General features: G+C 45.2%; 3 protein-coding genes across 15 annotated transcripts in view; 1 reads left to right on the top strand and 2 right to left on the bottom strand.

Annotated features, from left to right (window-relative positions):
- Positions 1-10,651, bottom strand: part of SPICE1 (spindle and centriole associated protein 1) — a 23,517-nt gene extending 12,866 nt beyond the window's left edge. The window contains exons 1-9 of one of the 5 annotated variants that reach the window (XR_001521527.3): positions 10,508-10,651; positions 10,027-10,074; positions 8,765-8,911; positions 4,715-4,817; positions 3,875-3,996; positions 2,250-2,335; positions 1,812-1,954; positions 1,449-1,589; positions 456-721 (exon numbers count right to left, since the gene is read on the bottom strand). Coding sequence is in view for 3 of the 5 variants with exons in the window: in XM_015627145.3 (XP_015482631.1) it covers positions 456-721; positions 1,449-1,589; positions 1,812-1,954; positions 2,250-2,335; positions 3,875-3,996; positions 4,715-4,817; positions 8,765-8,911; positions 10,027-10,074; positions 10,508-10,591 (1,140 nt within the window). In the remaining 2 variants the exon portion in view is untranslated. Of the gene's footprint in view, positions 1-455; positions 722-1,448; positions 1,590-1,811; positions 1,955-2,249; positions 2,336-3,874; positions 3,997-4,714; positions 4,818-8,764; positions 8,912-10,026; positions 10,075-10,507 lie in introns of those variants that run through there. The other 4 variants (XR_001521524.3, XM_015627145.3, XM_015627158.3 and 1 more) reach the window with 4 other exon arrangements.
- Positions 10,652-15,563: 4,912 nt separating this feature from the next.
- Positions 15,564-59,031, top strand: SIDT1 (SID1 transmembrane family member 1). Of its 3 annotated transcripts, XM_015627120.2 has the most exons (26): positions 15,564-16,031; positions 30,292-30,413; positions 31,396-31,566; positions 31,772-31,817; positions 35,014-35,115; positions 35,854-35,937; positions 36,068-36,161; positions 37,358-37,429; positions 37,791-37,884; positions 39,015-39,058; positions 42,901-42,972; positions 44,192-44,340; positions 44,963-45,036; positions 45,542-45,608; positions 46,257-46,330; positions 46,906-47,029; positions 48,051-48,168; positions 48,549-48,685; positions 50,402-50,510; positions 50,893-50,907; positions 51,675-51,751; positions 52,863-52,909; positions 53,629-53,734; positions 54,045-54,155; positions 54,893-55,006; positions 55,398-59,031. In XM_015627120.2, exons 1-26 carry the CDS (start codon positions 15,843-15,845, stop codon positions 55,458-55,460), a joined length of 2,475 nt encoding a protein of 824 aa, XP_015482606.1. In that variant the 5' UTR covers positions 15,564-15,842; the 3' UTR covers positions 55,461-59,031. The 3 variants fall into 3 exon arrangements, with proteins under 3 accessions (XP_015482606.1, XP_015482617.1, XP_015482600.2); XM_015627131.2 differs by lacking the exon at positions 50,893-50,907; XM_015627114.3 differs by lacking the exons at positions 15,564-16,031; positions 50,893-50,907 and adding an exon at positions 24,960-25,050.
- A 5,849-nt stretch (positions 59,032-64,880) lies between these two features.
- USF3 (upstream transcription factor family member 3) overlaps positions 64,881-70,138 on the bottom strand; it is a 28,060-nt gene continuing 22,802 nt past the window's right edge. For all 7 annotated transcript variants that reach the window (XM_015643944.1, XM_015643934.1, XM_033517223.1 and 4 more), the window contains one exon: positions 64,881-70,138. This exon is cut by the window's right edge and continues 2,465 nt beyond it. In XM_015643944.1, the coding sequence (XP_015499430.1) occupies positions 66,143-70,138 (3,996 nt within the window). In that variant the 3' untranslated portion in view covers positions 64,881-66,142.

Here is a 70,138-nt window from a genome sequence, read left to right as displayed (position 1 = left end):
TTTCTGTTACGGATAGTAAAAGAGGACTAAGGAATCCCTCAAGGAAAATAGGGGATTTGAGTCCACTGCTCTGGTGACAACAGCATCACCTTTGTAAGGCAAAGGAGAAAATGAATTTGTAAACAATGCTGTACTTATTACCCTGCTACAACTCTGAGTACATGTAAAGAACAAATTTAAAATTATTTCAATTGCTGTTTTCTACTCTTAGACACTGACAGACTTTCACTGCAGTCAACTCTTCCATTTTCATTCCAAGGGATACCAATTACTAACCAGCTCCTGACAAACCACAAGTTTTACCTCCTAATTGCATGCAAACCTAGCAAATAAGCAATGATAATCAGAGTTCAATGTAAAATGATTTGAAGCCAGAAAAGACCAAAGTTCACATCTGTAAAATAACTTTACACCCTTTTTCATTCACTTTCCAGGAGCAGTTCTAAGTCTCTCACCTCTTTGAGGTAGCGCATCAAACGACAGAGGGCGTTCACCAGTGACAGAGTAAACCCAGACAGGCCTTCACTTCTCTCTTTTTTTTGGACCTCACGTCCTGTACATCGCTCATATTCCTCCAGTTCATGCTCTACTTCCTGGATCATGTGGTTGAGAACATCTAGACCGGATTTGTTGTCCCTTTGAAGGTTAGTCTGGATTAAATTAGTTGGAGAATCATCTCTCTTCTGTCTTGCAGAGTTCTGTGCAGCTTGCTTTCTTTTCACTGAAGGGGAAGAAAAAAATGGGTCATTGGAATTTCAACTTGTATAGAGATCTTCACAGTAGCAACGAAATTGCATTGTTTATTGAAGTAAATCAAAGGAAATGCCCTCTCTTGCCATAAGATGAAACAGACCATCAAAGAACATCCCCCAGCCATTCCAGCTATTTTCAGATCCTCAAAAACCACATTTTTTGCTGCCACAATTGTACCTCTCAAGCACAACTGTTTGGTGCTTTTATCTTGGATACACTGTTTGTGCTTTTCTTCTTTCCATTTAAATGCATGGGAATAGTTTACTTATGAAAAACATCAGCTACTTTCTCATACTCAGTAAGCAACTCTCCTTTCATGCTACAGCTTGTACCTGATGTCAGTCCCCTCATACAAACATGTAGAATATGGGGACTGAAATGCATCCTTAATCTGTACAGCACAGAAGACAAAGCTGGATCAGAACTAGAAAAACCCTGCAAAAGGAGAGAACTCCATGACCAGCATGGTAATGGGCATCATCAAAGTACTGTTCTTATGGTTCCCAGATTCCTACAGACTTGGCTTTGCCAATGAAGGTGCAGAACACAGGGGAAATACACAAGCCAAGCTCAAGAATCAAGGACCCCCTCATCAAATTTTGGTATTAGGCCCACAATGATCCCCTCCCATCCACATTTTCTTATGACATTAAGGACCTTGGACAAAGGTTATTTTATTTTTAAAAGTACTAAACTCTTTGCTGCAGTTTGTTTTTGCTTCCTTGAGTTTGGGTTCAGCACTTGTCTCACACTGTCACCAGAGTCTACAGACTCTTCTTCATCTTCATTCCGAAGTCTTGAATGGGTTCTCTTGATCACACTGGTAGCATTGAGGGCTGATTTAAACACAAACAAAAAAAGCACATGTGAAATATTTCAGGTATGTTCTTAATAGTATAAGGTTCTAGAGTAATTTTATTAGAAGAGCTTTTTTTTTAGTCTGGACATACATCTGAGCCAAATTAGCATTCATTTCTCTCACCCCCACCCAGAAAAGCAACGCCAGACAGGATCCTATGAACAACCCAACAACCTTGCTGTGATTTGGCAAATCCCACCTGACTGATCCAATGAAGGAGAAACAGCTGTGGGAGTGCAAGGCATATTTGACTTCTGTGGTAAGGCGGTTTTTCTCATATCATTTTCAACCCACAACTGAGAATTCACCAAGGAATTTTCTTCTCTCAACAACCGAAGCAGCCTACATTCAAGACATGAATAACAGTGAATTATAACAGGACAAGGGCATGATTCCAAATTATCTGTGTTGAAAGAGCTCCTAAAATTATCTGCAATTGTTCAGGTGAATTCCCTGCTCACTTTCATTCCCAGTCTCAATGCTAAAAAAGGCCTTTCCCTGGAATTCCAAGATCAGGAAAGGAGGGCAAAGGGAAACAGAAGAACTAACTTAACTATACCCATTCAACACCCTTTAAACTCCCACCTGTTTCCAGTGCCAAGCAGGTGGAAACCTGAATGGATGTATTTGTACTGACCTGTCAGAATTGATGCTGGATTTGAAACCCAAAACGTCATGGTGTCCATCTTCTGATAATGCTTCCTCCTCCTCTTCATTAAGAACCTTTTCAAGAGATAACAAAGAAAACAAAACAGAATTCAGAAGAAGTTAAGAGACCAATTTAATGGAATTGTTTCAAGAAAAAAAAACCCACACAATTGTTTTAGTCCTCCCCTCCAAAACATACTTAAAATAAAAATACTACACAGAAAAAAAACCCAAATCCACACCCCTTTGTAGGAAGTTCTGGGGGACTTTAATACCTAAGAAATATTAATAATGACAATTGTCTCTGAAAATAACACAGCAAGTGACTAATTCAATAACTAATACTTTCTTTGTATGATTTATATTAAATATGAAAACCCATGCAAACTAGAGGATAAAATGAAAGCTGTTAAGGCTGTACCAAAAACAGAAATACAGCAGGCAAAATATGGAAAAGCAACTTGAATCCATATCATTTGTAAAATTTCAGTCATTTGACATTACAAGCTAAACAACTTCATAATGAGACCTGCAAAATTACATTTATCATCTCTGTGTAAAATGCAACCAGAACATAATACAATCCTACATATTACATTTATAGCTAAATACAAACAACAAAATTTGGAATTAGGGTTCCTCAAACTACCAGGACTCTGAGCTTCAGGGCAGGTTTCACCAGATTTCCTTTAACTGTGATTTTCATAGGCACATAAGAATTCACAGAAGCTTGGCAATCAGTACGTGTTTCTTTTTAAAATTTCAGCTTATCCTGCAGCTTACAAAGGTGCTGCAGTTCACTCCTCATATTATAAAAACTGAAGAACAAATGCCACACCAAAATACCTAACACAGAAGTACCACAACTCAGATTACAGATATTTGTGCACGATAGTAGGAAATGGGAGTAGAGAACCATGGGAATATGACACCATCATTGCTGCTCCCAACAGCCTGTTTGGTCCTCATCAGAGTGAAGTTTTCTGGGAGCATCACATGCCTGTCCTCAAATCCCAGGGAGCATTCCTGGTACAACATGTTATTAAAAGAAAGCAGAGCACAAAGGCAAACTAAATTAAATTTCCAACAATTTAAAAATTGTCTACAATGAATCTGAATAAATGCAAAATATTAAAAATTTAACTTGTAGGAGTCATCAAGGCTGTGGAGTGAACTGGGATACAAAAGGATGTGTGTCCCCATATATGCAGACATTAATTGGTAAATCAGAGACATATTCTGAAATGCAGCTATTAGTAAAGTGACACAGAAGTTCTTCTCTTGGACATTGTAAAGAGTAAAGACATTGTACTCTTCCTGAGAATTCCAGAACTTAAAAGGGAGGGCATGCTAACGTGAGAGAGCTTCTACAAGACATAATGATGTCTGTTTCTCATATCCAAGGGTTAAATAAAAAAATCACAATTCCCAGAGTCTCACAGAAGTCTCACAAAAAGTCACAAAAGTCTCACCTCTGTTTAACCTTGTATTCTATGAATGTTATCAACAAAAACCAATTTAGTTCTGCTTGGAAGCTCTTATCTTTGAATAGTCTTATTTTGTACAAACAAAAAAGCCACAGGAAATGCATGCATGGAATAAAATACACATTACCTGGAAATCCATGACAGATTCACTAAGGGTAGAAAGCTGACTGGGAGGATGACTTTTTTGTACAATGGGTCCTTGAGATGATTCTAGGTCACAGTTAGGAGCCATTGTTACATTAGGAATACCTAGAGGAATTAACACAGGGAAGAACACAGAGGGCTTGGTCTGTACTTATGTTGCAGCACTTTGTACTGAAAATCAAGCTCCTGTACTTCACAAAAAAAAAAAAAAAGGGTCACAGGGATGACACTTTAAACAACAACCAAAGACCAACCATAGGGCTAATTTAATACACTGAGACACATACCCAGCTTTTGTCTTTCCCACTGCATAAATACACTTGTGCAGAAGCAGCTTGCAGGATCAAACACTCACTAGGAACGAGAGAGAATGGCAGCCAACAGAGAAAAACCCCAAGGTTTAAGATTTCATACACAGCCAGTCCTGCCTTCTAGCAGTACAAGGATCCACAAGACAATTTAAGAAAAGGAAAAGATCACCATTCAGGAATTGGTGATAAATCTTCAGCCATATCCAAGAGCACAGTTAGCTCATACAGCAATGAGAATCAGAACCACTGCAGCAGCTCAAACAGCTTGTCTGCAGTTATGTGAAATTCCACAGTGGTCCAATGCAGTGGAATAACCAGCCATCAGTCACTCTCCCCTGCCACTGGAGGAGATAGCCTCACCTGTGTTTCATCCAACATGAACAGGATCAGTCATACTGTGTTAGACAATGAGATGAAAGCAGTTAAAAAGAACTCTTTTCAAAGCAAGACTATTCATGGAAAGGAAGGAGATAATCTTAAATGTGCTACCACATATAGATGAGATGTTCTACCTGTTCGTGTGCGAGGAGCATCCTCAAGCAAGTCTTTTGCCACAGCCATAACCTGACCAGATCGTTCCAATACATCTTGCAAATGGTACTGATCAGACAGAATCTGAAAGTACAGTGTATAAGCAAACTTTACACTGAGCAGACTGAACCTTTTTTTTCTGGTATTGTTCCTCTAAATAGTTACCAAGAGAACAGCAACATGAAAATGTTTGCGAAGCTGGTATTGTGCAATTAGATCCGAAATAAGACGGATCAGAACACCATACTTCATTCTGACTAAATAGAATTCATAGTTTTTCTGAAAAATTAAACAGTTATTACTTCTGAGGCCCCCATCAGCACTGACTCTCTTTAGAACAAATCCTTTCACTCCCTCTTCTCCTCCCAGCCTGACACAAGAAGCTGGGTATTTATGACATGCTCATCAAAACAATGACTTATCTAGCAATTAAAAAAACCCGCATCCTCAAATCATTTGATCTCAATGTTAAGTCATAGAATACTTACCTACATCTGACATCCAAAACATGTACTATTTGATGAGATTCAAACTAATTCAGGCAGACTTGTTCCACTCAGTCTTGCCTCCTGAAAATCCTACCTAAAAATTAAGCCATATACCACCAAAAGTTCCAGTAGAGGTAAACACAGCTGACTACATCTGGCATCAAAGACATTCTGGGAATCTCCAGAAGATACAGCTTCTGTATTCAAATTCTCTCTCTAGTATTTCAAGTCCATCACAAGAGATGCCTCCTAAGGAAGGATGCCTTGGAATGCAAAGCAAGAGGCATCCAGCTACCATGAGCCAATTGGAGCTGACTGGGGATGGGACTTTATGAGCAGAACACAATTTAAAGCTCCTCACTGACTCCTGGCTTCATTCAAAAGCAGGAAATTGAAAACTAGCAAAATTATATCCTGCAACCTGGGGAGAAGGTAGGTATTCTTAAACACCTGAGAGGAGAAATATGTGACCTTGCTTCATCATCGTTCATCAAACTGATCCAGACACTATGAATACTTTAGAAGACCACACAGAAAAGACTCATGTATGCCCTCCTACTCAAAATTTGAAAATTGACTGACAAGTTTTGCTCATCCAGGAATCATAAGAAATTGTTCTGAAATGGCTTCACAGTACTCTATGCTGTTATCTCAGAGTTCTTTTCAGTGTCCATTGGTAAGTTTGCTGGCTTACATTTAGCCTCATGCAAAAAATTCCAGGCAATAGCATTTCTCTTATTTCTCCTCAACCCCCTATTTTACTACATGCTTGCTTATGTCACAAAGTTTCCCTACATATCTGAGTTTCCATGTTTTTCTAGTCTTTTGAGCTTGCAAATGCAAAACCAGCACACTTGCATTACACTGCAGTAAATTAGACTTTTCATAATAATTTAGCAAATCAGTGAATATTCATCTTTCAAGCACTTCACGTATCTCCTTTTCTAGACCACTATTCAATTTTCCCATCTGATACAAACTAAATCTAGTCTTTCCATGTAGCCATCTGACATCAAAACAAAGCAGGTTTTTAGATAAAGTTATTATACCAGATCAGCAAAAGAAAAAAATACAGAAAGAAAAAAAGGAAAAACGTTTATGACTCATTTCCTGCAAGCAATTAAAATTGGAGTGATGTGTATAATCAGACAAAAATTATCCTGATTAGTTTGTTTTTATCCTCCTCACTAGATCTTTTTAGGCATCAGCAGGTTCCTAAGCTCTACCCTCCTGCTGAACACGTTATGAACATTTTTAGAGCATTGCTCCCAAGGTAGATTAGCTCACTTTTGCTTGTGATGAGAAAAAAAAAGTGGTATCATCTTGTAGCCCCTTTAGGCCCTTTTATATGCCCTGGAAGAATTCACTAAGCAGTGTGCCTTGTCCCAGTTTAGTATCACCCACAACTTTCATTAAAAATCACCTTCCCTCATCTTTCAGATTTTTATCAAAGCAAAATTAACCGGACTCATCCTAAAATCTCTCCACTACCATAATCCATTTACCTCTACTCTTTGGTGCCATGCATTAACATTATTTTAAAAATAAGTTGTTACAGGACCAATCAGTGTGGTACCTACATATTCACAGTCCTAAGTTTCAGAGTGAGCTCATATTATCTTTTCATTCTGATTTTTAGGCAGACAAATCCCCAAAATATCAAAACTTTGTTTATCCATTTTATAACTCTTGTAACGTCTTTCTGTTCAATACACAACTACATGAGAAACTACTCTAATGGCAGCAGCACCTTCTTAGCTTTTGTCTCTGAGTCCTTTGCAGATGAGCAGGATCCAAGAGGCTTAGAAAGTTAGACTCACAGCACTAAAAGAAAAAGATCACCAAGGTAACAGAGACAAGGAAACAGTTCTCAGTGGTTGTGCTCTACTGGGAGACACAGAGTCTCCACAGTTTCTCTTAACAACAGAGTTGTTAAGCAATTAACAAGATTTAAGTTAGGGAGAGGTGAAAATGTTAACTCTCCCCTATCTGTTTTCTTTTTCTTTACACACAAGACGGCAGTGTTTGAAACAGCAACAGCCAGATCTGTTTCATCTTGCCTGGCATCATTTCCTTTTGTCTTCCTTTTAAAAGATTCAGAAGTAGACACAGAGTAAACTGAATAAAGTAATCTCTAAACTATAAAGGGAAAAACCACTCAGAAGGAATTGAGATTTGTGCATATTCATTAGAAACATAAACAAATATAGAAGACTATTTCCTAAACATGAGTTTCACATCTGCAAAAGAATGATGTCACATAATAGGTAGTCCAGCAAAATCTTAGAAAACATGGTCTAATCTGCCTTTTGTGACACATAACTTATTTCTGCACAGAAGTATTATTGAAACTAGGCTGCATTAGGGAAAGTCATCTAGAGGTTCACAGTGCTTTCTGAATACTCTGCTGAAAAATGTATGGCAGAAAAGTACCAAAGTAACAAAAGTCCAAATCTGAGGCTTGATTAGCAAGACACCCATAACACAAAAATTCTACCGTGACTGCAGAGAAACAGGGGACAAATAAAAAACTAGGTGGTGATTTTTAATTCTAAGTACTTCCACTTGTTTCTCCAACTTGCTTTTTTTTTTTTTTTTTTTTCATTCTCCATTTGCTTGAATGTTCTCAGAGATCAGAAAGAGACTTCTGAAAAATTACAAAAGACATAACAATTAAGTTTGCGATGGTTAGTCCACTGCACATTTACAGATCTACCAGATCATGTTTATTTTGACTTCTAAGTGAACATTGCTCATGATCATTCTTTACCAGCAGGAACAATTCACAGTCTGTTCGAGTACAGAGGTCTGACAGCTAATTTTCAGATTAGTTTTCACAACACATGGCAAGGAGTGACCTGCCACATGAAAAAGGAGATCTACCACCACTATTCAGTGACAGCTACTCTCTCTGTTAACTAGGCTTAGGTTTATTGCTACAGTTCAATACTCGAAAGCAAATTCAATAATATATTTACAGTCAGAGTGCTTTAGAATGCTAAGAGAACAAGCTTTTCAATCCTCAGGTGACAAGCTTGTCAGCCATAGCTCATCCATCTTTGTTGTGTCAATTTTTCTCCCTTAACAACATCTTGCCTCAACTTTTCAGCCCTCTTGACACCACACTTTCTCTGTTTAAATAAGCAGTGTACCTCCCTGACAAGAGAAATGTTTATGTTTGCGTCAAAGAAAAAACGTTAGACATGAGGAAGAAAAGGCAAGCTGACAATAAGAACCCAAAGAATACACATACTTTTTCCAACAGTTGAACTCTGCAAACAGTTCCTGTTCAGATGAAGAGAGGCTTACAGAATTACAGAGGGCACAGCCAGACAACCTGGGTCAAATGTGCAATTCTGCAACAGCTGGTTTGTCAGACAGTTCACTCCAATCACTGCATACATGCAGCAGACAGAGCATATGCACATGTGAAATCAAGCTATCCCACAAGAGGAGCAACTGTGGCTTCCACGTGCAAGAACAGTTTTCCAGTAGTGCGGCAGATCACCTGCAGCAGGCTTCAAGTGCAAATTTAGCTCTTACCTCACGCATCAGAGCCAATTTCCTTTTCTCCAATGAATCCGCATCCAGCTGCTTTTGCTTCTTCCATTTTCTGTTCAGTGCTTTCTCCTGGAGTTCCAGATGTGCCAGTGCTTTGTTTTTTGATTTGTGTATTTCACGGCGACGGAGCTACAGAAACATGAAAGAAATAATTCCAAGAATCAATCTTAAGCAAAATTTCCAGGGCAAAGCTAACAAGTTCTTCTTGATTTTTTCATGCACCGAACATTATTTATGTTAACTTCACAGTAGTGCCAATGACAACCTCATAAACAAGTGTAAAATGCCATCAGTACCAGCCACATTTAAAGCAGCTCCAAAGGTGAATGGGGAAAGCCTCAATTTCTGTCTGCCCTACACCATTGACTCAGCAATAGTTTTCTCAGCTGTAAAGGGAGGCAAAACCCAAACACTAGCACCTGTAAGGTGCATGAAAAGACATACTGTATTTTCCTGATTTAACACTGTCAGTCAGCACACATAGTGTCTCCCTTCTTCTAACAATTATGTATAAAGAAAAATTAAATACAAATTTAAGAAATTAAATGTGCGAAGTGCTTGCTAAAGTCTCTAGAAGCTATTAAGCCAAACATTTGTAAAATCAAGTCTTTCTCTGCTCCCATGACCATCTGTCCTGACAAACCTGTCAAAACTTATAATAATAGCTCATACTACCTCTTCCATCCTCATAAGTAATGCTATCAAGAAAATGCAAACACACATTTAAATACAATGCCATTAAATAAACATTAACACACATGATCTATTTATTGCAAAGAATTCACATACTTTGCAATAAACAGATCATTCAATATAAAGAAATTCTCTTATATTGTTTAAATGAAATTTGAGTATTTTCAGAATTAGAGAGGCTCCTCAGATAAAACACGTATTTCAGTCCTTCCCAGCAGAGATAAGGCCTTCAACTAATCCACTGACCTTTCATGTATATATGTATGTATTACTATGTATTTACCTCTTATGATGGCATGCAATTGATTGAAATAAACACTGTGGCTACTACTTCGCAGTGGGAACAAGAAACTGAAAAACACCAACTGCCAGACCTGGGGATGTTCATAAACAAAAACTAGCACTAAAGATCCAACATCTTCAGAAGTTTGAAAGAGAGATTAAACATTGGCAGAAAATATCCCCGTGAGCATGGTAAGCGCTTTTTATGTCAGACAACCAGCTAAATGTTCTTGCCACAGGGACAGAGCAGTGACTGCTATTAAACTTACAATATCCTCAGGAGTTGCACGGTGCACTGTCAAATCGTGGACGGTACTCTGCGAACAGGAACCAAGGAACACGTCAAAAACCGCGACTGAGGGCAAACTTTTTTTAAAAAAAGTTTTATTTCAAAAAAAGACAACCCAAACAACTTTTAAATTGCAGTATAATTAGCCTAACACGGTACTGCTGTGCACTTTTATGGCACTGCAGCGTTCCACCCTCGGCGAGGCAGCCACCAAAAACGACAGCTCCACCAAACCTGAGCGCTCCTCTCCCAGGAGATGCAGGGGGCCTGACTTCTACCAGGACAAGGAAACCAGAGGGGCCGTGTCCCCCTCGCACACGGCGTGTCTGCCCGCCCGAACCCACACACAACCCGGGGTCTTGCACAGCCCCTACGGAGGGCGGAGGCTCCCCCAGCCGTGGGCACGGACCCTCCCAGGCCTTTTTCCCAGCGGAGGCCGCCCGGCAGCGGGGATCACTTACATCCCAGTCCCGCCTAGCCGCCGCCGGCTTTCTGGGGCCCTTCTTGCCGGCGGTGCGGGGCCGCGGCCCGCGGAGCAGCGACATCGCAGCAGCGGGAAGGGGCGGGAGCGACGCCGCCGTCGGGGTCGGTTTTGCTCGGGCCGCCCTGAGGGGAGGGGCGGAACGCGGCCTCCTCCGCCCGCCTCTTCCTCCTCCTCCTCCTTCTTCTCCTCTATCTCCTCCCTTTCCCTGCCCCGCCGCACGGAACGGCAGCGCGGCTGCTGTGCCCTTCGGGCTCTCCGCGAGGGAGCAGCCTCTGCCCCCGCCTCCCTCAGGGCTGCAGGGGACACCCTCCACCGCCTCCAGTGAGCGCAGCAGTGCCTCGGCAGCCCCAGCCCGCTCCCTCAGGAGCTGCTCCCGGCGCTCTCACTCGTCTTCCAGCTCGCCTCGCCTCAATTTTTTCTACTCGCTTACTTCACTGTTATCCCTTCTCGCTGCAAATACCCTCCAAAGATACCTCTCAGTGTCCATCTGAGGAAGCCTTGGAAATTTCCCCGTGCGAAAACGTATTTCAGATGCTGTTATAGAGGTGGTTCAGAGCAGAATGTCACACAAGCCGTGAATTACGGTGACAGGAAATTTAAGACTGACCCTTTTTTAAATTTAACAAACAGATCTCGCTAGTTGTGTCACCGAGGAAGGGTGTACCTCCGTAGCCACAAGGAATTTCTGGTTTCCACAAAGCAGAATACTCCAGAATATGCCACAGATCCTCCACTTCCCTGCCACAAGGTGAAGATGTGATGTAGTTACTCCAAAGTGCTACACTTAACATTTTGTCTTACAGTGTGAGCATAATATTTTGTCTGTGGGAGATGGAAAGTGAAGGCATAAGGTTTATCATCTTTTCATCCAAAACTTTTTCTACTTCACCAAGATTTCCTGGTGCTTAGGGTCCCCGTCAATGTACTTCTGGCTTTACCAGCATCACTGTAAAAAGATTTGTGTGAGGGTGCAGATGGTAATGGTTAATGTATTGGGGGAAGGAATTGTTTTGCATACATGGAGAAGATGGAAATCACGAGGGGAGAAAAGAGCATTGGAAAAATACTTTCAGCAATTACCTGTAAGGAAGTGCTGCAAATGTGGAGGTTGCACCTTGACTTCAGTTTCCATCTAGACACTCAACATAGGTACTGCATGCACCTGAAGAGAACCATCAGAGCCTGTGGGAAGAGAAATCCATGCAAGGCAATTCATTATTCTGTGTTGGTCTGAAAATTTGGAAGCCAAAAGTATAAATCAAGGGCACATCTGGAATTCTCTCTTAACATAGCGCTTTAAACTGTCTTGAAGAGCAAGGCCTACTGAAGAAAAAAGCAAAAAGGGCATAATTGTGTCATTACATCATCTATTTTGAAACCTCTTAAACCTCTCTGCTTTTATTAACTACTATCAAATATAAATGTTAAATACCTAACACAAGCAAATATGATACAAGTCAGAGACAATTCTCATTCAAGCAGCATATTCTCAAACACTTTGCCCACCTATAAGAAAAGTCGGAGCACGTTCTATCAGACATCTTTAAAGCCTGTCTACATTTCACTTCTCATTATTCTTCACACTGCATTTTCAGCAGTCTGAAAATGTGGTATTATCTCTGCAGAAGCCAGCTGAGCATCTATTAACTCGCAGAGGAGCTTACATAATACAGAGACTACATATGCAAACAGTAATTTTAAATCATCAGGTTTCCAAACAATTTGGTTTGTTATACATTTATACTATCTCTCTTTCTAAGTTAGTATGATTTAGGGAATTCCTTTGTAATATCCTCTATCCTGGATGGTTTTGCAGCCATGGTTACCAGGGAAAATGTAGTTTCTTTACTGGTTTGGGGTTGGGTTTTTTTGTTGTTATTTTGTTCCCGATAGAAATGAGATTTTCTGGTTTTGTGCTATAGAGAAAAAAAAAAAAAAAAGTCAACAAAAAACTCAAAACCACATTCTTGTGAGCCTCTCATCCAGCACAGTTCCTCCTTCCCTTGAGATACTCAAAATCCTGGGCTTTATTTGTACTGGAAAAGTGGGTCCTTTTACAAAACATGTGCCCTCCACACAGCCAGAGACAAAGGTCTGAGAGCATCATCCCCTTTTCTGGAGGTTTGGCACCCTGGGCTCATGGGCAGCCTAGGAACAGCACAGCTGAGGGCTGCCCCTCTTCCCTCCAGTGACTTTGGCATCAGGGCTTCAGGGAGGATTCAGCAAGGCCTCTCTTCCCCGTCACAAGGCAGCTGCATTTCAGGTGAGGCTCTGGTCCTCAGCTCTACTTGAGCTGGAGCTACAGCCATGTGGCAGCCCTGTCTGTATCCCTTTGGCCTGGATCGGCTGGCCAGATTCCTGGCCAGACCTCAGATCTGCCTTACTGCTGGGGACTTGCCTGCTGCTGACAGGACTGTGTGTGTCCCTGACTGCCATCACCAGACCTGAGTCACTAATTTATGTTGATCTCAGATCTATCCCATTGCTATTGACTTGTCCACCAATCTGGACTCTGTTGATTCCATATCCAGGCTTGTCTTGCTCATGGGATGGGGCCCTGGCCGATGAGGTCCCTGCTCTGCCTCTCCCCTCTCTGTGTTGTGGCACTTGGATCCCTGTCCCTTAGGGAGCATCTAGCCCTTGCTGCCTCCTCATGCCAGAGTACTGTGGCATATATAAGGAAAGATCACTTCCACTGGTTCAGATTCATGGTGTATCTGGATGAGAATACTGCCTCTTAAGAGTGATCGGTTCTTTCTTCCAAAGTACATGCTGCCTTTCAAGAACAAGATCCAGGTGTAATGAAAAGGGAAAATGGGATACTCATCTTCATCAAAGGGTCTGAGTGAAGTGTTATAAGTCAGCCAACCTCCATTTGTTATCTGGAAAAGTAATGAAACAGTGCGCAAGCAACTAAATAACAGTCAAGTGATGAGCAGCAGGCACTCTGCATTTGTCCAGAACAAATCATGTCAAACTAACCTAATTTATTTCTTTGCTGAGATAACTGACTTAGTAAGTGCTGAAAGGGATAGGTGAAACATGTTTTGATTCCATAAGGCTTTTTTCATGCCACTCTCATAAATGCAAATTGATCTCAGATGGTATTAACATGAGAGGAGTGTGTGATTTAAAAGTAATTCCCAAACTCGTGCAGTGGATATTTTCCTGTCAATAGGAAGGTATATCAAACAAAGAGATTTTATCTGTCTGCTAGGATTGTTTACTTTCATTAGCAGCTTGAGTATTGGAGCTGATCTTTGACTTCAAATTTCTGCAAATAGCACCAAGTCAAGCAGTACCATATTTTGAAGGCAAAGATTTGAACAAAGGTTTACCATTGCTAAATCACAGAAAGAGCCTCAAAACAGTGAGATGAAATTAAGATAAGAATAATGTATAACAATTAGCAAACTTGAATTCTCATATTAAAAAAGAGGGAAAATGTGTAGTGTTTGGTAAGATACCATATTGTACATCTAATCAGGGAAAGCACTTTAAGAAGAACATAACTCTGCATTGGAAAATTTGGACTATATGAAGAGCCTCTTTTTTGCCACGAAACCAAAACAACTAGAGAGGGACAATGCACTGATATTCCAATCAATGAAAATATCCATGACACCAAATGACACAAAATTTATTTGCAGCTGCCACAGCTACCTTGGTTTGCAGAACACCATCTTTGGTGCCATGGGTCACATTGCTCTGAGGAACCAGGCATGCCCCTTATCTGCTTTACCTCCTCCTGTTGCCTGAACTCTCCTCTCTGGGAGAAGATGAGTTTCGTAGTGTCCTCCCTCCAGCACATGCTAGAGGGCTGCTGGCCCTGGCAGAGGGACCTGTGCATCTACAGAGAGCAGTGGGTGAGAAAGGAGCTGTAGGGGTCAGGAGCCTTGGACTCTACAGGGTAGAGAGGGGAAGCCACACGTCTCCCAGTGCTGCCAGTTTGAAGTCCCCTAGGACAGGTCATGCCATGTCCTGTTAAGAGGCGAGATAGAGTCATAAAGTCTCCTGGTCTGCAGAGCGTGATATTCCAGGCCGAAAGGCAAAATCTTTGTGTTGAATTCTCCATCTTTCAGCAGATTGCAAGTGGTTTATTTTAGCCTTAATGATACTTCTTGGGACTCTGACATAAGGAAGGGTGAGCTGAACCCTGGTTCGAGACAAACAGAACTGACAATTGTTTAGTTTTTTCTCTTGGCAGAAATCACACACGGGCCCAGAGATTAAAATGGCAGCACAAGGCACGCTGGCTCGTTTTGCTGAGCTTTGCAACTTTTCCTCCAAAGACAACAAGTGACCCCCCACCAGGAAATCTCTCAGCCTTGAAAACAAAACCCGCAACTTGTGGAAAGCTTCTGGGGTCAGAGTCACTACAACTGGAGACTGCAGGCTGACTTTAAAAAACTGTGGCTCCTGAAAGTTTATCCTCCGCCTGTAAAACCCTTCTAATTGCTTTGCAAGTAACACTCTTGGACTTGGAAGTGCATCCCTACACCATGGGATCTGACGCGTTTCCTAGGTGTATTTTCAATAGAAGACCATAGGAGGGTTAACCCATGAGAGAGAAATCTCTTGCCTTTCCACAGCCCAACAGTATCGCTCTCATCTTGCTGAAAAGGTTAAGAACATCACAGTTTGGTTTGTAGCCAGTCCCATGGATGACGCAAAGAAGACATGCACCAAAGCCATTTTCAGATTAATGAAATTACATTTGCTGCTGCCTTTCGCACCTTTAGGCTGCACTAAAGGACGACAGCATTTATACCAAAGTTATGAGAAGCCAAAAATAAAGGTTAGGGAGCGCCCCATACAGGATTGCAGGTGCGAGCGGCAGCTCCAGCAAGCCGGCAGAATATGGAGTCAGGATGCCCCTAACGCGGTGGGCAGGAATTGTTGAAGCCCTGCAGGTGCTGATCCCCACGTGCCTGACGATGCCAGCGTGTCCTTGCGCTCACGACACGGCTCCCCAACAGGAAAGGCTCCGTGACAATTGGCTGCAAAGCCAGGCTCTGAATTCGGGGCCGGTCACATAGAGGAGACCCTCCTCCCCTGGGTTGGCCAGCCCGCCGGCCAGCCTCCCTTCCCTTCCCCTCCCGTCCCCGCCCCGCCGGCCGGCGGAGGGTCCTTCCCCGGGGAAAGTTGCTCGGTGTCCCCCGGGCGAGGGGCGGGGGTGTGCGGCGCTGCCCCCGCCGCCTCTCGTCCGTGCTGCCGAGCTCTTTATTTAAATCGCAGATAAAGCACCTCGCCTCCCACCCTGCCGGGGACACACAGTCCGGGCGCCCCGCGGGGTCGGCAGGAAGGAGCCCATGGCCGGGAGGGCAGCCCCGGGCCCCGGGGCTCTGCTCTGCGCCCTGCTCTGGGCGGCAGCGGCGGCAGCGGGGGGCGGCCCCGGGGACAACCCCGCTCCCGGCGCCTTCGGCCGCGTCTACCGGGGCGCCGTGAACATCAGCGCGGAGCGGGTCTACGCCTTCGCCTACCGCAGCGAGCCCGGGCAGGTAGGAGAGACCCTCGGAGCGCCAGGTTCCCCGCGGCGGGGCGAGCACCGTGTCCCCCTCACCCTGCCGGCTGGGGGGTGTGTGCCGGGGAGGTGCCGGCGCCGCTGCGGCTCCGCCGCTGTGCGGGAGCGGCCCCGCTCCCCCTCTGTCCTGCCCGCATCCTCCCGCCGCCGCGGTGGTCGGGAGCCGCAGTGCACCTGCGGGCTCCTTTACACCTTTCCCGGCGCCGACAGGGCTCCCCGGGGCTGAGGGCTGGCAGGGTGCCGGTGTCCCAGGAGCTGCGAGGTGGGCTGGTGGTCTGGTGCCCCCCGCTCCTAAAGCGGGGTTTGATATCCAGCAGTTCTAGCAGCAAGATGCGTTTAAAGTCTAGACGGGAGTTGTGAGGATAATAGTGCTACGTTAAAAATAATTTAAAAAAACCGACAGCACAAAAAAAGCCATACTAACAAAAAAAAAATAAAAAATGTGTGTTTGTGTGTGCGCACTTAATAAGGCTTCTTAAATGCTGTATCCCCAGTGTGTATTTCCTTAGGGTCAGGGTGCTCTCCCCCGGTAAGCTCGGGAGGTGAGGCAGGGCTCCTGCAGTTGTGTGTGAGGAGGCTGCAGGGCAGTGTGGCAAGGGGCCATCCATGGCTGTTTGATGGTGGAAAGAAACCTGTCATTTATGTATACCCAGTTATTGCAGGTATAGTGCCCCCTCCCCACTTTTTGTGTCGTGTTTATCTCAAGTAGCTAAGTGGTACATTGGAAACTCTGGCCCCATTGTTTGGATTGGGTGTTAATTGCCGAGTTAGATGATCTGATGTACCAAAAGATGGTAAAAGATTAGATTAATCTTCCCTCCTGTCCTCAGTTGCACAGAATAATAGAAAATGTAAACCACGGCTTTTTCCCACACTGTATGCTCTGTAATAAAATGCACCTGGTATTTATGGGCCAGCAGTTGGGTGTCTGGTCTATGATGCAACTGAGCCCAGCCTTACTTAACTGTTGGGTGTCACCAATGATCTCAAGAGGTCAAAAGCACACTTTGGGCTTGAGCCTCCTTTTGGAAGCTAGTCGAGGTGTAAGTTAGGTTTCTTCCAGTGTTACAAGTATTGGGTATTATGATGAGGGCCTTTTGGCAGTCCAGATGTTGTCTGTGGCTTGTTAGCAGAGACAGCACCAGTGCTGACTTCAGTTAAAATGAATCTGCTTTCTTCAATTTAATGTGCTCTTTGAAGCTGTGTATTTTTTGCTGGACACCTTCTGAAAATAAAGCTTTCTCTGCTGGAGAGCTACAGTGAAACCACAGCAGGAGGAGACAGGGAAGAAGCACATGGCTGCTCGGTGGTGTTTGTAGGTACCTAAATGCAACTTCTAGGCCACTTCTAGACACTGATCTGTTCCTGTGACCATGAACTACAGACTGCTCAGTACAGACTACTGCCTGACTTAAGCAGGAGCTTTAATGGACTAACCTCCATGGTCCTGTATGCTGGAACATGAAGTCTCTGCAGAGACAGAGGGTTAAGAGTGTATCTAAGAAGGGAAAATTCAGGTTTGAGATATTTTTTCAATCTAGAGCTCACCAAGAGCAGCAATGAATATGCTTAGAGGGGCATGCAGCCACCTGCTCTGAGGAAAAATGTTTGGAAAACAAAAACTCTTTAAATAAAGATGGGCTTTCAAAGGAAGTTTTCTGATGAGGGATGCCTGGAACAGGTTCTGATGGTAGAGAAGGCTCCAGAGAGACTTTATTATGGCCTTTCAGTATAAAAAAGCTTATAATATGATCAAGAAAAGCTTTCTGCAGTGTAATGACAGGACCCAGGGAAACAGTTTTGATTTAGGTAGGACATAAGGAAGAATTTTTTTATTTATTTTTTTTTAATGGTGAGGCACTGGAACAGGTTGTCCAGAGAAGTTGTGGATACACATCATTGGGAGTGTTCATGGTCAGGTTGGATGGGGCTTTGAGCAACCTGATCTAGTGAAGATATCTCCCTGCCCATGGCAGGGTTTTTGGACTGGATGATCTCTGAAGATGATCTTCCAATTCCGTGATTCCTTACTGAGCTCCACAGGTGGCATTTCTGAGATGAACCAGTGGAAACTGGCAAGAAGGTAGCTGATCTAGCTGGGGTGATTGTCTGTAGCTGTGTGCAGCCACTTTCCCAGCCACAGCCCTGAACCCATGAGAGGCAAACATGACTGGGTCTCCTCTTGCTGGCATGGTCAAAGGTTGAACTGTCTTGGTGTTCCTGTGTCTCCGTGTTGTTGAGAATTGCTCAAGATTTAAAAGCTTGGTAGTGGAAATCTTGGCTTTAATCTCCAAGTCCTTGTGGGCAGGGTTTTCTTATGTAAAAGTGGGAAGATGTTTAGGGACATGCTGTCCTCTTGCTGTTGAGTGTTGTGAAGGAATGCAAGTCCTGCAAAAACTCAGTGTATTAGTCGTTGCCTTTTGCTACAGTCTTAAACCTTGAACTCCTAATGAGGGAATGCGAGCCAGTGTTTGCCAGTTGCCTGCCACTTGTGAGCTCTCTGCACTTCTGCTCTTTTTGGTCTCTTGTGTCTCTGTGCTGATGGCAGTTTAGCCAGAAGCCTCTGATAACTGAAGGCAGATACCACATGGGCAATCAACCTTGGTTACAGAAAAGTTAATTGAATAAAAAGAGCATTCCCCATATGGAAGGGCTGCAGTGGATTAGTTTAATTGCTCTGAAACAAAGTCAGGTCTGGAGTGATCTGGCTCTGAAAACAGGAATTCATTTTCATGATACTTTAAATTCTGCTGTTTTCCCCTCTGCTGCTCTCTCTCACGAAGCCAGGCCTACAAAGCAAGAGAAAACTTGGGGACAAGGACAATATATGAGGGCTGGTTTGTGATCCATCAAGCCTCTGTAAATTTTCTGGTTCTGATGATGGCTGCACAGGCACATCTGAAAATGCAGCTGAATAGGGCAGTGCTTGAATGATGGATGAGAGAAAGGAAAGAACAACACCTTTTCTCCTGTTTGGTGCTTTAGAGACTTGCTGCTTTCTGTAAAGCATTGTGCTTGCCTGACCTCAGAGGATGCTCTTCATCCGTGTCATCATCCTTATTCCTTGGGATGTGGGAATGCATGCAACAGGTGTGAAAAACAAAGTTCACTCTTTAAAATTTTGAAAAGTTTAATAAGGGATAAAAGGGATAAAAATCCATTGTTGGGGTGCTTGACTATCTGCCAAAAGCATACGCTTAGCTTAAAACAATGTTCTTTATATACTGTTGTATTACAGGGGGTATATGCATATTCATAAGAATTTATACATATTCAAACATTTCTTTGAGTTTAGATGTTGTTTTGCTTGGTTTTAACTTTTGACTTGTCTTCATGCCATCTGGTAGATTAAAGCAATATATTTTATTTCTTCTCGTGGGTCTATCCTGTTGTTTTTATACTCCCTGATAATGAGGAGTCAGTAAATTAGGTTCTGGTTTTTGTCACTGTTATCTTACTACTATTCTATTTAGTCTATCATAGTCTACAAATGCAAGGAACTACTTGATTATCTTACACCATTCTCTGAGTTAGTTACATAAAAGTATTTTAACATCACATAGCCTCTATTTTAATACTGTGCTACAGCCTAAGATATGTTTATGAAATTACTATTTTTCTATTTATATAAGCTATACTGTGCATACATAAACTCACAGATTATATACACCAAAAAGCAATTTAATGGAAAAATATATAAATTGTACCATATAAACATATTTGTGATTAATAATAATATTCAGAAGCTAATACATAAATGAGAAAGCCAGTACTATGTTGTCATTTATAACATACAGGAGGGAAAAAGTGAGTCCCATGACAGTATTCACAAGCAGGAATATACAAAGTGAAGAAACCACAACTCAGGGCTCTGCAGCAGAGCTGCTTTGAGACACATGGCTTCCTTTCTGTTCAACTTATGGGTAAAATGAAAATGATGATACTTCTGTTTGGACCAGCTGAAACTTCTGTGTGTAAATACATTGCCAGATCTCTCTGTCTGTGGAGAGGGAAAAACCTTCCTATGTACTGTGCAGAAGCACTTGTCTAGAGGCAGGAGAGCTGACAGTCTTTTAAGTACTAGGATTTAGGCCTTAATTGAGGTGGAACTGTCAAAGTAAAGTTGTGCTGAGGAGAAGCACAGCCCCCTCTGCTGCAAAGGTCTTTGACAGCTGGCCTGTAAACAAAAGCACGTGACAAACTCCTTCCTCGTGGTGGAAACTCTTGATTTGTACTGGGGTAGTCATACTGCTTTTTGAATTCCCTTTTTTATCTTTCTAGCTGCTCTATGAAATTCTGCCCCCTGCGCAGCTGCTTGTCTAATTTTTAATTCTGAGTGTAAAAAACCATAGTAATAAACCCAGCTGGGTCACTTGTTGCTATGCCCTCATGCTCTAACAGCAAAGGCAGATGTGCCTATTAGAAGTCTGGTGAACAATTAGATGGGCAAACAGGGTTATTTTATTTTAGGATTATTTACACTGGAGACATCCAGGATGGGGGTAAAAAAAGAAAAAAAGTACTCTCATTCCACATGTTCAACATGTCCTTGCTTGAGAGGGAGAAAGGAAAGAGACCTTTGCTGATTTGCTGGAGCTGCATGTGCAGTGCATTCCTGCTTAGAAGACTGACAAAGTGCTGTAGAATGTTTCTGCTGGATTTACCATTGACTGGAGAAGGCTTTATGTGACAAGTAAGAGAACCTGCTTAGTTCTATGTTTGCAGTAATACCAGGGTTTTCCAAAAGAATAGTGTGTGTGTGTGAGTACTGATGGAATTCAAAGTGAATGAGATTTTCCACCACTGTAAGATCTGGCAGTTGCTAATGGTTACTTTAATTTGTGGAAACACAAATTACATTAATATTGTGCAGGTTGGTATGTCCTGTAATTATAAGTGGTCCAGGAGAATATCATGAGGAAGAAGACAGCAAAAGTTTTTTTTTTTCCCTCATTGGAGCTCAGGTCACCTGAAAGTATTATTTGGGAAATACTTGGATTATATTTAGAAAACCAAGTATCTCTGAAGAGAACAAGTTTCCAACTTTCCCTTTGTAGGCAAAGCTCCTGCGATCCAGACACAGTTCTTGGACATTCATGCAGTACATATTGGTTGCAATGAGCTCCAAAGCTGAGCAGTGGGCTGCACCTATTTTAAGAGAAAGAGTGGGTGCTATTTCCCTCCTCCTCCCTTGCCAGGACTAGGAACAGAGCCCCAGTCTCAGTTCCCATATGGCCTGATTTACCATAAATTGTGATTGACGGTTGATTTAGCTGTGGCTTCTCTGCTGAGCAGTTGTGCAGTGTGAAGATGTGTAGCCCTGGAGTGAGTGCCTTGTCTGTGAAGTCTGTCTGAGGAGTGATGGGAAAAAAAATTGCTTTCAGTCAGTGAGAGGCTGTGTACTACCAGGGAGTGTTGCTACCATCATTACCCTTCCTTTTTTTTCAGAGTTCCAGGTAGGAAAACATTGACTGTCCTAAAGGAAGAGTGGTATCAACACTAGCAAGAAGATCAGAAATCTTCCAATTGCATGCCTTAAATTTTGTGACCAAGTGCCTTTTCCGGCCAAAGAGCATGATGCATTTGTGTTCCTCTAACCTCTAGTGAATGGGTCTTGTTTCCTAGGTCTGGATGGTAGTTGCACTTACTTTTCTTTAGGCAAGAAGGCAGAATGGGAATTCATTCACTCATATGTTCCTCTGGAATTGTGTGATGAGTCACTTGCTCAGACCAAAGCCATCTGTCCTAGCTGCAGGGAAACTCCTTGATCTACTACATGGGGCAACCTGGTTTAATAAGTGGCAGTGATCAAATCTGTGTTTGCTGTTCTCTGCTGTTTGACATGCTAGTGTAGGTCTCTCTCCAGCAGCACCCATGTCTATTATAACAACTCTAAGAGTAGTTTTTTCACCTCTTGCTTTTGAACTGGCTTTGGGTTTCACATGTAGGACCCTTCAGGCTGGAATTAAACTACCTCAAAATATTTCCATGGTGTCCTGTACATGTTCTCCATAATGTTAGTCTTGGCTCCAGCCCAGCTTTCAGTGCATAGCTACACCATGCATGCAATAAAACTTTAGTCTGCTGTTTGCAGAGCCCAAGCTATAGTGAGGACAACAGGTTAAGTTCTGTCCCTGATGCTGAGTGGAAGCCCACCGGTTTAGCCGCAAAGATGCAGGTAAAAATCAAAGAAATTGGGAAGATTACAAATACTTGCATGAGAAGATCTCCTGATGTTAGTAGAGCTGCTGTTATTGCAGGATCTCCAGGGTCTGAACACTATTGCACTTTGGTTGCTGGCTCTAGCCTGTTCACCACAGGACACTGGAAGAGCCTCAGCACACCATTTCTGGAACCTAATAGTAAATGCCTTATATGACAGGAGCGTAGGCACAATCCCAAAAAAAAAATCAAAGCAAATTATAGCATATGGTGTCTGAAGCCAAGCGGGGTTCAATAGAATCCCTTTGGAGTAACTTGTGTATATAAATTATATTTCTTAAAGAAAACAGCCAACCCTAGGAGGTGACAGCATAGGCAGTACAGAGCACACAGCACTTGGAATGTTCTTGCTGCTTCTCAGTGGGTTCTCTTGAACACTCCTCACCCTGCCTGGTGTCACACAAAAAGCTTTTGCTTGCAGGGGAAAACAAACGTTAGCTATGATAGAAATTGCATGGGAATCTACTAAAAACTCAAACTTGACTGTTATTTTTTGCATCAGAAAACACGGTCTTGAAAACTGACAAAAGTGGGGTATCTTAGGTGAAAGAATGGTGTGGGATGTGGCTTTGCTCTCGGCTTGGGATAAAAGCAACTGAGAGCCCCTCAAACTTAAATTATTCTTTTACCTTTCTCAGATTTTGCACTTTGTGGGTTTCCCTACCCAAGAGGCAAAAAAGAGAGTACATCTTGACAGAGGCTATCAGTTTGCAGGCTTTAGGGGAAAAAAAACCTGAAAGCTGCTCTGGTTTCTTGCAGGGTGGCCCACAGACCTTCAGATGGTGACTGCAGTGCTGGCAGGAATTTTATTTTTATTTCTAATGTGTAAGCTAATGCTGTCAAGCTCGATAACTTGTCCTTGAGATAAAGCATCTCTCTTGAATTTGAATGTTGTTTTAAATCTTAGTAATTGTCTTCTTGTTGGGCTGTCATGTTTAAAATCAAAGCTGATCAGGTTTTGTTGTTCCTTCCCCATCCCCAAGATGTTTAGATTAAAAAAGAAAACAAATTCTGAGTAAGAGGAACTTCATCAAAACGCCTCTCCTCAGTTTGAACTCTTTCCAAGAACAGTACAGCAATTTATTATACATTTGCATTGTAAGTAGAGGCTGAAATGTCCTCGAATAACTTATGCAGAAGTTGTTGGTAGGGAGGTAAGCTTTTTCTGTATGGACCTTATCTGCTGTTTCAGGGAATATGTAAGGAATCGAAGTGCAGACTGTAAAAGGTATATGGCAAGGGTGTGCCATCTGCTCAGTTTGAAAATATAGTTTAGTACATTTGCATAAGCAAACATAATTTCATGCTGTGTATGCTTGGAGAACCACAGAGGATTTCAGAAACAGCCTTCCTTACTTTTTTACACTGATGGTTTTCTTTAAGCATAGAAATAGCTGCTTCAGTGTAGTTTAAAATAAATGGAAAATGGTTTTTAAAAAGAGACATCATGCATTACAAGACATAATTCAATCCACATCCAAAATGTTACTGAAGTGAAGAACTAAGGAGCCAAGGACCAGGTATCTACCTTCTGACAGCAATCCCTGGAGTTACTGCCAGAAGCTTGGAGTTACAAAGTTAGTTTGGAAATGTTATAAACCTTTTTGTTTCAGGGGTTGGCCTGACCCAGAGTTCCAGCTGCTGTGGTTTAGGAAGATGCAATTATTGCAGAGTAGATTTTTCCTTAACTGACTGTTCAAAATAGGATTTTTTATTTTTAACGTCTTCCTGAAGTCTGAGGGTGTTCAGAAACAGGTTCCTACTTCTTCCAGCATGGCAACTCCCAGTTTCTCCTTCTGGCTGTCCTGGAGACTCCCTAGTGACATTGGTTACAGGACAAAATTTCAAAAATGGAAAAAGATAAACATTATCATGTTTTATATTTGTCTGCCTTCCATTAATGCTTCACAGATACTGTTGCAAACAAGTGAACTCATGGGAAAGTCAATGTCAGACTGTAAGTCCACACAGTACATTTGCACAGAGTGAAACATTTAAATGAAAAATACTAATCCTGGAGCAATTATGTTAATGTGTCCAAGGCTGTGCTTGACATACCCAGAGTCTGTCTCCTCATTTATGCTGCTTCGGGTATTTAATACTCCTGGCAGAAATGTTGGAATAAAACTGTGGTCCAAGGTTATTTGACAGATTGCTTTTGGCAATTAAGCCTTATTGACATTGGAGCGCAGAGACAGAGAAAAGCTGAGAGGAATGATCTTCTGAGCTCCATTTGTTTTGTTGTCAGCCAGGAGTAGTGCTCACATCTCACGAGACAGCAGAAAAGAGGTTCTCTAAAACCTGTCACTGTCTCAAATATTTTCTTTCTGGGTCTCAGCTTCCCCTATTGCCTTGTCAGTGGGAAGATCAGCAGAGTTCGGTGCTCATGAGGTATTCATTTACTGCCACGATTGCTTTAGTCTATCTGGCTCAATCCTACTTCACTTAATTCCAGAGTTTATATAAAAATGAAGCACCTCTTTCTCGTGCAACAGCCAGCAGCAGCAGTTCAGTGGCTTTTGTACACGTGTCCTGTGCTGAGACCTTTCATTGTGAGCAGCAGGCTGTGTGTTTGCCTGCCGGATGTGTTCCCTGCCCACGGGCTTGGCCTGCTGCCTTGGCAGGCCCACGACCAAGCGCTGTCGCAACACGGACTGATAATCCCAACAGGCTCGCAAGGAGCGGCTGGCGTGTGGGTGCGGCGGAGAGCGTGGTGGAGCCCTGGTGTGACTCAAAGGCTTTGCTTAGCAAGAGCTTTTGGAAAGGAATCCACGGTAAAGCCCTTGGAAACCTTCGCTTACAGCACAAACTGTTGTTGCAACCTCCTGCCTTGCCCTTAAATTCACATCCCCACAGTCTTAAAATGATGTGTAATCTCTGTGGGAAATGCAGATTTAATAATCAGTCTGAGGATTCTTTCATGTCAACAAGAGCCTGGTTTATTTTGCTTAATGTTTGCAGCCATGTTGGTTCTGTTCAGCTGTGCGAATTTGGGGCCAGCTCCTTCTGCCTGTTCCCATCTAGAGAATGGAATTCAGCTGTACTTTTTTCCTTTCTTTTCTTCCCCTCTCTCTGTCTCCATGGTGGTGGTGGAACTGAAGTACAAATATTTGTCTTTCCTGGTCTAACACATTTTTATACAGAGCTGAGAGCTCTCTCTTTATTCAGCTGTCTTCCACCTTGAAACACAGGAGAAACTTCAAGGTCAGTCATCTAAGAAACAAAGCTATCAGGAGCGTGGCTGGTGAATAGCCCTGCACACAGCAGAGCCTTAGCTCTGGGAAGGAATGTGAGGAGCAGAAGTCTCTGAAGCAGTCCTGACCCTACCTCAGCCCTGCAGCACAAAAGGCAGCAGTATGGTTATTGCTGACAAATATTTGTGTAGGGCCAGCCTCGTCAAAGGGAGCATTTGGTACACAAATTTGTTTCCCAGGGTGAGGGTTTCAGCTTGGAGGGTGCAGATGAAATCTAGCACTATATTATAATACCAGTATAGCCAGCCTCCTACTGTGAGTGTGCAAGGAAGGGGAAGGTGCAACTGGTTTTCTGTTGGACTGGCAATGATCTGCTCCAAAATGAAGTCCCTCAGCAGTGCTGCAATGTAGGAGAGACAGCAGCCTGGCTGACCTTGTTACTGCCCAGGCAAAACTTCCTCCTCATGTCACCAGTGCAAAGTGAGTGGGGACGGATGCAGAGGAGGCTCATAGTCTTTGTGATGATTATAATTTTAAATTAAAACACTGCTTTTTCATTGGAGTCTCTACATAAAGTTTTGTGTTGGAAGGGAGAGGTATGTGTGATGGGAGCAGCGGTTCTGTAGCAGGGAAAGGCTCTTGCATTAGAACTGCTTGTTTTTAAAATGAAATAGTCTTTGGAAAGGTGTGGAGGGGGAAGCATGTTTGAAGTAAATAAATCACCTTTTTTTTTCTTCACCTCCTGCTTTTTTTCACTCTTCTAAAAATATTTTGCTGAAGGCAAATACCAAATGCTGATTTTCAAAGGGAAAGATGGCATTACTAGCAAAATCAAAAGCGAATTAGTTAAATCTGTAACATGAAAATGTATATGTTGTCTACATCAAGGCAAGAGAATCTAGAAGCAGAGCATAGATTAAAAGTTTACGATAGGTCAAATAGAAGAAGGCCTAAAAAAGTATAAGCATCCATTCATAAATGTTACATTTTTATCCCTGTCACTTGTGATGCTCCTGCTACTCAGTTCACTCTGCCAGGGAAAATGTCTTTCTCCAAGACATTATTAGGGTTCCTTTTAACCTGTAGCACTAAATTGGAGAGTGAGTGACAACAGATGAAGAGAAGCTCTGGTTGCAGTTAAATGGTAATTCTTTCTGCACTTTCCTAAGCTTCCTCATAATTGCACTCATAAAAAGATGCATTTTGCTGGACTTATGCCCAAGCTTATTTCCAAGTCTTCAACCATTAATTAGGAACTTCTTGTGCAGGTTTGGCCAGCAGGCAAATCCCACCTGTTTCATTCCAGTGTTTGGCAGAAATGGCTGTTGTATAAGAAAGATACCCATCAACCAAATCTGGTGGGAGCTGCTGCTGTATCCCTGAGATCCTGAGGGGAGAGCAGAGCTGCACCCTGGGGCTGGGATCTGGCCCCTCCACTGGAAGTGCAGGATCTGCCCACAGGAGGCTCTGTGTTGCTGTGGTGATGGCAGCAGGGTAAATAACTAGATGGACTGGAACCTCAATTGCCATCTGTCCAGCTTCTTAATCACCCTGTTTGTTTCCTGGACTTTATAGTCAAGATGTTGATGGGGCAGTGTGATGCTCCTGATTGACCTGGGTATGTGCAAATGTAGGAGGAGCAGAGGTATTCATTGCAAGTGAATTGTTGGTATATTGAGGTGCATTTGAAGTACACTGTGATCTTCTTAATGAGCTGCTCTGTAACTGTTGCTTCTGACTTTCTGATGCTCCTCTCTGTTTGAGGCACCCTTTTTGAATATGGCCTGGGAAGCAGCTCTGCCTGTGTAGAGTGCAGAGAGAAAGGTGACAGGGGGAGAAAGAAGTGTAGTGGTATCCCATCTGTGAGCCCATACTTAGCCATAGGTGATCCTGCCTTAAAGCGGCTGGATATTGCCCTAGATATTATCAGACCAAAAAGAGCTCAAGGCACCTGAAAATGGACTTTTAGGGGAGCAGGGCAAAGGAGCTATAACCATCTGTTACAGAGAGCAAATATGGAGTGCTGAGCACAGTAAGGATGTAGAGATGTCATTATAGTAGTAATATGGCATATACAGTTTTCATGTGGGTAAGTGCTTAGATTTAAAAGAATTTTGAGTCTTGAGACTCTTACCTCCCTCTCATGATATTCCTATTTCCTACACGTATTATAAGATAATGGAATCAGCAGCAAAGCTGAATAAATGTTGTAGGTGGTGTATAATCAGCTTAGTTTTGTGGAGAGAGGGGAACCAAATGAGGAGTCTGGCTGCTGGATCACAGCAGAGGGCAGGGACTTTCTCCCACTTCTCAGACTTTTCTCTATCAGAGCATTAATCACCAATGTTTTTGTTTCCCTTCCCTTGCCTTTCTGTAGGATAGATGGGAAACTTTATTTTCTTACTGAGGATGGTCAATAATCATAACAGGTCTCCAAGAGAGGTTGTGGAGTCTCCATCCATGAACATCTGGCTCTAGGTGATCCTGCCTGTGTCCAGTTCTGGACTGCCCAGTATAAGGAAGGTATGGACTTACTTGAGTGAGTCCAGTGCAGAGCCACAAAGCTGATGAAGGCACTGGAATACTTCTCCTAGAAGGAGAGGCTGGGAGGGCTGGGAATGAATTGTACTCATTTAATGTACACAAATTCATGTACAATTAAGAAAATCTGATGATCTGCTGTATATACATAACTTATGTCCTGGGTTATGGTCTGTATTCGTGAAGTCAACGGAGAAGAGAATTTCTCCATCTCCGGCTTGTATTTATGGATAGTTGAGGATGCATAAGCCAGTAGTGCTATTTGCTTTGAGTTTGATGTGAGCTCCCCATTGCATTGAACTGATGTGCTGAGCCCTGGAGCATTCACAGAGCCATGTCCAACCTGAGGCAAGTGAGAATCACTTCACCTGTGGAGGTGGGCTTGCTTGAACTGTTTCATGGGCAAAAAGCTGCTGGACTGCTAGCTGAAATGTGTCCTTTCTGCAGTGATAGCTGTTTTCCCTTTGGGTGGAGAATTGTTCCATGTCCTTGCAGGAGACTGGCTTGACCACCGTGTCTTCATGCTCCTTAGATTTGTTTTCTTGTTCAGTTCCAGTTGCTTCGTTCATGTCTTCATTCCTTGTCACAGCAAACACCAGCAAACAGGCAGGAGCTTGTCCAGCCCAGTCCTTGTGTTTCCAGGTTACACCAATGTGTGCTGGCTCGGCTCCCTCGGGCCAGCCACAGGGACTGAGGAAGCTGCCGAGTTACCTTCCAGTGCTGCCTGTGGTGACACCCTTCAGGTGTTCCTTGTGTGTTTTGCTTTGTGGTGCTGTTTTTAACTTTGTTTTAGCACCTTATGGTGAAACATACTTAGAAACAAAATTGCGTATATAGTTTTTGTGACTGGAAGGAAAAACTGGAAAGCAGACCAAAAAAGCTTTGCAAAGGTTTAGATGCTGGAAGGCAATGGAGAAAGATTCTAATGTCTGCCCTTCTATTTCAAGGGGGTTTTAATTAAATTATTTGGCTTTTTTTTGTTGAAGACTTAATTTTTTAGGAATTGGTGTCTGTCACCTCTGTATTATGGTGTCAGGAAAACTGATAATGATTATGGCTTTCAGGGAGGTGTTTTGTTCTACTAGACTCAACTCCCATGTGAGCCTAGAATCACCAAACAAGAATAAATAGGATTTTTTTTTTACTTGGAATTGCAGATATAAGTTATTTCTCTGAAACTGGTGCCCTCAGGGTAAGAATAAGCTGCTGCCTCTGATAACTCTTCATCTACCTCCTAATTCTGTATGTTCTTTTCAGAAGGTGCTACCTCCTTGTACCTTTACTCTTCTTGGAGGGTGTAAAGTCAGAATATCTATGAGCAGTCTTTTAGTGGTCTAGTGAGAGCCCATTATAATCTTTCAGGATGTGGCAGGTTTAAAATGTGTATATATTATCTACTTAATATACTTTCATTATTTCAAGGCCTCTAATCGAGATGGACTGTTTCTTATCATATGATGAGTTATGCACTCTTGTATTTTATATTCTTGATCAATGTCTACAGTTCTGAAGAGGGACCTGAAGGGATGCTGTTTTCAAATGGAAATAGTGACATTTTCATTTGGTGCAGACAAACTTCTTGCTTCTCAAATAGTGAACTGAAGGTGTTGTACACCACAGCTGTCCTACCTCTGCAATCATGTGGTGGCCAATGATAACGTAAGGAGAAATTTCAGTTGCTGGTGCAATGGGCTGCATTAAAACCCTTTCTCACAAGCAGCCTTTCTTGTCCACTTGATGGCAGTCAGCAATGTATTCCTGTTTTGTTAAGTGGGATTATGGTTATATTGGAATTGTTTACATGAGAGCCAGCTGCTAATCTGCTTTTTCATCCTTGGCTATTGATGTCATCTTTGTGACTTTCCTAATAAAGTTGATTGTGTTGGGTGCATAAGAGTCCCAGCAAGAAAATCCTTAGTTGCGGCTTTGGGTCTGTGTGTCTGTATCTGTTTGCTTAATTTTTATAAGATAAGTTATGTAGGTTGCTCCCAACAGAAGCTACTGAACTCTCTTATGGAACCAGCATTTGTCCACTGTATCTTGTCTGTTAGTCACCTCTGAGCTGGGCACAGGGCTGTGGTTCTGGACTGCATTATCAGCAGAGAGGCACTTCGGTATGGCTTCTGGATCGGAATAATTAGTCTAGTGATAAGCACTGCTGATCTCCCTGTGCATATTGTCAGCACCTGGGTCAGAATGAGGAAGGGGGAAAGGCTTCTCCCACCTAGATTTGGAGCTGCCTTGTTGTCAACCTTTAGCTTATGCTCTCTTTTCCCACAGGTAGATGCAGTGCGGGTGTACGTGAACAGCAGCTCCGAGAACCTCCGATACCCCGTCCTCTTTGTAGTTCGCCAGCAGAAGGGGGTGCTGTCATGGCAGGTCCCACTGATTTTTCGAGGCCTGTAAGTACTGGAGTCTCTTCTTTGTGACACACTCCTCTACCAGCTGTATTCATCAGCAGCCTCCCTCACATGCTACACCTTGTAACCTGTGTAGATTGCCGGGCTTGCTTTCAGAGCATTCTTGCTCACTGCCAGCTGGGTGTAGGAAGACCAGGATTTGATAGGTAACCTCTTACTTGGCAGCCTGCTCTTGGCTCTTAGCTTCTCAGATATGTACACAGAGTACCAGGAGGCTTGTCTGAGGGGAATCTGCCTGTGACACCAGTCGCTGAATCTACCACACATCGCTGCTGTCATTCCACAGTTGCCTACCATGTGTGCAGGTAGTTCCTGGGCTCTGGTTTGGGGCAGGGTTTGAACAGGCTCTTGAACGAGCAGCATAACTTCTGTGTAACAGTGCATTTGGGGAAAAAGAGCTTCTGCTTCTCACCTCAGGAACATCTAAGTTAAACTTATTCTAGGGGGTGGTTGTTTTGGGGCTGCTTATTCATGAGAGCAATGCTGCTTTGTATCTTCCTTAACCCTAGAGTTTGCTGGGCTCCAAACAGAGAATTTTCAGGCACCTTAGACCATTTAAGATGTGAAGCTTCATCTTGTGACTGAATCCTGAAGCCAGCAGCAGATATCCTGCAGTGTTTTGCCTGATGCAGGCGATGGGTGCAGCGGTGGCTGTCAGTGCTCTCTTTGCCTCCACTAAATGGCAGATGTTAGAGATCCACAGCTGCCTTGGGCATCCCCGAGGGAAGTGAAATGTTGAGCATGACCAGTCCCTTGTGCAGATTGCAGGAGGCAACAGAGGTGGAGCTTGAATGCTGAGTAAAACAGTGAGTGCTCCTGTGGCCTTTCAGATGAGAATTTCAGTTATGCAAGCAGGGGAAAAATGATGCCATTCTTACTAGTGCTGAAAAACTTTTTAACTACTCTCTTTCTCTCTCTCTTTTCCATCCAACTTTCTCTTCCCTCCTTCTCCTGGCTGTTGCAGCTATCAGAGGACCTACAATTACCAAGAAGTGAGTCGGACCCTCTGTCCTGCTGAGCCAACACCTGAAACAAGACCCTCTGACCAGATTATATTTGTGGACGTCGCTTCCATGGCACCGTTCAATATTGCATATGAGCTCCTAGTCACCAGGCTGGAGAACTTCCAACTTGAGTAAGCTGGCATGTGAGAATACAAATGCAATTTAATGTATCACTTGAACATCACTTAAAGGACTTGGTCTGTCTGCCTACTCTTCCTTTGTTTTTCCTAGCCAGGAAAAAAATAAAGATTTTTCTTTTGTTTAATCTGAAGGTACTTTGTGTGTGTTCCAGCTCTGAAAGTTTTAGACATCAACATTCTGGCATTTGTTTTCTAGGACCAACAAAGCCTTTAACTTCACTGCCAGCCCTTCCCAACCCCAGGTAAGGAGGAATCCTGTGTAGATTGCTTGTATGTCTTACCACATCCAGGTGATTGATGTGATCTTTTGTTAGGTAGCAAATATTTTATGACTGGGCATTCCGTCTTAGGATGCAGGGAAATTTCCTTACTGTTGAATTTTCTCTGGGTACAGTGAAGAGGTAACAGTGTTTCAGTCACTCTAGGGACACGTTTAGATCCTCCCAAAACCCATGAGCAGAGGAAATGAATGGTACTGGCATGTCATGAAATCACAGAAATGTCCAGAAGTCCGGAGGCCGTTGGGCTGCTGCATTTCTGTGAGGTGATACACATCAGTGTTGTGTTCCTGCCAGTTCCGGCTTACTTGCCTGAGCATAACTTGTCAAGATACAGTCTTTACTGGAAAAAATAAACACATAAATAGAGAAGCTGTAAAAGTGCATAAGAACTCAGACTGCTATTCCTTGCATAGGGCAGCAGGTTAGGCTGAAAGGTGATAATGAAATGCCTGTTACTGATTGCTTGAGAGGCTACCTGGAACAGAAGCCAGACAGTGTTAGAGGAATAAAGCAGGTATTTTTTAAAAAGGCCTTCAAAAGGATACACCTTGGGCAGTACAAGAGCCTGGTTGAAGCTACACCCAAGATGGACCATAGGTCACGAGTTTTCACACTTTTATAAGTTTTGGTCCATTTACATATTTGGGTTAATTGTCCTATTACAGCTTCAGGGTATGAAGTCACATCCTCCCAGATTGCTCTCCTCAATTTGCTGTTTATACTTTTTGGGCCTGAAGCTGCAACGTTGTCCTTGGTTCTTGGGCTGGAAATGGATTGTTTTGTCTAACTACACTGTGAGGAGAACTTGCTGACACTTTATGTGAAGTTCAGAGTTATATACCAATGCAGTACCGAATCTGGAAAATATGAAAGCTAAAACTTAAGGCATCAATTCTGTTAGTTCAGAAGGAGGCACATATGAGCAGCATCTCCAGCTGAACAGCTTTGTTTAGAGCTCTGCAGATACAAATCCTCTCTTGAATGAAAATGCTGTTGGCAGTAACTGTAGAGATATAAGAACTTGTAGAGCTAGGAAGGAGTAGGATTTACCCAGGCTGACTGGGACTCTGTTTTTGTTGTTGCTTTCACTGTTAATAACACCATTTAATTTTGGGTTTTGTGTTACCAGACATCCTAGCTAATCCTTTTTGCTGTCAAATGTCGTAATTTGGTTTGCAGATTCATGCAGTATTGTATACTACTGAAGCATGGGGAATAATGGTGACTCTTAATAAGTGCTAATTTTGTAATTTGAATATAGAGTGTTTAGGATATGAAGTTAATTTTGTGACTGTGGTCTGATTTTTTTTGGTCACAATTAATAATATGAGATTTATGACTTTTAATAACTGGGTGTATGAAGGAAGGCTGCTTCTCAATTAGTATAATGCTGAAGTTTTTGTAAATCAAAGTATTAAGCAGTCTATGGGGGGAAGAAAAAAAAAGATGATTTAAAATCTAGATGTCTGTTGTAAAAAGATAAAACAACTGAAGGAGATGTTGTCTGGAACCCAGTTTGTGCCTGAGGGCAGAAACAGAAATTGGATATGCTTGTACAGGTGAGAACTGTTGGCTGGACACGTTTATAACATTTGCAGTGTGTGCAGCAGAGAACTGCTGACCTCAATGCCCTTGTGTTAATTCTGTACCCTGGTGCAAGCGTGGCTTAGAGGAAATTATAGAAGAGTGCTCATGAACTAGAAGGTGGTTCTTGTGCACCTAAAACCTTCCAAGGGGAAAAAGTGCCCGTGGGAACACAAGGAGCTCAGTCTGCCCATGTCCTTACTTGGTGCAGATAAAACATGCTCTGCTAAGGAAACTGGCTCGGTGAGTTTGCACTTTGTAGGGACTTGTGGTTGGAGCCAGTGCTCCTTCAGCAGGGAAGGGGCCCTGCTTGGAGAGGGGTGATAGGAATAAATCTAGTAGAAATGACCAACTTGGAAAAGGCTTGGGTGGTTTCCTGCTTATCCCTGCCCTCCCACTTGGGAGCCATAATTCTTGGGAATGGCATGGGGGAAGAGAAAGAGGAAACAGCTGGCCCTTGCTCAACATTAAAGTTTATGTGCCAGAAAGGATCTCTACAGTTGGGACAGTCTCAGGTGATGGTTTTGGAGCAGGGGTGGTGGTGGCTTCCAGTGTGGCAGCAGTGGCTGCCTGCTGACCCTGTGGAAGGGAGGAAGGTGGCTGGTGCCACTCCTCAGCCTTGTGTCCCTCTCAGGGGGAATGAGGTGCCCATCAGCCCCTCGTGGTAGCTGTGGCTTGGAGCCTGAGCTCTCAGGCTCTGGCCTCCCAGCGGGATGATGAGAGCCCTTGCAACAAGCCTGCCTGCTGGAGCAGGCATGGGAGCCCCACTTCTCCAGCAGCTGGCTGGGGTAGTGCATCAAACTTTTTACTGCACAAGTATACAAATAATGATATTGCCTGGGACATCTTTTTGCTCAGATCTGAAAAAACACCCTTTTCTAACCCCACAACTGTCCTGTGGGCCTGCTCAAAGAAGGAGATGAAAAAAAAGAAAAAGCAGGAATATTGCCAGATATTAGTGTCTCACAAATTTTTTTAGTTACAGCTAAATTATTTTCAAAGCTGAAGTGCAAAGAGAAACCCCCGTTGTTTTTGCCATCAAAGCAAATAAACAATCCTAAATCCTACGACTAATATAAATCATTTATTTATGAAACTCTTGACAGAGTTTCAGCCATTTGACCTAATACTGTTCATGGTCTGTCTTTGAGGCAACCCATTTGAGAAAGCTCTGTGATGTTTTCCATATGTAAAAGTACAGCCAGCACTAAGGAGACATCTGGAAATTGCTCATATCAACATAAAATGGAATTGGGTGTAAAATGCAGTCACTTTTGCTTCATCAGGTGGAAAAAAGCTTAAGGGAGCAGAAGCTATGCTGTATTTTGCATGTTGAAGATATTTGTGTCTAATAGCATACTGTGCAAGGGTATATATACAGCTGCCTGTATATATTTAATCTGCTCTTCTGTAGTGTAAATTCTTAATATTTGAAATCTGATTTTTTTTTGAAAACCATCCACATCCAACCCCAAAGCCCATCTAGCGCTCTTCAGGTATCTTTGGAAGGTGCTGAAGATAATGCCTAGGGTGATTTCTGGATCATGACTCTTGTACTCTTCTTTCTCTGCAGTATTTTCTGTACAAATTTCCTCAGGATGTCGATTCAGTCATTATTAATGTGGTGTCTGATGCAGCCTACCCATGCTCAGTTGTCTCTGTCCAGGATATTGTGGTAAGTTGGAGCAGAGAAGGGTAAGGAGCTGCCTGCTGGAGCTGTGTCCAGCTGTGAGGGGTCTGTGCCCTGCAGAGGGAAAAGCCCAAGGCAGGGCTTTGCCCTGGTGGTGGGGGTGAAGGGAGCCCCTGGAAGAGGAATGTAAATTCTGTGGGAAGGAGGCCAAGACAGAGATGCTGAGTTCAAGCAGCTCATACAGAGACTTTTGTTGTAAATAGGTGAACAAGCTGTTCCTTTTTAGCCTATCCATAGGGAACACATTCCACATAAGGAGTTTATGTATCCCTTGTGAGGTTTCCTGCTGCCCTGTGATATGGGTCTGTCCCACCATGGAGGGTGTTGGGTGGAATGTTGGTGGCTCAGGGAGGGAACAGTGCTGTTCCCTTGACTCTCCCCTGGCTCAAGGCAGCTTGGAGAACTTCTGATATTCAGACATGATGTCTTTTTTTCCTTTACAGTTTGATTTCCTTTCTGTATATTTCATCCCCTTTCCTGGGGTGTTCCCTGTCACGAAGGTTGGCTGCTGCTTGCAGCTGGGAAATAGCCCCATCCTTATTTTCTTTCCCCCACTTTCTGAATAATGCAAGGTTCTCCAGTGTAGGAGCATACAGACATGCAAGATGTTCTGTTCCCTTGGATACCCCAACTGGGGCCTTTTTATGCTGTTCTTTCCAGCTGGCTTCCTTTGAAAATAGTTTGGATGTTGTCCCTGGTTTAACTCTTAGTTGTCTGTTTTAGTGCCCAGTGTATGACCTGGACCATAACGTGGAGTTTAATGGAGTTTATCAGTCCATGACAAAGCAGGCAGCCATAACAGTGCAGGTGAGATGCTGATTTGTGTCACAGTGTTTTCTGGTGCCTGTGTAGCAATTAAAACCTGATCTGTGACCTATTGGAGGGGAGAGGCTTTGTGTCTCATGGATTTTCTGTCTTCTTCCATCCTTCTGTGCAGAGAAAAGATTTCCCAGGTGAGCAGTTCTTTGTTGTGTTTGTCATCAAGCCAGAGGATTATGCCTGTGGGGGTTCTGTGCCTTCTTCAATTCATGGTAAGTTGTTCTGGGAGGTGGATTTGATTGCTGCATCTGAGTGATGGAGCAGTGTGTGCCTTTGGGGACCTTCCTGTGGGATACCACCAGGTGGTTGTGTAGGTCTGTCCTATCCAGGTAGTTCTGAGGAAGAGTGAAGTATCAATCTGATACTGTTGGGCAGGTTAAAAGTCTTTTTAAGTGCAGGAGAGGGCCGGCTAGTATGGTGCCTGACATGCTAGGGTTATGTGCTTTTCAGCAGCACCACTGATGCCTTGGGAGACACTGGAAACATCCAGGCAATTCTCCTTACAGCTTTTTGTTTGGTTCTCACCTCTGCTCCCTGCTGCTGGGTTATCCTCCTGGCTCCATGGAGTCTCAGTTCCTCTGGAGAGCATCTTCTACTGCTATCTTGGGATATGTGACATCTCTGAACTTGGAGGAACAGGAAAAATTGGAAATTTTGGGAGAATAATTTTACAAAATGCTTGTTCTGGTGTCTTTTCCAACCAGAAAATACTGTATCCCCACTTGCTGGGCAGTGGTAAAAGCAAAGTCTCCACCAGTCATGTGGTGGCTGTAACTGGAGTGGGAACATTCCCATTCTCAAAGCCTCAAAGTTTCCTCCCTGTAGAAGAAGCAAGACTGCAACCAACAGATATACTGGGCTCCTCAACAGCTTTTAACTACTCCCCTGCCACCTTTCTGCCCCAGTTTTCCCCCAGAAAAAGAACTGTGCCCTTTGGGGTGTCATTCACTCATCAGCAGAGCTGTACTGGCCAGGTGTGCTAAGCCCTGCAGAAACAGAGCGAGTTTCTAGAGTGGCATCCTGCACAGAAATGTTTTACTTACAGAGATTTGGCCAAAGGCAAAAATGGACTCCCACTACCTCTAATGAGAGAATCCCTCCTTTGGGGATTAAATGAGTAGGAGATGAGATGCCTTTGGGATTCAGACATCCAGAATTAAGCAATATATAGAATGCTCAAGCAGGGATTTCTAGTCTAAAAAACAGGTTACAAACAAGGAAAAAGGGGGAAACATTCAAGAAAGGCTGTATATTGATAGTGCAGAGAAAAGTTTAAAGCAAAACCACCGACACATTTTAGTGAAAAGCCAGACCCTGTTGTTTTTGCAAGTTCAGAGAACCAAGATCAGTGCCAGAAATGATTAATGTTGATTGTTTTTATATTTGCTGTACACTGTGCCTCTCACAGGGAATGTCAACCGTACCTGGAACCTGCAGCGGACAAAGAACCTTCAAGTGACGATTGTGCCCTCCATTAAAAGTCAGTGTCTTTGGGCACTACAATGCAACTTCACAGGGGAACTTGGCACTTCTGAATAGAGGGGTATGACTGAGCAGCCTCTCAAGGAATGGTGCAGAAAGCACCAGCAAAGGAGACAAAACCACTTGGAGCCTGCTCCCTTCCAGGAAGGGCTGTGTGGCACACCAGCTAACACTGGGGGTAAAGAAGTGGGGGGAGATAGTGCTGAACAAGTTCTGTCGATTCCTTTTGAAGAAAGCAAATGGGTTTGGTAGGGCTGTTTGGGACTGGGCATTTTTACAAGGTGGTATTGGGAAGAGTACTAACCCTGAGAAGTGCTGTTCCTGCTTTGTGAGCTGACTGATCCCTTCTCTTTCCTCAGAGTCTGTTTATGTGCAGGCCATGTTCTTCAGCTTCCTGGGTTTCCTCTCCTTTTACCTGGGCTCAGTGATTGTTGCTTTTGTGCACTACATTAGGTGAGTTGAGGGGTTATAAAAGAACAGCCTTTCTGTTTCTTTTCATCAGGGACACCACACCCTGCAGAAAATATGGGATGAGTGGGGTGGCAAGCATCTAAGCAGAGCAGCTGAAGAAGGCCATGACTACTCAATGGGCTCTTACTGACCATCAGCCAGAAAACACTTCTTCCTCTGCTGTGGGGACCATGGGATGGATGAAAATTTAAGGGTCTGCCCCCTAGATCTTGTAGTGCCCCAACCCTGTGTTTTCCTGTGTAAGGACACTGGGCAGATGGTGGGAATTGTGAGGGGATCAGTCTGGGATATGGAGTATGACAGCATGCTGGACTGAGTACTGCAAAAAGTGGCAGTGACACAAATAGGGCCTTGGAGTCCCAAGAATGCTGGTTTCCTTCCTTACCTGTCTCCCCTGCCCAAACTTTGGTGTCTGGGCTTGTGTTGAGAAGAATGTCTGCATGGGCATGGCTTAACTTCAGGACACATCAGTGAAAATACATTTCATTTGAACAATTCAATGAAGTTACTTAAATATGTACTTTTTGCTGGTAGTTTTCTGTGTTGGTGGGGGTTTATTTGTTTTCTGTGTTTTTTTTTTTGACCATCTCCTGCTTGACATCGGCATTGATGGAGGTGATAAGGGCTTCTTAAGCAGTGTTAGCTTATTAGACATGAGCAATATCAAAGCATTAGCAGTGCTAATGATTGCCCCTAGATCCTGCTGCCCCTTCAGTAAATTCATACGTGCTCAGTCCCCTGAGCAGGGAAGATGGGTTTGGAAAAGTGGTGTGAAGGTCTCTTCCAAGATACTGAGCAGTTTAGGATGGGATAAGTCATGGAAATTCTGTCCTCTCTCTGGTGGATAGATGAGGGGATAAAAAAGCCCTCTGTTGCTTTGGAAATTAAAGAGGTGGACAGCAAGCAGTCATGGCTGAGTTGTGTCTAGTCCAAACAGTATTTTTCTTTTTTGTTGTTGTGTGTGTTTGTTTATTTTGTTTCTTTTGTTGGATTTATTTGATTTTATAGAGCTTGCACCATATTTACCTATTGGTGTCCTAGATAATCCTGCCATGGCTGGCAGGTGATGAGAATTGTTGGCTATCTCCTGAGTGCTGTCTGTTGCTTTGCAGGGTTCAGAGGAAGGCTTCAGCTGGGAGGTTGAGCCCCGAGCATGGTAAGGTCTCTTATCTGTTGTGTGACTGCTTTGAGTGAACAGGCCCCAGGCCAGGCAAAGGGCAGGCTGTCAGTCAAGTACCTTCTGTCCTGGAGTTATCTTCCCTGGTAGCTCACATAGTCTCTGGTGCTGAGGAAAGATGTTAGAGCTTCCTCTCTGCCCTCTCAAGAGAGGGCCTTTGAAGCCAGCTGCCCTGAGCCTGGTCCTGACTCCTCCCTTGGAGCTACCTTTTAAAGGGGTGGAGGAAGGCTAAGCCTTGCCTAGACCTGGCTAAAGGCTAGTGTTCCTGATGCCAGGTCTCTTGATCTTTAAACAAGGCACTTTTGAGTATGTCAGCTCCTATGCTTTAAGAATTCCTCTGCCTGGTTTAAGCATGGGGTCTTTTAATGTCTTAATTGAATTTAAATGTTAAATTGTTTTTCAGTGGGAGTTGCAGACAGCCAGGTGAATGAATGACTAACAGAGTTAGGTAGTGGTGTTTATGATATTTGTGTTGGCATTGGATTCAGTTTACTTTGCGCTGCACCCACATTTCCACAAGCTGCAGCCTTCTACCTTATAAAAACAGCTGCATCGAAGAAGCTACCAGTGAAAGGCGGAAGTTTTTATCATGTGGATGGGGGGCACTGGGAGTTCTTGCTTTCTGGTGAAATGTGGGAGTCTTTTCATTCTGATTAAATATTTAGTGCCTGCAAAGCAGCACAAAGCGTTGGTGCTGGCTGAGGTCATTTGTACCTTTCTCCTGGAGGAAGGGAGGACATTGTTTTGGCAGTGCTGAAAGGTTCTTGATGTTATTCCTTTTTTGATGCTGAGCATTTTCACTCTCCCCGGTCTGCTACTTACCATCAGATAAACATGGTAGTATAACTGAGCTGTGTTTAAAGGATCAGCAGTGGAACTTCACTCTCACTGGTATTAATTGGCTTAATATTTCTACTGAGCACCTGGGGGCATCTGAATTCTTAGACTTGCCTTGTCAGCCACTAAGATCCACGTATATCCCTGTATTTGGTATATATGTGAAAGGGTTTTTTTTTCACAACATGAACAGGGAACTGTAAAAATGTCCATAACTATATTCTAATTTTATGCCATTTGGGATGGATCCTGCTGTAAAACAAGAGAAAATCTTAATGCACAGGAGAAATGGGAAAGGCCTGTGTATTGGGGAGTTTGGGTAATCTGAAGGGACCTGTCCAAGGCTGTGGAAGAGCTCCAGGGTGCTGACAAGGAATCACTGTCTAAGACAAGGAGGCACAGTCTCAGTCAGGTGAGACCAGAAGTCCCAGGGGGTGCTGCTGATGCTGCAGCTGAGGTTTAATGTCCTGAAGCCAGCTTAGAAACTGCCTTCTAACCTGCCCTGCTGAGAGGTGGAAGTTAAATTCTGGTGTTTGGAAAGTTCCCAAAGAAACTGCAGGGCACAGAAGTTAGACTAAGTATGGAGCTGGAGAGTAGAGAACTGGGTTGCTGGGCAGGGAGGACTGCTGAACAGCATACCTGTGAAGGGAGAGAGGAGCACAGTTCCTTCATAGTTTACAGCTTTCCTCCCAGAGGCACCTACTGCTTCTGTGACCTTGTAATCCACTGCCGCTTTCACGTACCTGGCACTGCATGTTGCAGCCACGTCCTTTCCTCTAGGGAGGAATCATGTCCTACCCACACGCTGTTTCTTCATCTATTATTTCTTTAGGGTGTGTCTGACTGATGCTTATAAAATGGTAATTAGCATCTTCCCTGTCTTCCAGATCAGGGGACACACTGGCTTTCTCTGTTTTGTTTTTTTCTCCCCTTCCCACCTTCTGTAATTTCCTTCCCTCACAAGTACCCCTGGATCTTGCCTTTTTTGTTACTCCCATTCCTTTTCCCCACTAAGGAACTGGATGGAAGTGCTCAGCCATGTGTCTTTGCCATTGGTCTTGGAATGTCCTGCCACTCCATGTGCCTCTTTGCTCCTGTTATCCATTTTATTTCTGGCTTCTATGGTTCACTTTTTTTTTTTCTTTTAATCCCATGGCACACCTTCCCTTCCACATCCTCACTATCTGGTGGAGGCAATAGCCAGAGGAACCACGCCTTGTGTGGTACATTTACTCTGCTGACTCACTCTCACAGTGGGAAGTGGAATGGAAATTAGTGGGTGAGCTGGGGCCAAAGTGGCTGTTAGAGACAGGGCAGAGTGCCTTTTCTCCTTGGCTTGCCTGCTTTGTCCAGATTTAAATCTTGGGTAACTTGGGAGAGAAGATTGTCAGGTCACTTGAGAGAATAAAGCCCGGTCTAAAATTAGGAGGGAGTATCCTTGTGGAACAGGACTGACAGACCTAGGAATTGTGCTTGTGCCTTGCTGCCGTGACCATAGGGAAATGCTTTTGCCCTCTTCCCACTGATCTGGGTTTCCAAATGATTTTTAAAGCAACAGGACAAGCTTCCATAAGAGAGGGAGATTGGATTCAAGGTGATGAGTAGAAGATGTGTCTTACTCCTGCAGCAACCTCCAACATGCTGCCAATCTCAGCTCAGGGCTCGAGGGCTGTCACCTGGGGGCTGCAGTGTGCCAGAGCCCTCCCTCTGGTGCTCAGTCCATGCCATGTTCACTTCTGGTGCTCCTCTGAGCTGTTTGTTTTCTCTGTTAGAGGGATGGGGCAGGAGCATAAAGGAGCCAAAATTTGAGATCAAGTCTTATCCCCCAGCCCAACAAGCGCAGCAGACGTGCCAAAGAAAAGCAGTAATTGGGACTTGAAATATCAACTACTGCTGCTGTATGGGTGCTTCCCTGACTTGGGGTCAGTCAGGGACAAGTTTTAGATCTCTCTATGTTTGTGGCTAATGAAAATGGTCTAAAAAGCCATGCAAGGTTTTTGGCAGAAATGCACAGAATTTCCAGTTGGAAAGAGCACTTGGGCTGTGCCTGTCAGTTTGGGACCAGTCATGTACTGGGAAGACAGAGATGCAGCTTGGGAAGCCAGGCCATTGCCAGGCTGCAGTAAGGCTTTAAATATTATTCCATGTTCTGCATTGCTTTGCTGCTGACTGACCACATGATATTGTTGCAGGGGTGAAGCTTTAAAGCAGCTTAACTTGTCTTGTTGTTTGTCACTACTGGAAAACATGGTCCTGCTCTTGCTGCCCTTGCTTCCCTCCCTTTTGTGACTGATCTCTCAGTGAAGGGACTCAGCTGGCTTTGTTTTCTGCCATTTAGGTCAGCTGCTGAGCTCCACCGTTGGAGGCAAAAAGAGGGAATGTGGAAGCAGGAGAGCACTCCTCTTTGCTTCATATATGTGGGCAGGGGGCAGGATGTTCCTAGCCCTCAAAGGCCTGCTCTTCTTTTCATCAGCATGAGATCATTACCACTTTTTGCATAAAACATTTTTTTTTCTCCTTGATTGGTTAAAATTATGTAGCAGCTGTCCTGCCAAAGTCTGTGACTCTTCCAGGGGTAGCTGAAGGTAGCAGTATTTGAAGAGATTTGAAGAGTTGCATGAGATGGGCAAAGAGAAGAGTTAGAAATTCAGAAGGCCATTAAGAACATTATGAGATTTGCTCTAAAGTTTACCAAGTCCTGCAGCCCCACAGTGTGATCTCTGCAGGGTGCTGGAGGGGTCTTGTGCTGCCAGTCTCACTGGCATCCTGCGTGGGGAGGCGGAAGGGAATGGGTTTCCTTCACACTGCAAAACAAGGCTTTCCCTTTTGCACAGTTTGCTCTAGAGGGAGACTGCCATCTGTTTAGAGAAATGTTCCTTTTCCCAAGCTCCTTCAGCTCTTCAAGCTGTTTGTATCCACCTCAGAGATGTTTCAAAGCACTGACATGAAACTAACTGTCCCTCTTGGGTCTGTTTCCATTGCAGGATCTGGGATGATGACTTCTTCACACCCCATCTCAGCCAGCACTCCTGAGGGAAGCAGCTACGGTGCTATTGGTACAGTATATTCCAGAACTGGGGCACAGGGTTGCTTCTCCCTGGGGTGGAGGAAGACACTTTTAGGGTGATTTAACACCAGAGGAGAATAAAGCTGCAAGCTACTTTAGCAGCATCTTGCAACTATTAAAAACAAACCCAAACAACCAAAATGCAGTTTGTGAGGCTCAGGTTGCACTTTAGGGTAAACCATCTACATAATAAAAGCAACAAATCTGTAAGAGGTACCCCAAGAGACTGTAATTGGAAATGTGTCTTAGACAAAGCTACAGTAACCCAAGAGCTGTGGGTGACAAGTCTGCTTCAGACAGCATTTATTAAATGACTGACAAAGGTCCCTTGTGAGCAAGCAAGCTTCTAGGAGCCTGTTATTAGCTCACAGCCTGCCTTTAAACCAAAGCATGCCTATCCCTGGGATGCTGAAGGGTTGTGTGCCATAAAGCAAGACACAATCTGAGTTTCTCACCTCCAGGGGTTTCATGAGGGAAGAAATAATGTCATGCTGCCAACATGTGGACCCTGCAGCAGAAGAAAAAAATACTTCCTGAGGGCTTAATGATCACTTTACCCCCTCCTTCCCCTTTTTCCAAAGAAATATTTTAAAAGCATTTGGGAAATGAGGAAGAAACCTGTGTTCATGCCATGTAGATGTGGGCAATGAGGTGGGAGTTGCCCAGCCTGTGGGAAGTGCAGCCAGGCTCTGCTGACCTGTATGTGACCAGTACCAGGGATGCAATGGAAACTAAGCTAGTACTCTACCTGCTTTGAAAAATCGATTTTCTTCTTTGTCTTTTGTTCTGCAGTATTTTTAGAAAAGCTTAGATTTATATAAAACTTACATAATCTGAAGGTTAACTGGGTGAGTGTGTTTTTGACCCCTAACAGTCTGCTTCTTTCTCTAGAGGTATTTGTCTTGTCTCAGAATTCCAGATTTCAGAGCCCAGGCTAGTAGTGAGTAGAAAATGTTAAGAGATGAAAAGTAATAGAATAAAAGCAGAGTGAAAACTAAAATGCTGCAGAGAGGGGAAGATAATGGTCCTTCAAGCTGCTCTTAGTTCATCACCTAAAACTTTTAGGAAGGTTTGGGATCATGGAAAATTATTTTTCCCCGAAGTAGCCAAATTGGCTTGTCAAAGCATCTGGGACAGCTTTATTCTTGCTGTGCACAGAGGGATTTATCCTTTCCCCTGCCTGTCTCCTTCTCCCTGCTCTGGCCCAGACGAGTCCAGCTCCAGCGGCGGACGTCAGCTGTCCTCCCCGGAGCGCAGGCGCCCAGCTGGTTCGGACACAGACAGCTCCGTGGAGGAGGAGAGCGACTTCGACACCATGCCAGAAATTGAGAGTGATAAGAACATCATCCGCACTAAGGTATGGCTGGTGTTGCAGCTGTGGCCCTCGTGCTGGGCCATGGGCACATCTGGGCCGTGACCAGAACTGGTCACTTCAGTGAAATCTCAAAAATCCTGTTCCCTTTCAGGGTGGATTTCATCTAATACAGCCGAGTGTGCTTCTTAGTGTATTTTGAGTCACTGAAAGTTTTCCCACTGTGATAAGAATGCTGCTGAAGTGTTTTAATATGGAAAATCAAATATATTGGGGACTACTGAGAAAGGAGGAAAATGTCCAGAGAGTGTCCCAGAAAGTTCAAGGAGGTGTGAACATGGGGAGAAAATAATCTGCAACAGTAGGTGGCTATTTAGTACAAGTAGTGCAACTACTGTGGATGTACAGAGGGGCTTTAAGCCAGCAGCTCTCAAATTGCCTCCTCTTGTCATCCTGCACTGCTCTGTGTGGTTGGAGCCATTCCTGGAGGTCAGAGGATTTTGCAGAACTCACTCCCATAGAATCAAGGTACACAGTGAGTTCACTGTGTAAAACCAGTCCAAATACCACCAAGCTGCAAATATGTCAAGATCTTCTACTGGCATGTGTAACTGACATTGGTTCTTCTGTGTTTTCTTCCCTCTTTCTCCACCCACTAATATTTTAGGTGTTCCTCTATCTATCAGACTTGTCCAGGAAAGACCGAAGGATTGTGAGCAAAAAATACAAAATCTATTTCTGGTAAGGAGAAGGCAAACTGGTAAGGCCCAAACTCTGGACCCAGAGTCTGTGGTTGTGGAGTATGTCTGCATGCCCTTCTTCTGAACTATCCTGTTACCCATGTTCCAACCAGTAACTGCAGATCCCACATACCTCAAGTAAGGGTATTTGTGGACCAGTGCACACATGATCCTGTCAATGGATTCTGTTTTGCATCATTGCTTTTAAGTGTGGTAACAACCAGTGCACTGGAACATAATGGGAAGGGGGAGAAACTGGCACTCAAACACATGAGCCTGTGGCTGACATCCTGGCTTTTCCTGTGCCCTTGTTTGCCTCCTGTGTGCATGAGCACACCTGCTCCTCTGCTTCAGGGGGTCACAGTGAGCTCATAACCCCAGAGCAGTGAGGTGTGCAAATTCCTCCATGAGCACTGTGGGTGCTCTGGATGTCTGGATGCTTCTTCGGGGTGTGCACTGCTGGTTTTGGTGTGTGTGTAACTCCTGCTGTCGTCTCCCCTCTGCAGGAACATCATCACCATTGCGGTGTTCTATGCCTTGCCCGTCATCCAGCTCGTCATCACTTACCAGACTGTGAGTTTGTCCCCATGGTGGTCCCCTCTTGCTTTCAACTTGCCCTGTGGTTGTGTTGTGCAAGGATGACAGTTGCTGTGAAACTGGGATCACCCACTTCTGCTCTGTGTGAGGAGCAGTCTACCTGAGCTGCTCTTGCTGTACTGTGTTGATGTTACAGTGAGCTTGGCTCATTGGGCTTGCACTTTTACCATTTCTGCTTGGGAAGTGGGAGTGCTGCTGTTTTCCTGCTCAACTGATGTCTCATTTGGGTCCTGTCTCATTTTAGAGACAGGAGGAATTTGATGTTGTCTCTAAGAGACAGCTGAAAGCGAGTAGTGTTTGCTATGATTCCTCCTCCTTTCTCCCAACCTTTGCTATCCTGCTGTTATTCAGATATCTGCAAGCAGGTCTATTATTGGGGGGTTGAGAGCACATAATGTTTTGTCTGAAGACTGTTATCAGGTTTGTGGCCTATGACAACATCTTGTCCCACCCTAAAAGCTTTGCTTGCAGATGTCATTACTCCCCTGTGCCAGTGCTAGAGCTAGGCTGCATCCTGGTACACCTTGTGTTTGTGCAGTGTTTGGATGGGGCAGAGAGAAACATCTCTCCTCCAGAGCAGGGAGGATTTGCTAATGCCAGGCCTCCCACCTGCTCTCTGTCCAGGTGGTGAATGTGACGGGCAATCAGGACATCTGCTACTACAACTTCCTGTGTGCTCACCCCCTTGGGGTGCTGAGGTGAGTGAGCCCTTTCATCACTGCATATTTGTCTCATGCCTCTCCTGGGTGTTTGTGCTGTGGCCAGGGAAGGATTTTATGCTTTCAGGCTTACAGTAGCAGTGTTGATAAGACCACTGGGAGTTCAGGACTCTGATCTTTGTGTTTTGCTAAGCAGTGGTGCTCTGTTGCAGTGAGACACATGCACCCTGGAGCTTGTGGCACCTGGGTGTCCCTTGGAAATCATTGGCACAGCAATGAGGTGCTCCCTTGCTTTATTGGACACTTGTATGCAAGGAGCAGCAGCTCTTCAAAGAAGTTCAGATCAGGCCTTCCAGTGTGGCATTTCTCTAAATTAATGTGTGAGTGCAAGTAAAGACCAGAGTTGGGAATCTCGCAGAAGCAGTGTTAAATTACCAGGGACAGGTGAACTATTCAAACTAAAATGGTGATCTAGAGTGTAAAATTGCAGTTCAGCAGCTGCTGAGGTAGAAGGGGGTGGAGGGGGGAGAAAAATGGATTCAGCTTATCACAACCCAGGGTTCAGCTTCCTGCTGCTGAGCTGCCTTCGTCTTAAACCTTCTTCTTTCCTGCAGTGCCTTCAACAACATCCTCAGCAACGTGGGCCACATGATGCTGGGCTTTCTCTTCCTCCTCATTGTGTTGCGCAGGGACATCCTGCACCGTCGGGCCATGGAGATGAAAGATATCTACACCCTGGTAGGAAGTGTGATTGCCTGAGGCTGAGTGGAGGCAGGGAAGATGGAGTGAACTCAAAAACCAGAGTGATACACAATGGGTTTCCACTTGTCTTCCTTGCTGGAGGGTTAAATGCACCTCTTGTTTTCCTCCTGTGCAGAAAGGGTCTAGGTGGGATGCTTGTGCTCCCGCACACCCCAGTGCTTTACTGCTCACAGTATGTCCATACTGCTATGGTGGTGACCCAGCCTGGGCCTGTGAAGACAAGATTAATGGAGGAAGGACTCCCATGGCTCTGGCTTTTCCTGCAGCGCTTGCTGTGGAGGAACTGGGACAGTAGGAGTGTCCCAAGATGCTTCTCTTTATAGTGAAGTTTGATCTTACACAAGAGCTGCTTACGATAACTCAGAAGAATCTGGCTGCCTCAGTCTCTGAAGCAGCGCTTCCTGTAGCCAGAGCTTTTGCAGTCTCTCGTGGGAGAGGATAGAGAAACCTGCAGCCCTGTGGGCAGAGGTGCTGGTGGTTTCAGGAGACAAGCAGCTCTGTTCTCATGGGCTTGGTAGCAAGTAAAGGCATTAGCAGCTGTAAGGATCTGCTGCTTGTGGTTTTCAGGCAAAATCTTGGCCAAATTGTGATGGAAATGCCTTCTGACATTGTCTGATGGTCTCTGCTCAGGTGTTTCTAAGACCCTACTGACCACAAAAGCAATTCTGGTCACTCATCTCTGTTTTGGGGAGGATGCAGCATGGCATGGGGTACAGGACAGAGATTTTCAGTCTCATGATGTCAGTACCAAGACACTGAGGTCTTCAGGTCACAACTTCCAGCATGATTAGCTTAGGTTTGCTGCCTGTGGATTCATCTGGCTATGCCATGTGTCTAAATCCAGAGCCTGTGGTTGCACACAGGACACTCACTGTGCTGCACTGGTGACTGGAGGACTTCTTTAGGAGTTAGGAGGGATGAAGTGATGGAGAATGGAAGCTTGCCTGTGATCAGGACAGACTGAGGGCACTTACTGTACAGCTCTGCTCTCTTCCAGGACTACGGGATCCCAAAGCATTTTGGTCTCTTCTATGCTATGGGCATTGCTCTGATGATGGAAGGGGTGCTCAGTGCCTGTTACCACGTCTGCCCTAATTACTCCAATTTCCAGTTTGGTAAGCTGAGTTTCCTTTCTTTTTTTTTAGCTGGAGCTAGGATTTGCCATGTTCTGTCTGTTGCTGAGTTGCTGACGTTTCCCATCTCTCAACCCTTGCAAGTCTCCCTGAAGCCTGCCTGTTACAAAGCTCAATCAGGAGGTTGTGATGCCCTGTGGGCACTTATTTTCTGACCTCCTTTAGTTTTTGTTGGCCCAGAGCACGGAAGATGTGCTGCTGCAAGGTGGCAAAGCACAAAGTGCTGTACAATGTGGTGCAGCAGCAGGGCCAAAGCCGAGGCTGGCAGGCACAAATCCCTGATTCTTTGTGTGCCCTTGGAGCAGCTTTCTGGGGCCACTGGCGGTAGCTGTTTGCACTGTTTCTGTTGTGTCCCTCCACAGACACCTCCTTCATGTACATGATCGCAGGACTGTGCATGCTCAAGCTCTACCAGACCCGGCACCCAGACATCAATGCCAGCGCCTACTCCGCCTATGCCTCGTTTGCTGTGGTGATCTCCCTGGCTGTCCTTGGAGTGGTATGGCTCCCTCTTACAAGACTGCTTCTCTGGGAAGGAGGTGGCATGGCTAGGAACACGGTTTAGGTGTGAGAAGGACTGGGGAAAGCAGCAGAGTAGGATAAGAGTGTGTTAAGCAGCTGTTAGCGTTTGAATTCTCAGTTCTGCTGGGCTTTCCTCCTTCCTTCCCCTAAGTTTTCAGGTAGGAGAAGAGCAGAACAGTTTCCTCTGGGTGGGTGCTTTTTTTGTGCTTTGCCCACCACATGCCATCCTTCTCAAGAGGAGAAATTCATGCATCCAGATGTACACGTCCAAGCACACAGATGGTCTTCCTGTGGTGTGATTCACACTGGAAGAAAGAGGGGTGAGGCTGGCTGGGCTTCCAGGGCAGATGTCTTATATCTAGTTGCTTGTGCCTATTTCTCCCCTTTGGAATACTCCATGTTGTTTGTCACAGCTCCTGCAGTTGATTTTCCTGTCTCTGGAGAGGAGCAGGGCTGGGATAATGTCCGGGGGGCTCTCAGGCAAATTCCTGGAGTACCTGCCTGTGGAAGAGCACTGGAGCAGAAGCTACAACACTGCCTGTTTGCTCATAGCATTGCAAGTACTGAACTGGGCTCACCAGAATCCTCAAGTTGTGCTTTACCTTGGAGGTCTCTGCTTCTCTTGTTTTGAAGGACTCATTTTCATTCATCAGTAACCAGGCAAAATCCATGGAATTCTTGCTCTAAACTTAGCAGCTAGATCTCAGTGGGCTGTTAGCTCCTCACTACCACATAATGCAGAGGTCTCTGTTTATGAGACTGTCTGTGGGATAAGGCATGCAGGAGGAGCTGGTGACCTTGGGACTTCCCAAGAATCTCTTGATAGGTGTGGTAGATCTTGACAAGGTTCAAAACACTGAGGCTTTATTATGGATTGCTCTGTCTTCTTTTGTGGGATGCTTTGAAGCTGTTCAGTGGAGCTTGAAAGCAGCATGTCTCCCTTGTTCCATTCATGGACAGGTGGCTTTTCTGATTGCTTTTTAGTGTGGGGGTTTTTTTCTCTGCCCACACAAAGTGAAGATTTCAGGTGAGTGCTCTGGCCCAGGATAGGGAAGTGGTCACAGCCTGATGGCAGATCAGAGTTTCTGGACTCCTTATTGGATGAATGAAAAATTAGGATTTTAATGTAGCACTAACCTGTGCTTGCAGGTTACTTCTAGTCCTTAAATAAAACGAAAACACACAGTAGGAGCAATTGCCTGCAGAGCAATTCTGTCCTTTTTGGTCTACTTCAGTACAGTTGTTAAAGTAATGGTTGGTTCCCTGACTGCCTTTGTAAAAATCCACCTCCTGGCCAGAGAGCTGTTGCCACATGCAGCAGAGAGAGCTTGCCTAGCCTTGGAGTCCCTGCATTTCTGCTCCCTGGGCCAGCTGCTGTCCATCCAGTCTTGTCTAAAGGGGCTTTCAGAAAGAATGGTCTCCTCTCCAGGATGTTGAGCTCCTCTTGCTTCTCTGGACTTTGTTTTGAATTTATAGCTCTCCAGGATGCTGAGCTCCTCTTGCTTCTCTGGACTTTGTTTTGAATTTATAGATCTGTTTTCTGGTTGGAAGATTTAGTTGGTTTTGGTTGTTCTTGTTTTTTTTTTTCCTGTGTTCATTGAGGTTGTTTAATGTCCCATGGTGATATAGGACAGGAAAGGATTGTCCTGCTGAAAGACAGCTCAGTTTACTTTTAAAATGTCTTTGCTTTCAGGTGTTTGGGAAAAATGATGTGTGGTTCTGGGTTATCTTCTCAATGATCCACGTTTTGGCTTCACTGGCTCTCAGCACCCAGATCTACTACATGGGTCGCTTCAAGATCGGTGAGTGCTGTGACCAAACCATCTCCTCCTGACTGTGTGGGTGCTCCTGCCCTCACCTGCCTGTGCAGCACAGTCCTGTGGCCCCTCTTCTGGGCCACCCTGTCCTCTCATCCATTTGATGCTTTCCTGGCCTCTGAAGTCCTTGTGCTACTGCTTCCCAGAGCAGTGGGAATCAGCAGGAGCTGTGTGCTCTGTGGTGGCAGCACTGCCGGGCTCTGAGGGGGCTGCCCTTCAGCTGCAGCTCTCCCTAGTGCTGTGCTCAGAGGGGTGACCTACACCCAGCCATGGCGTGAGGGGCAGAGAGGGTCTGCTGGGGAGCCTGGCTTTTGTACTCTGCTTATAAACCTATTTCTTCTTCCTCTCCTGTCCTTGTGTGCCTCAGAGGGCCCTGACTCAGGTAACTGTCCACAGCTTTCCTTTTTCCCTGTTGAGCTGATTGTGCAGAGGTAGCAGCCAGGGACTGCATGGATGTGTGTGGGGAGGCAGGATGGTGTGCCACCTGGGGTCAGCTCTTGGGAAGTGAAACCAGTTTGCCAGCAGCACTGCCAGTCCTGTTCATTGGCAGCAAGCAAGTGATCCAGCACAAGGAGAGCTGTGATCTTGGTGCAGGAGCCTTTTCAAGCTCTGTTGTGGCTAAACGGGAACGTGTGTATTCATGCATGTCTGTGCATCCCCACTGCCACTGACGGCTCTGCAGTGAAGCTTCTGCAGTGATTTTGAGAGCAGGAGTGCCTTGACAGCCTTGACTGTGTTCTGCCCCTCTGGGACCCTCTAAAGCCTGTGGGACCTGTTTCTGCTGTTTCCCTGCTCTGGCAGCTTGTTCTGTGGAAGGTGCTTTTCCCCCTTCCTACATACACAGACCTCTCTTCCAGAGATGGGGTTGCAAAGCCAGCCCCTCTTTACACATACAGGCAGGGCCTGTGTGACTTCTGGGCAGTGCTAGTGTAGAGGCAATTTTAAAATTTATTTTTGTTGTAACCTGTTGCCATCTACATCCTGTGGTGGATGCCCTGCTCAGCACAGTCTGCTTCCAAAGGGCAAGACATGAATCTGCTGACACCTTGGGTTCTCTATTGTCAGCTGCTGGGTGTCAGCTTCTTCCTCACAGGCATTTTGGAGCTCACTGTGCTGGCAGTTCTGGCTTTTTATCCTTTCCTTTGACAGACGTGGGCATATTCCGGCGAGCAGTGATGGTGCTGTACACGGACTGTATCCAGCAGTGCAGCCGACCAATGTACATGGTAGGTGACTTCTCATCCCAGCACCTCTCAGAAATTCCTCACTTCTTTAGGCAGTGTGCACAGGAAAGAGGCGGGGCTGTTTGAAAAAGTGATGATCCCTGCTTCCCTTGTTGTCCTTCCCCCAAAACGGTTGGGTAAGTGTAGGTCTCTGCTGGAGTGGCTTATCCCCAACCTCCAGGCCTCCCCTGATCTCAGGCTTGGTGAATAAAACAGCAGAGCAAAGGTGATATAAGCATGACAGGATTTGCCTTTGCACCTGCTCTCTGGGAGCATCCATTCAGAGGAACAGGTACAAGGCTCTGTGCAGTGCAGCCTCTCTGGGGAAGCCTGCAGCTATTTTGGGTCTGTGGCTTAAGCAAAAGCAATTGCCATTTCTGTAGCACCTCAGGGCACAGAGCAAGAAGTGAAGAAAAGGTGGCTGTTACCTTGTGTCCCACTGTTTGCTTTCTCCTTAGCAAGGAGTGCTAATTAGGCCTTGAAGACACATGGAGTTTTTATCCATGAGCATCCTTCCTCTTAATTTTTTTTTGTTTATGCTCCCTTCTCTGAATAAGCAAACTTGGTCCACTCAGGCATGAAGTGAGCCTGGCCATCCTGAAACAACTACATCATGAAAGTATAAATGCACATGCCCCACAGATATAATCCTTCTGCCTGCTGTTGTTACAGTGCTTGTCCAGCTAATGGTGAGATGGCAAGAAAAAAAAGGCTCCGTGCATGTGTGCAGGATGTGTCCAAAGCTTCCCCTGCTACCTCTTTCAAGCACGTCCTTGCTCTCTGCAGTAATTCTTTTGTAAAACAGTGGGAGGGAAGGAATCTGACTGGAAAAACAGTAGAAGCAGTCAAAGGATTCGCAGAACCTCCTGAGGTTGATCCCTTAAGTGCTGAGCTTGTCCTTTTTCAGATGTTTAGTCTCCTTGAAACACTTTCTTAAAATTTTTGAGGGTCAGAGCTGTTTCCATCTGATAAAAGCTCCCACAGAGCCAGGTGCATTTCTGTTTGCAGGAACCAGACTCCAAATCCTAACATAATGCTTTCCTGATTTTTTGAGGCGAAGGCCTTTTTTGCATACTCTTTTCATTTCATATGATCATCGGTGTCTTTTCTCCAGGACAGGATGGTGCTCCTCATTGTTGGGAACCTGGTCAACTGGTCCTTGTAAGTTATGGTGATTTGTAACGGTGTGTTGGTGCTTTGTGTATTTTGTGCATGTGGGCAGCAGGATTTGGTACTGGGACACAGGTGGCCTGGAGCAATGGGAGATGCAGCAGTGTCTGTGTAATAATCCTGTGCTGGGGCCCTTCTGACATCTTTTGGCAGGTTGATCTGAGGGTGGTAGGCAGATCCATGGGATGCAGTGCAGTACTACAGCTACATGGAGCATCCCCTGAGCATTTCAGCTGGGGCTGTCTCGTGGCTTGTGTTCGAGGGAGCTTGTGCAGGGCTGGCCTGGTACTGCTGTGTCGTGCTGCCACAGAGCCTGGCTGAGCAGTAACTGCATGGGAGGGATCAGCTCTTGAATGAGACTTAAAGTCATTGCCCCAGCTTTTGCTTTTCACTAAAGTTGCTTCTCAGGGATATGCCTTCTACCAAATATACAGGTCTAGGACTAGATCCTACTGAGTGAGATCTGTTTAGCCATGAGCTGGAAGCAGTCCACGACCCTTGCCTGTCCTCTGGGCCCTCCAGTTGCTTCAGCAGCTGACCATGGTTAAATTTCCTTGGCTGGGAGCAGAGGCAAACAGTGCATCACCTCCAGGGAATTGGGAAGCTGTGGCACTGCAGTCCTGGCAGGGGGTAGAACACTGTGTGGCTGGGGATGTACCCTGCCCCTAGTGAAAGAAGCTGCCTGATGGCTCTTCTGTCCTCTCTCTCAGTGCTATCTTTGGGCTGGTGTATCGGCCCAGAGACTTCGCCTCCTACATACTGGGAATCTTCATCTGTAACCTGCTGCTGTATCTGGCCTTCTACATCATCATGAAGGTAACAGGAGGCAGCTTGAGTCTCCTGTCCTTGAGTCTCCTGTCTCCAAACGGGAAGGGATGGGCCTTTTTTCTGGCTGCAATTTGGGTTCCTGTAGTGCTGCAGAGGAATGTGGAGGGACCTTTGTGGGGCTCTGGGTGGTACAGGGTATTGGGGAGGGATGGTGTGTAGCCATTTCAGGGGTGGCTGGGCTGTGTCTTCGGGGGCTGGGCAGCCCTTCACAGATGCAGATGGTACAGGCTGGTATCTGAGGAGCCCTGTGCATGGCTCTGTCCCCTGGGAAGAACTCATGGTGTGATGCTGTCTGCAGCTCCGCAGCTCTGAGAAGCTCCTGCCCATCCCCATGTTCTGCATTGTGGCCACAGCAGTGGTGTGGGGAGCTGCCCTCTACTTCTTCTTCCAGACCCTCAGCAGCTGGGAGGTAAATTTCCCTTTTACTGCTCTGTCCATCTCTTTCTCATCATCTTTCCTTCCTGGTGTTTGTTTTGCACAAAAAAGACTCTGGGGAAGAGTCTTGGGCTGCTTATGGGGAGCTGAAAGGGTTCAACTCATTAGACTTGTGAAGGGGGCATGGGAAGCTCTGCTGAGACAAAAATTAGCTGTGTAGAGGCTGTATTTAACAAGGTGAGCTGGAGGTGACTGGTCCTTCCTAGGGGACAAAGGGAGGAGCTGGGGATCTGGAAGGAAAACTGGGAAAATTCTGACCACTGCTGGGTAGAAGATGCCCCTGGAGCAGGTGGCCACCTGGGATCAAACAGGTCAACATGCCTAGGTTTGCTAGGGCTCTTGGTGCCCCAGGAGGCCATTAAATCCTGACTGAGTGCCTTCTAACAGGATGTCACATCCATCTCCATGGAAGTGAGGGGTTTGCTGTAGGGTGGTCTGGTGGAGGCTGTGCAGCTTGCACTGTGCAGGACCTCAGATGTGGAGACCAGAGGTTCCACTTGCATGTGGGTGGTGGTCCCAGATCCATTATGAGGTCCAAGTATAATGTGTTGTTTCTGGCCTGCCCTTGCCACATTTCTGGCCAGCACAGTACCTTTTCCTGGATCCTGCTTGGAGGATCAAGACAAGGGTGACCCCTATAGGGTCTAGTGTGGCCAGCAAGGGCCCAGTAGGGGTGGATATCAGGTCCTGACCCTCTGTCTGCCTTCCTAGGAGACTCCAGCAGAGTCCCGGGAAAAGAACCGGCCATGCATCCTGCTGGGATTCTTTGATGACCACGATGTCTGGCACTTCCTCTCCGCAGCTGCCTTGTTCTTCTCCTTTCTGGTGAGTCCTGCTGGGCCTCCCACTCTGCTGGATGGCCTCACAGTCTCCTTTCACCTTGTTCCCCTCTATCCACATGGAGCTGTAACTCCTTCAGAATTCCATAGAAGTGCCCCAACTCCTCTGACTCTACCTTGAGACATCCTTCACAGTGGGATGCTCCTTGTCAGTGGGATCAGGGTTTCTCCTTTCCTTTATATCTCTCCCTGTGCCTTTTGACCTCAAATTCCCTCTGGGGCCGTGGGTCACACAGCTCTTGTGGGGAAGCTGAGGGGAGCTGCTGCTGTGACTCATGGATTTGTGAATAGCTCACATAAAGGCAAGGCCTGAAGATCTGAAAAGAAGACCTCCCTGGTCAGCAAGACCTGAATCTGGCTTTCACTTTCCTCCTCAGGTCCTGCTGACCCTGGACGATGACCTGGATACGGTGCGCAGGGACAAGATCCCAGTGTTCTGAATCCCCAGGGACAGGGGTGCAGAGGTGTCCCAAACCGCTCAGCCAAAGGCACCGGGCCACTGGTGTCGGTGGAGAATGAGCTTGCTTCCATGGCCAGCAGCCCAGCGGGAGCAGGGGAACCGGATCCCGCAGCAGGCATGAAGGGGTGCTGTGGCAGCTGAGGCGGGACCAGGAGGGAAGACGATGTTACTCCTTTCCTGCCGCATCCTCTGGGGCAGGATTGATCCAGAGCCCAAGGCCAGAGCACTGCCCTCTGGCTCGTGGGTGCAGTGGGTGCTGGAGCCAGTGAGGGGGGAGGAAACAGGAGGGAGGCATGTCAGAGACCTTTGCTTCCCTTCCTTCCTGCTGATGGGCTCCACTTCCTCTCTGGTGAGCCGGCTTGAGAAGTGCCATGCAAATCTTCCTGCACAGGGAGGTAATGCCTGCACCCTGCAGTCTGCTGCCCTCGGAGAGTCCCTTCAGCAGCACAGGGAGAGCATTTGGTTCCTGTACTGCAGCAGCTGAGGGAGCAAAGGACTCCAAACTGAGGTGGCCGTAGGGCGACTGTGTTTTCTTTCTTCCTCTCTTTGTTGGAGAGGCTCCTTTGGCAGCTGGTGGGGAGCCGTGGTACCAAGGCTGCAGTGTTGGTGGGAGGTGGTGAACTAGAGCTGCCTGTGAGGGCTCTGCCAGACTCAGAGCCTCCTACATTGCTCTCTTGCAGCCTCTCTGTCGCTCCTGTTGAACAGCCACTCCTCTGGCACCTCTGGTGCTGGCACTTGGCTGGTCTCTGTCACGGCACCACGCTGGCTCTCCTCGAGCGACCCTGAGAGAGACCGCACGGCAAAGCCACAGCCTTGTGTGGCAGCCCTTGGCTGCTGCTGTGTGCCTTGCCAAAGGGGCAGGCTGGAACAGGGAGGTTTTCCAGCAGCCTCAGATTTTCTCCTCTCGTGAGCTTACCTTGGACGACCTTGGCAAAGCAGGTTCCCTTATGGGCTGGGAGGGTGAAGGAGATTTTGGGGCAGTTGGTGTTGAGCTCTTTAGCTAAAGATGTGGAACAAATTTCCTTCAACTTGTCTGAATCTGAAATGAGTTTTTTAATGGCTTCTGCATTCTTTCCAGTTTCTTAGTTATTTAAAAAAACAAGAATAAGGTGTGAATTATTGCAGGCCTTGCATCTAAAATGGGACCTGATTTGCTAATTTGCAATTAAAAAGTGTTCTTTGAGGCCTGCTGTCCTTATTCTTGTCTGCCTGAGCATTTTTACTTTGGTGTATGTGCATGTAGCCAGTGATGCAAAGGTTTCATTCCACTTCTGCTTACTAAAGCAGGTGACTCTGGTGATATTTTACTCCAGGAGTCTGTATCTCCTTGAAGAGTTTTGCACCAGCTGGTTTTTATCTTTTTCTAATTTGGAGTTTGTCAAGATGGTGAATAAAATGGATGTTCCTGGTTCCCTGTTCTGCAGGTTGATCTGAGTTCTTGCTCCTGCTCTCAGCAGCAGCAGAGACAACAGTCAGGGCAGAGGGGTTCCAGTGGTGTCACATGGCTGCTGCCATCCTTGGGACTGTCACAGGCATTTCCAGAGCATAGGTGTGGATGACTTGCTTGTTCTCTTAACCAAATTGCCTTTGTGAGGCTACATATAGAACAGACACTCTTGTTTGTCACTGTAGTCCCTTGGGCAGGGTGAGGAGAGGGCTGGATAAAGAATGACACAAGAGGCTGCCAATCTCTGTCTTCCTCAGCAGAGCTGTGCTGCTCTGGAGGGTGTTGGGGTAACTGTGCCAGACTGAAGGAGGACCTCTGTGCCCCCAAACGTGTCCATTTCTGGGGAGACATTTTTTATAAATTATACTTTCTCCCTGCGTTTTCATAATCTGTAGCCTCAGACCTTGTTCCATGCTTGTATTTGTTTCTAGACAGGAAGCTGGTTAACCTCTCTAAATTGAAATGTGAGGGAAAAATAATGTTGAGCAGCAGTTGGAAGGCTCGACGTAGGAGGTAGAACAGCATATGGGCTGGCTGGGCTGAGCAGAGATGAGCACAGCATGGAATGCTAAGGTGGTAGCAGGGAGGGAGAGGGAGGCTGGAGAACAGCACAGAAAGAACAGAAAACCATGACAGAATTCAATTAAATACGAGGAAAGGCACCTCAAGCCTGAGATGAGAGGAAGGGTTGGAATCATCTCCCTGCTGCTTTTGTGCTTCCAGCTTGCTGCATCAATTTTTAAAATTTCCTCTTAGCTTTACCCTGCCTGCTGGGCTCTGTGCTTCAGCTCTCCCACCCAGTGGCTGCCTGACCCCTTGATGGCTGTGGCTGCTGGGGGGGTCTGGCTGGGCACAACTCCTGAAAGGGAAATAAACAGTGCCATAGGCAGGGACCTACCAGATTAAATTGCTCAAACCCCCATCCAACCAGGCCTTTCTAAAGATGGTGCATCCACCACCTGTCTGGACAATCTGTTCTAGTGTTTTACCACTCTCATCGTAAAATACTTCTTTCTTACATTCCATACATTCCCTATTTTCTCAGGAAATGTAGGTAAAGTTGGTCTGCCCACTACAACTGAAGGGAGAAGGAAAGCGCTTCTGTACAATACTAATGTCCCCTCACAAGTCAGGAAAAGTACCAGAGTAATGTGAGCTGTTACAACTCCCCCTGGAGCCTCTGGACTGGCAGAACAGCCAGGGCAGGGGAAATGCACTGCAGTGTGGAAGAGGAAGGCAACTCCCTCATGTCCTGTTTCCCCTCCCTTCTGCTGTGACTGAACTGTAGTTGTCACTGAAGGAACAAAAGCCCCACTGTCTTAATACTCAATTTCAGCCTTTTTTAAATTAAGACCTTCCCTAAAGGCAACTTCCATGCTGCAACTATTTTGAGGTTTACAAGCCAGGTTTTTTTGGAGCGCATGAATTGTTTCCTAGTAATTCTGTCAGCTTCAGTATTGTGCAGTCTCCCAAAAAAGCCTTTACTTACCTTGCAGGTAAGAGTGTCCTGCTCTCATCCAAACTGCATCCTTTAGCTTCAAACTCTGACAAAACTGTCTTAGATCACTTCCAAACCAATGCAAGGGGACTTTCATTTTATAAAATGAAGTTGTATCTCAACAGTGATTGCTGCCACTGGGGCAGGGACAGCACCTGCCATGTATTTTTTAGATACTACACAATCAGTATTTATTTCTTCTGAATTTTGTAGTTTTTTATCTCCAACTAATATGGTGCATTCTCTGGTATATGCAGAGAATGTACTGCAGTGGAAAACTCTGACTGTAAATTCCCAGTCTCGAAGCACAGCTTTTATTTTTACCTCTACTTAAGAGTGAATGGCATAGCTTTCTGTGGGAAAAGAAGCTGTACCAACAAGAACACAATATTTAAAGAGTATTTTTCTCCTTTTTTTTTAATAAAATACTATGATGTTCATATCTATACAAATAATTATTACAACTATTAAACAAAGTATTACATTTAACAGTAGAAATCTCAGAACTCTGAACAAGATCATGGTTTGGGATATTTACACCTGAATGCAACACATTTGTAAAAAGATGTCAAAATAAACAGAGCAAGATCTTATTTACAATTGGAAGATGATGTTCCTGTTCATTCATTATAGATTTCTACTGCAGAGTTCCTATTTTCCATTACAAAATAGTAAGGACTTTCCACTGGGACCGTATCCAAGTCATTTACAGCTGTATAAAACAGAAGCACAGCAGAATACTCTGGACTGAATATAAATAATTTACATTATGGAGGGCAACAGCATCTTTGATTAATCTCCTGTGGCAAAATCCATACTTGCTTCCCTTCTCACAGTGAGCAGGCAGGAACAGGGTCCAACCCCCCCCACGAGCTCTGTTGTTTCACACTTGTGATTGCCAGAACAGCAGCACATATTGCAAACTTGGAAACCTTCTCATAAAGATACTTCTGGTGAGGCAGAAAAGAAAGCCTTTTAATCATCTCAGAAAAAACAGGAATCAGCAAATAATAAATGGTTTCTGTGTAACTAAGCAGGGCTTGCTTGCAGAGAGTATCAGTTTGTATTGTCAGACCAAAAACCTTCGCTAAATCTTTTACCAGTTCACAGAGTAACCTTCTCTCAGTGGGAAAAAAGCCTTGGTGCTCTGAGGTTTCCAATTTACGGGTTGCAGAGGCAGTAGGAAATTGAAAACACCCTCACACAAACCTGTGTCTGCTACCCATGCTGGATCATGGCAGTGGGAGAAGGGAACAGCAGTAGGTGGTAACAGGTCAGGTGATAGCAAAGAATGGATCTCCTAATAGCACTGTAGCAGAAAACAAAACAAAAATGACTGATCTGGTATAAACAGGTTCAGTGCTACTCTATCTTGCCAGGGGAAGTGGGATCATTATTAAAGTGATGAGCATGAAACTTGCTAGGGGAACAGCAAAAGATGAGGGCTCAGCACATTCAGTCATCCAGAAACAGTGAGAATTTGACTGAGTCTTTGAGCCAAGACTGCACAAGTACCTCAGAAAAGGTGAAAAGACAACAGGAGACCAGAAATAATTAAATGGCCCCTCTTCTCCAGCCATGCCCTCTGCAAGTTGCCCTGCCACATGACTTGTTTCCTGCAACAGCACTACAGACACCAACCACAGCAGCAGCAGCAGAGCTTTAAAGTGCAGTAGGAAAAATGTGCAAAGTTCTGGAGGCTTGGGACTAGCACTGTGCTTTTAATTTTTTTTCAGAAAGGTGCTCTTCCACCTGGGCAGCAGCACAGTGGCAAACTGGAAAACCCATTCCAGTAAGGCTCAGCCCCCAGCTCAAATCACTTCAGTTTTCATTTTCTTTAACTGTTCCTAAATGAGGTCCTTTCTCTCAAGAAAAAGGTATATAAATATTAACACATTACTATTTTATTGCCTGTTTTCAAATTTCCCTATCTCTGCTGTTACTCTCCTAGGCTGTTTAAGGGATTAATATGGACTACACTGACATAAATGCAATCCAGCCCAATATTATTTACTATTGTTTGTTGAAGTCATTTAGGCCAAGCTGAAACCCACAGCCACACGATGTCTGTCAGCTGTGGCAGTCCCACCCCAGAGTCAGTGCCCAGCCTTTCCCTTCCACTGCTGATTTTTCTAAATTAAGCAGTACTGGGTAATTTTCCTTCCTTCAAAGCCAAAATAAACCCTGTGTAAGTAACCTTCAAAAAAAATCTTATGGAAGAGAAAATGCCATTCTCAGGCTAACAAATTGCAGTTAAACCCACAAAATCTTTTCCAAGCGTATTTTGAAAAACAAAGGAACCGTTAATTGCTGGATAGTCTTCAGGAGAAAAAGAAAACTGATGTGACTGATGCTTGCTGAAGAAAATGTATTTGCTTGTCAAAGGGTTTTCATAACAAGTAAACCAGAATCATTCCACCTGCAGAAGCTCCCTTTTCAAACTGCCCTCCCCAAGCACAGATCAAGGTAAGGTGAACCTTATCAACCTGACACCTAAACATAACAGGTTCAATGGGAGGGAAGGGAAAACTGAAGAAAAGAAGGACTCCTAAGATGTTGCATTTGCTCCTCTTCCCAAGAGCAGAGCCTGAGGCCCTGGGGAAGGACTGAGACACCAATGTGACCTACAAAACTAAGTGCAGGAAACCTGGTGGATGTGGAATGGCAGGTGGGATTAGTTTACAGTGACAAAAAAAACCAAAAACAATAATTAAAAACTAACAGAAATTTAACATCTAATTTCCTCTCTTTTGTTGTGAAATATCCAGTCCCCCCCTGTTCCTCTTAAAGGCAAAAGAGCATGAACATAAGAGAAACTGAAACTCACAAGCTGCTCTCAAACCAGAGGACCAGGCCAGGTTCAACATTCAAAGCCCATCTTGGGCAGTCAATTACACCAAAAGGCTACACAACAGACACAATTTTCTTTAATTAAAGTTATCTAGAACTTTAAAATATCAGTGTAAATATCAGAATTTGGAAGAATGTGTTGATATGAGGCCCTCACAGAAGGTCTGCCTACCTTTCCTGTCACAGCAGTTTTCTGATCCCATACCAATGCCATGGAACCAGTTAGCATCACTTACAGCATGTTGAGAGATTCACACAGAACTTCAACAGAAATTGCCATGTTCAGGGAGGGGAATGAAATGACATTTCTCCATCCTGGTCTCGTCAGGTTTCAGAAAAAGGCCTGAGAAGGACGACAAAGTGCCCTGTCACAACAAAATACAATCCTCCAGAGAAGACCAAGGGTCACACAGTAAGTACTTCTCAGCCACACACAGCAAAATTGAGCAGTTCCTGCAAAGTCCCATGAGTCTTTGTATGGCTGAAATGCCTGAGCTGTGATTCCCTACACTGAAGGCATCCTATGAGTGAGGAGGAGCTGGTTTTGGTTGTCTTTGTAAACAGAAAGGGTGCATGTGAAACTCACTGACAGTTACTGTCTCTTCCGAAAATTATGTGCAGCATGAAAAAAACCAAATAAAATCACAGCTGACATATTCTATCTTGAACACTCGGGACTGCATTTAGCCTTGAGACAACAGCAATAAATATGGAGGAGTAAGAAAATAGAACAGGTATTTCAGTTGATAGAGACCTGTAGTGATCATCCACTCCAACTGCCTGGAGTGCCTCCATCCACTTCAGGACTGAGCATGTCCAAATGCCTCCTTAACATGCTTGAGACATCAAACACCTTTCTAGCAAGCCTATGTCAAGTCTGATCACCCTCTTGGTAAAGAAATGCTTCCCAATGTCCAGTCTGAACCTCTCTTAGTGCCCCTTTGAGCCAGTCCTATGTGTCCTGTCAGTGGATCCCAGGAGAAGGGATCAGCACCTCCCTCTGCACTTCCCCTGTCAGGGAGCTGCAGAGAGCAAAGAGGCTGACTGTCTATCCAGATCCCTCTCCAAGGCATCAGTCAACAGCACCTCCAAGTTTGGTACCAGCAACAAAACTTGCCAATGGTGTGTTCAACTCCTGTATCCAGATCAGTGATAAATACATTGGATAGAACTGGCCCTGGAACTAAGCCCCAAGCAGCACTGCTGGTGACCAGGTGCCAGGCAGACATAGCCCCATTCACTGAAAGTCCTTTGAGCTCTGCCCTTAAGCCAGTTCTTCACCCAGCACACCATCAACCAGCTAATCCCACAGCTGAACAGCTTGTCCAGATGGGTGCTGTGAGGGACAGTATCCAAGGCATTACTACAATGCAGAAAAATTACATCCATTGCCTTCACCCACTGGGTGGGTGACCTTATCACAGAACAGTATCAAATGAGCTAGACAGGACTTTAACTTTGTGAACCCATGTTGCCTGTGCCTGATGGCTGCATTATTCCTTAAACTCCTTTCAACAGTACCCAGTATAATATTCACCATTTTTCCAGGAACACAAACTCTCAGTCTGTGTTTTTGCCTCATGCCCTTTCTGTAGATTGGAATAACACTGGCTACCTCCTCTCAGCAGAGACCTGTCCAGACTCCCAGATATTTTGTAGATGATCGAGCAGGGTCCTGCTGTATGTCCTGCTTGCTCCTTCAGTACTCTGGCATGAATCCTATCTGGCCAAGTGGATCTGTGGACATTCAAGCATTGCAACAGCTTTAGGTTTATTAAATTCTCTCCAGTTTTCATAGACATCATAAAGTAGTGTGGTTTTCCCAGCAGAGGAAATTAATATGATTTTCTGTGAATGTCTGGAGTGATGAGCAAGATTAGCATCTTTATATAAAGTCCTGCAAGCCAGGGCTTAATTTTTCACTAGTTTGTCTTGAAAGCCAAACCTATTGCTGCACACACAATTCAATTTAAAGAGAACAAGAATGGATGTGTTTGCTTCCCTCCTCAAAGACCAGACAAGTGTGTAATGCACAGAGTGGCTGCTGCTTCAATCCCCATCCTTACCATCCTGAACCCATGGAACAGTCACTGTCATGGAACCCACCTCACCACCTGAGGCAGACCCTTGGAGCCCTACTGCACTACAGACACCCCTTTGGTCAAGAGCCTCACCAGGGTACACCCAGACCTGCAGCTGGCTTAGTTGGTTTGAGGCTGAGGACCGATCCATTCCTAACCCCTGCCCCCTGGGACTGGCACAGGCCAGTTGCTGCCACTTGGTGACTGCACTGTGGCAGAGAGAAACTGCCTTGCTGTGAACTGCAATACTCACAAGAAACTGAGAACTGATGCACCACTTAGGTTTAGCATCTTAAGATAAGCTCCACCTGAATTATTATCATGATTCCAGGCAGAAAGGGACCTAGGGGTACTGGCTGTCAGCTGACTGAACATGAGCCAGCAGCATGCCCAGGCATCCTGGCCTGGATCAGGAACAGTGTGGCCAGTAGGAGCAGGGAGGTCATTTTTCCCGTGTGCTTGGCACTGGTGAGGCCACACCTGGAGTGCTGTGTCCAGTTCTGGGCCCCTCAGTTTAGGAAGGACGTTGAGACACTTGAGTGCATCCAGAGGAGGCAATGAGGCTGATGATGGGCTTGGAACACAAACCCTGTGAGGAATGGCTGAGGGAGCTGGGGTTGTTTAGCCTGGAGAAAAGGAGGCTCAGGGAAAACCTTATCTGTCTCTACAACTTCCTGAAAGGTGGTTGTAGTCAGGTGGGGGTTGGTCTCTTCTCCCAGGCAACCACTGACAAAATGAGAGGACACAGTCTTAAACTGCACCAAGGGAAGTTCAGGTTAGACGTCAGAAAAAAATTATTCATTGAAAGATTGATGGGGCAATGGAATTGTCTTCCCAGGGCAATGGTGGAGTCACCATCCCTGGACATGTTTAAAAAAAAGACTGTATGTGGCACTCAGTGCCATGGTTCAGCTGATGAGGAGGTGTTAGGTTAGGTCATAGGTTGGACTTGATGATCTCAAACGTTTTTTCCAACCTAGTTCATTCTGTGATTCCCAACCAGGATCAGAACTGTTCTACTTCACCTTGCAGGAAAACACCAGACCACAGGTTACAAGAGCAGAGACATTGTCAGGACACACTACAGACACAGCCCAATTATTTTTCATGTCAAAGCCTCCTGACTTTTCTGGATCAGTGTAAAAGGGCTTAGCAAAACTGAAGTCTGGGCAGTCAAGCTGTGGAAAACTGTTCTAGGTTCCTCTTTGTGGGTCCTGTTTTTGGACATGGAGGAATATCTTCCTTTCCACCTTTCAAATAAAAAGAAACAAAACAGAACAAAAAATCCCAGGGAGCCTGCTCCTGCCTATGCCCTCATCAGGAGCTTCTGACAGGTCCCACCAGAAGCAACAAGATGATGCTGTGGTGAGCAACACACAAGCAGAGGATGACTGCTTGTCAGGGAACCTGAAGTTATTATGTTGTTTGAAAAATCAAACCCACAATGGTACTTCCAAACACATAAAATCAAGTCAATTTATGCCCTGTTAGAAGAAAAAGCACACTGCAGAGACATTAAAGAAATAAAATCTACCTAACTCATTTCTTTTAAAAGAATTAGGACCAAAATTAGTGAAAGTACTGAAGACTCAGCCAGCACACACACATTCACTCCATCTCTCATGCATCTATCTACAAACGCATCATCCTTCCTCAAATCCCAATGTCTTCCTGTGTGTTTCATTTCCTCCTTCAGCCACAATCACACAGATTTAGATAAAAGGTGCATTCAAGTGCAGAGTACTGATATTAACTCAGACTCAATCCTATTAGCAATATCAAGTAAAAACTGTGCCCCCAAGAATGTCCACTCATTTTGTGGGATGGGACAGGCTCAGTCCTCTTCCTGTTGTGCTGCCTGCTACAACAAAGGGCTGTCACTTACAGAAATCAGAAAGCTGGTGTTGGAGCATGGGCCAAAGAAAAGTAGACGGGGGAAAAAAAAAAAGACATTGAGAAGGTGCTAAACAAAGTACAAAACCCACCCCAAGGAATGGCAACAAACACAGCTGCTGTCTGCTGACTGCACCAGGAGTGGTGAGCTACACTGAAACATTGACTGAGTTCAGCAGTAACTAACTGAAGCCACTGTTGAAAGAGATCCAAACAAGATTCTTGGAAACAAAAAGTCATGGGTTAAAGAAATCTAAATTTTCTAAAACAGTATTTTTAATTGCTGACCATGGGAGCACACAGTGATTTTCACCAGGCAGTCAGCCTTAGGTCACATGTATGTGACAAGCTTGAGACAGACAAAAGCTGCACAACAAATGCCTTTTACGATTAGCACTGGGTTAACACAGACTTGACTTGTGTTGAAGCTCCTGGAGATATTTTACAAAGGAAAAAGAGAAACCCAAACCATTCCAAGCTCCTCTGCAGTTTCACGTAAACACATCATGAACAAACAGACACCTGTAGCACTTGTTTCCTATTTCCCATACGGATGCTCTCACTCCATGTGTTACTGAGGGTGGCCCTTACCTTGGGACAATCGGACATCAAACTTGACTGTTGGAAAATCAACAACCAAGATTTGCACAGCTCTCAATGTTGCATCCTTACTGTTTCCTAGTAAGTAAGCATTGCTATAGGCACTGGTGCTTTAGAGTTAGTAAGGTGGGTGGAAATACAACGTCTATTTAAATATGGAAAGTACCATATACATACATTTAGTCAAACAAACAGTGATGCTATGAATGGTCTCTCCAAGGGTGCCACTAAGATCTGCTTCCTTCTTCTTAAATATATAAACAACACATCAGACCAGAAGTCAGTCTGCCAGTTCATACAGCTGAGCTGCAGTCGTGACCTAAAATATGGCTTATATTGTGGGCAGGGCGGTTTGAGGGCTGCTTGGAAGAATCTGAAGCAGATGTGTTTGCAATGGAAAGCAAAGGCGACATCGCTGAGCCATCTGGAGGAAGAGCTGTGGCTATTTCTGGAAACAGGGAAGTTAAGTTAAAATTGGATAAGTGCGATGTGTTGGTCATGTGCATCGGTGGCATATCTGGAAGCAAAGGAAAACTTGGCTGAGCAAAACCAACAGGCCTGGGAGGAGACAAAATGGATCCAAATCGATTGTTTAAACCTCCAGTGCTCGGCTTCTCCGTGCTTGGGTTGGGAAACATTTGATTGGGAAAGTAAGGGATAGAAATGTCATTGGAGAGGGTAGGGTGGGCAGGAGAGTAAGGTGGATAGAAGGATGGCAGTGTATTCTGGGGATCAACTGGGATTAGAGCTGGTGTCCGAGTGGCACTAGGCTGAGTGACTGGAGGGATGAAAGAAGCGTTAGCATTTATTGGTGGATTCATGCCACCCTCTGGAATAAAAGGGAATCCAAAATTCTGGGAGAGAGTATGTTGGTCAGGGGCCGCATTATCGTTGGACACTTGAGGGCCATCAGACATAAATCGGACAATGCTTCCTCTTTTTTCTATTGTGGACTGTTGGCGCCCAAGGATCATGCTGCCGCTGGCAGACAGAGGAAGATGGGGAAGACTAGGGTCAAAGACATTTCCATGTCTCTGATTTCCAGATCGATTCCTTTCGGGCTGACGTATTTTAGAACCTCCATTGTCTTGCAGAGGATGCCTCGAGCGCTGAGTGACTGAAGAATTTGGCTGACGAACAGAAGGCTGCCCTTGCTCGCCGTTTCCATGAGAAACCGCAGGGTGAGGGTGAGCTGGCCTCACAACTCCATGCATATTGCTGGAAACGGGTGTATTCATGTGGTTCTTAGTTCCATGACTGTCTGTCATCCTCATGGGGTTGGACTTCTGCACAGAGATGTTTGGGCTTGTATTGCGACCCTGAATGTCTCCTGAGGAGGAAGAACTCGAAAAAGGAATAGTCAATGAACTGTTCCTTGTGTTAATTGCCCCAATGGTGGACATGTCACAGCTTTCCCTGCTCTGGCCATCACCATCCCTTCGGATGTGGACGCTCTCCCGTGCTGGGGGACAGCTGTACTCGATTGTGGAGGAGGCACCACACTGCGTGTTCCTTTGATGTTCTGGGATTGATCTTTGGCTTCCACTGACTTGATCTCCAAGGTGAGGGGCGAGCAAACTCTGCATAAAACTTTGGTGGCACGTGTTTTCATTTTCCCTTGATGGCAGGGTGTTCCCTGCTGGAATACCCTGTACTGGCTGGTAGGGCAGTCTCTTCTGCCTCTCTATGGATGGCGCAGCATTCTGACCAATTCGGAACGCTTGTGACTGCATGCCTCGGAGGGATGACACAGAATTGCCAATTTCACTGTTTCTTGAAGCCTGTACATCAAAATTGCCCGCTGGCTGTTGATTGGGTCCAGAGGGCTTAAATGTCTGGCAATCAGAAAGACGCTGCACATCTGAGCCAACTGTGTGGTCGACTGACAAGCGGCCCTGCATATTATGAATCGCCAACCCTTTACTTCTAGAAACATCAAGATAGCTTCTCATTTCAAGCTGGTCAGAAACCCTAGGGCCTTGAAGAGATATTCCTATTCTCTGCTCTGAATTAGAGGGCGTCTTCCCAATGAGAGCCTCAGCAGAGTAGCTGGAAACCCTGTTTCTTTCCTGTCTGTGAGGGGTGCATGTCATATCTGATGGTCTGGTTACGATACTGGCCTGGGACACCATCTGCTGCTCTAAGCCCCTCGAGGTCATAAGTCTTTGCATCTGATTGTGCCCTGACACATGTTCTGAAGTGGAGCCTTGCTGTCTGCTGCCAACATCCTGTTGCTGTTGATGCAAAATATCCTGACTGATGTGGCTCTGAGGGTGGTTGTGGTGGTTTCTGCTTGTTGCAGGATTTTCACAGTTCTTTTCAGGCTGGGAAGCTCCAAAGTGCTGCTGCATCTGCTGCTGCATTTGTTGGTGGTGAGGATGGGGCTGACCACCTTTCTGCCGTGTTTGATCACTTCCGTGGTGTTTTTGCTGCAGAGAAAGCTGTGTGGCTTGTGTTCCCTGGATGAGATTCCGTTTCTTTTGCATCTGCACCTCCTGCTGTATTGTTCGCTGTTGGTGGACGCTGTGGGGTTGAGAGTGGACTGAGTTTTCCCCGTGCGTGACGTGGTGCTGCAGCTGGTACAAGTGGTGCCTCTCTCTTAACTGCCCAGCCTGCTGCTGCTTCAAGTACGGGTGATTACTGTGAAGGTGAGAGATGCCTTGGGCAGGGACATGTTGAATTGGCTGCAAGTGCTGCCCTGGCTGCTCTGAAAGCGGTGCCTGAGAACTGCACTGAACTTCAGTTTGTCTCAAAGCCGGCGCTACGAAACTGCTGTTGGGTGGGAATAACCTGTTGAGGCCATCAGCATGCCCTTGATTGCTCACTGGTGCCACTGAATTGGATGAATTAGGAGGAATCTGACTAACCAGCATCTGTGTTTGATCAGCAATACCCTCTGGTGTTCGGTTCATCAGCGGCATCCCCTCAAGCCTTATGGGTGCTGTCTGGCACTGCTTTTGCCTCTTGGCTGTAGAAAGCAGAAGGTCATCCTGAACGGCCCTCTTGGCAGAGTCCTTGCGACCTTCGTGGTTTTGCTGTTTCAAGTGTGATTCCTGCAGCTGAGGAGCCTGCATGGTGCTTGCCCTGATAGCATTCAGTTGTTCCTGCGCATATTCACTCATCAGAGCAGGTCCAGGAGACGGATTGATGTATGTGCTAGATGGAAGGGAGAGGCTCACAGTTGCAGGGACACTTGCAGGCTCTGAAGACTGGGATAAACCTGAACAACTCACCAGGGGATGGACAATGCGGCTCTGGTGTATCAGATTATTCACACTTAGACTGGTTATGCTGGGTGTCTGGGAAGTGGAAATCTGCAAAGGAGTGTTTGATGTTTCCACACCTCCTACAGAGCAGCTTGGCTTCTCTACCTGCCTGTCGACATTGGTCTGTACTGCTTCATGACTGAATTTGTTTGGTGCCACTTCCAGCGGCCCTGCATTGTTTTCTTTCACTGACTGAGGTTTAAAAGGCTGTTGCTCTCTCTCCAAAGGTGCAACCTCAGACTTAGAGATGACATCCCTTGTGCTAACCTGTATTCCCCCTCCACCTTTCTCAAGGCTTTCCTGGTCAAAAATAGCTCTTGCTGCAAGAGCTACAATGTCAGTCTGCTCTGAAAATGTGCAGCTGTTACAGGTACTGGTGGAGGTGCTGCTCGTGACGTCTTCTCTGGTGGTATCTGGCAACATAGACGCAACTGAGAAGCCTCTACTGCTGCCAGAGCTGGTTGACATGGGAGAGTCGGCCTGCCTGCTAGTGATAAGGGAAGCACTGACTACTTCCTGATCAGAGATGCATGAGTGAGGCTGGGAGAGAGTGTCACTTTCCGTGTTCATCAGCAAGAGTTCCTGCTTCTCAGGCAAATCAACATTTGATTCTGCTGATTTAGAGTTTTCCATAGGAAAATTAGAATGCTCCCCCTGAACAGTAAATGAAGAGGTTTTTTCCACAGCTGTTCTTTCTTTTGTGAGATCAGACAGCATTTTGGTTAGACCCTGTCCTTCTAACAAGTCCGCATCTTGCATTACCACTGAGGAATCCTGCGCAACATTGCAGGACTCCGAAATCATTCCTGCCTTGGAAGTATGACCTGCTGTGTTGCTCTGTACTGCTGAAGTCCCATTTGCAACCTGCAAATGTGTCACCTGTGCTTCTCTATGAGAGGGTGTTAAGGTTTTGGGGGGCTCAGAGGGTTTAGGAGACTCTGACAAGACAGAGGCAGTTGGTGGGTGGCTCTGAGATCCCTGGGCCTGCTGGCGAGGAGCAGCGTCTTTGGCTGGCGGTGGAGC

The sequence above is a fragment of the Parus major genome, chromosome 1 (assembly GCF_001522545.3).
Source record: "Parus major isolate Abel chromosome 1, Parus_major1.1, whole genome shotgun sequence".
NCBI classification, from domain to species: Eukaryota; Metazoa; Chordata; class Aves; order Passeriformes; family Paridae; genus Parus; species Parus major.
This window is presented reverse-complemented; position numbering and strand designations above follow the sequence as displayed.

Coding starts and splice junctions, on each gene's coding strand:
- SIDT1 (XM_015627120.2), top strand. CDS start 15,843: ATGGCCGGGAGGGCAGCCCCGGGCCCCGGGGCTCTGCTCTGCGCCCTG. Junction 44,341..44,962: donor AGAACATCATCCGCACTAAG/GTATGGCTGGTG, acceptor CTAATATTTTAG/GTGTTCCTCTATCTATCAGA. Junction 52,910..53,628: donor AACCTGGTCAACTGGTCCTT/GTAAGTTATGGT, acceptor CCTCTCTCTCAG/TGCTATCTTTGGGCTGGTGT.